Here is a 60,948-nt window from a genome sequence, read left to right on the forward strand (position 1 = left end):
ATCTCCGTTTCTCAATGTAATCAGCAAATCAAACAGATAGAAATCCGTGAGCCTAATTATTATGAGAAACAACTTGAACAGTACCAAAGACCAATGTTCAAGTGTCAATCAATTTATATCTAATTGATCGAACTACGCACAACCTGTGATATTTAAATTATATAGAAAATATAATGTGGAAAAAAAATAACACAAATACCAGAAGTTTTGTTAACGAGGAAACCGCAAATGCAGAAAACCCTCGGGACCTAGTCGAGATTTGAACACCACACTGTATTAAGCCGCTACAGACTCTAGCCTACTACAAGTTAACTTCGGACTGGAATGTGGTTGAGCCCTAACTAATCTTATACTGATCAAGGTACAGTCGCACTCCTTACGCCTCTGAATCCTAGCAGGATTCTACACACTTGATTCCCTTAGCTGATCTCACCTACAACTAAGAGTTGCTACGACCCGAAGTCGAAGACTTGATAAAAAAACTGTCTCAGACAGAAAAGTCTATTGAATAGATAAATCTGTCTCCCACAGAAATACCTCCGAGTTTTTGTTTAGTCTTTTGATAAATCAAGGTGAACAGGAACCAATTGATACACCGGACTTATATTCCCGAAGAACATCCTAGTAATATCAATCACCTCACAACAATCTTTACCGTATGGTAGCAGAACAAGATATTGTGGAATCACAAAGAATGAGACGAAGAGCTTTGTGATTACTTTTTATCTTACCTATCGGAGATTGAATCTCGAGAAAATCTTAGAGAAGATAGTACTCAATACGATAGAACAAAGTAAGATCAGAACACGCAACTACAGAGAAAATAATTGTGACTGGCTTCAGAATCCCAATGAAGTCTTTAAGTCGTTAACCTATAATGGTTTTATAAAAACCTAGGTTAAAGGAGAATCGACTTTATTCGCAACTAGTATCACACATGAGGTGTGGGGATTAGGTTTCCCAGTTGCTAGAGTTCTCCCTTATATAGTCTTCAAATCAGGGTTTGTAATCAATGTTATCTGGGTAACAAAGCATTCAATATTCACCGTTAGATGAAAACCTAATTAGACTCAAGCTAATATCTTTCAACAGTTAGATCGAACTTAGCTTGTTATACGAAAATGAAAACTGATTTCATTTAAATATGGGTAACCATACCTATATGTGTACATTTGGTTGGTTCAACAATAGTTAACCGAAGTTAGCCATATGAACACTTTCATATCAACCTTGTTTATCTTAACACAACTAGTTCATATGACTCAAATGAAACTAGTTATAGAGTTTTTCAATTGTTTATATTCTCATAGAAGTATACAAGACACAATTGAAGCAAAATCAGTTTTGATTCACTCGAATTAATTCATAAATATTTTAGCCACGATTTACAAAGATTGCATTCCTTATTATATAAATGTATTTGTTCATGAATAATCGATTTTAGAACTTAACCACTCGAGTATACAAACGGGTACGCATACTTAGAGTTCCCAGACTAGGTCTTGTTCGCCAGTATACAAACGGGTACGCATAATATCGTTCACGACCGAACTTAGTTGAAATCAGTACGCATACGGGTATGCATACTATAGTTCCCGGACTTCAACTGTTGAATCAGTACGCATACGTGTATGCATACTAAATTCTCGGACTTAGAATACACCTGCAACTGGTAGCATACAAGTACGCATACTGTGCTATATCCAATCAATGGTTAATTGTTCTAAACTCCCATTTTAATCATTGAAACATTCTTGGAAGACGAGAATATCCGTCTCACACAAACTATTATCTTTAAAGCAATTTTCAAGTGATTAAATGATCAATACGAAACATTCCGAGTCTACATCAAATGACTGTCTCACACAAATCATGTAAGATGTTACCAGGCGATTTTCACATGATCATCTTTTAACTTTCGTCAAGAATAAAAGATGAACTTGGTTAAATCTTACCAACACATATTTCGAGAATATGTAAGCGAGTTAAAATCAGATCGAAATATCAAATGTGTATAATGTAAAGTCTATATAGCTATACGACTTTTGTCTTAATAGGATATAGAATAGAAATAGACTTCTGAGTGATAGATGAGTTCAAGTCTCCACATACCTTTTGTTGATGAAGTTCCACAAGCTTCCCTTAGTAGTTCTTCGTCTTCGATCGATGAATGCCGTGAAGTCTAAAGCTCAACTACACATTCTATCCTAATCCGAGACATAGCTATAAGTAGACTAGAAATCAAGACTTATAGTTTTGACAACTAAACTTGACAAACAAGCTTGAGATATCAACGCTTGCGAGTTCGACCGAGAAGTTCTCTAACAAACACTTCTAAGACTTCATTGATTTATTAAACGATTAATTTCTTAGGTGTTTAAATGAACATCAACTAGCTTTTAGTTCTTTGGATAACTTGCCAAACCGACCAGTAATTATACACGGTTCAGTAACCGAACCTATGTGTATAATCTTTTATTGTAGTTTGAAGACCTATTTTGTTTGCTTGATTCTCAAGTTATCTTAGCTTGAATCTAAGCTAACACTGGTCTTTGAAAACTATAAATAGAGCATCTGTCAACTGGAAAAATCAAATCCTGACACTTTGTGTTCTAGTTGATTATAGAGTCGCCTCTATTGACCTTTTAGGTATACGACTAAAAAGACTTCATTTGGGGATTCGTGAAGCCAGGTCCGACTATCTTTATGAATCTTAATCTTGCTTTCTGTTATCGAGGTTTTCGTAATATCTTTCATGAAAGATAGATAATAATCAAAAATTTCTTTTCGTCTCAGACTTTGTGATTCCTCAAGATAGATATCTAAAGACTGATCCTAGTTGATCCTTCGACGATTGTTCTTGAGAGGTGTTTAAGAATCTAGGATGCTCTTCGAGAGTCGTAAGTTCCGAATTTGTGAGGTTTGGTAGCTTGCTATTGCAAACATATTTTCAGACTTTGATCACAGAAATCAAATATCTAGGCTTATTTGTTAGAGGAAGATTGGTATAAAAAATCTTCACTTCCACTGAATTAATTCTTAGGATGTAAAGGACGTCAGCTAAAGGAATCAAGTGCGTAGAACCTTACGAGATTCAACAGACATAAGGAGCGCGACTGTAACTGAATCGCTTGGAGGGTGGATTCGGTCTCAACTAAATTCCAGTCCAAAGTCTGATAGTAGGCTAGTGTATATAGCGGCTTAATACAGTGTGGTGTTCAATCTGGAATAGGTCCCGGTGTTTTCTTTCTATTGCGGTTTCCTCGTTAACCAAATTTATATTGTCTTATGTTTTTCCTTTTTCGCATTATATAGTTTATCTTTATAATTTGATTTACACAGGTTTGTACGTATTCAATCTAAGTAGATAAGTCTGCTTAATTGTAATCGATTACGAGACTAGTTTCTTTTAGAACTATTATCTTGAAAGATAGATAACAAGTTTAATCACTTGGTATAGAATTCCGATTGATTTATTTGGAAACGACTAGATTAATATTGGATAGTGATTTTTGAGATCGTCCAAGTACCCTGCTTAACAATAAGGTTCACCGACCTTGTGTCTATATACATACTGATTGAGTAGAGGTTGAGATATTAACTCTATACATATTTCCAAGGATCATTAAGTTGGTCTACTTGCAATTGTTTTAAGTTTTGTCTATACATGTTGCCGAACGAAAATTTGGGTGTATTTGGCGTCCCATGCGTTTTCAATTAATAAAACCAACATCCTGATTCCTACTGCATATTCCAAATTTATTGTTTTATTATTTTGTTTTTACAAAGAATTTTGACTTGACACAAAAAGAAGAAGAAAAGTACATGGGAATTCTATATGGGATAGTTCGAGTGAGGCTCTTCAAGATAAATATCCGAGCCCTCCTTATCATGGTAAACGAGCCTGACGATTAGAAAAAGTAGAAGGATACCGAGGGCACTGACCCAAACAATGAAACAAAAGAAGACTCTAGAACCCACTCATCCCTAGAAAGAGAAAAACTATTTTTTGAGCACCCTAGAAAGAGAAAAACTATTTTTTGAGCACCATGCAATATTTCAGGGGACCATTAGGTTCTTAGACCATCCATCCTACAAAAAAAAGGAGTGTCTTGATCGTGAAAAATGACTAAGTTTCCCTTTATTTTTATTTCTTAATTTATTTTATTTAGTTTTTATTTTTTTGCATTGGGTTCTTAGGAAAATAATAGTAGCCGAATTTGAATTCAACTGGGGATTTTTTTTTTGTTTGCCGAACCCGAGGTTCGGCTATGTAAAAAAATCACACCCAAAACTTCTATGTTGTATTAATATATGAACCACCCATTCAATTCGGGTAGAAAAAAAACTAACCGAACTCAACTAAGAAAAATAAAAAAACGTAACCGAACAAAACATAATAAAATTTTGAAGCAGTAGAAGATACCACCAGGATTATGAACCAAAAAAATGCATATAATTAATAGGGATACTAATTTGCTTGGAGGTATACCAATCCCTAGGTAATGGGTGTTTTGTCTAATATGAAATCGATACGCCTCCGAGTAAATTATTACCCACTAATGGTTAAGATAGAATCAACAATATATGAATATGAAGAAAGTGCATCATTGATGTGATTCTAATTGTTGTATAAAAGTGGTATTAAAGTTCGTTTAAGATTTGTGAAGATTTAGTTTCATAATTTAATCTCTAACAATAAAATCACAAGTAAACAAAAGATGATAACAAGATTAAGAGATTACTGGGACCCATGATTGCACCAAATTTCATATATATTCATGTGATTCAAATATTAATTCTAGAAAATTTTGACTAATTCACTAAGAATTTTAACTCTAATTCATTGCCAAAGGTTGATTGTTAAAATATTAAATGTGAATTGTAAGCATGGTGTATCAAAAGTTCTTAAAACTAAGCATACATCATCAAACAAGATGACTATTAATTAAGAAAAATAATAAATTATATAAAATTAATGCAAAAAATCATAAAAGAATTTATCACCACATTGATAAAATTTGGATTTCACCGTCATCCCAGTGTTGGGGTGTAGCTCCTCATGCTAGAAACACAGTCAAAGTATGTTTTCATAGCTAAAAAAGTGTCTACAAAGAATAAATAAACTAACTCAGAGAATTGCAACGCTTAAAAATATTGCAGACCGAGTGTTACAGATAAACAATACAATTAGAACTGTCACAGTAGTGACAGTCTTATATCCTAGGCCACAGTCAAACAACAACAATTTTGAAATGTCCACAGTTCCTCTTCTTCTTTCTGCTCGTGGAAAATTCTCTCTGCTACTATGGTTTTCTCTCTGCTAGTGCCCCAAACTCTCTCCTAACACTCCATAGAACTTCTATGACTCCCCGAACTCTTATTACAACAGATGAGTATCTCTTCTCAAAAATCTTTGTATTAAACTCGAAATATTCTGCAAGTTATGGGAATAATTCTCCTTTATCTTCTCCTACACCTCCTCTGGTTGTCAAAGCTCTTTCCTAAGATAGAATCGAATCCAATCAAAGAAGATATTCTCTCCAATTGCCCACGTTACTTTCAAATGTAAACCCGAGATAATATGTCAACTCTATTTCATCGAGAATCAATGAGGTCTTATTTTTATTTTCTCCCAAAGATAAATCGATTACCAATCCTTTTTCATCATAACAGGCCAATACCAATCAAACTGGACAAAATAATCCGACAAAATCTCGCTCAAATCCCTCCCAGAAATTCACGCTTGTGAGAAGCAAATTTTTCCACCAAAAATTGGCTTTGAACGTGAAGAAGAAGAGGATGCCCTTATCCAGTCTGCGAGTGCCTTTATCAAGTTGGGGCACCCTTATCCAATGTGCATTTAATAATTTCTCTAGGTGCCTTTAACACTTTTCATCCTATTTTTCCACACAAGTTTATTTTCTCGAAAACACCTAAAACATCATATATAATAAGTACGAAATGAGTAATAACAAAATAGAGAAATGAGATCAAATCAGATAAAAAAATGTGTCTATCAATCATCATACCGGCAGAAACCATCGATATTGATTATGTAGCTTGGGAAAAACAATCCAATCATCTAATGATATTTATGATCGACTTTGTACATATGGCATGTATATCGTTTACAACTTGTGTTTAAGTCAATGTTATCATATTTGATGGAGTTTCCTTTGCTTTCAATTCTCATTACTGAGTAGTTTATAGTAGTTTGAAGTTTAAAGATTCTTCGGTATATATTATCCTTTCCTTGCTAGTTTTGTTCTTTTAGTAATGCTTTGATTTTCAACATGTTCTAGGAACAACTATTTGAACAACTTGCCTTCACTTAACCCTGAACTCTGTCGCCATCTTATTTTTCTGAAGGTGTTTTCCTTTAAAGATCTTTATCAAGCAGCTATGTATCAAAAATATATTTTATAGGTACACGGCTATGTTTTGTTGTTCATTTAAATTTTTTATCGTGGAAGTTCATGTAAATTGTCTTGGTGGATAATGGTTATTATGTTACTTATAAGAAAAACTCTTTTTTCTGGTGCATGGTTATTAGAAACTTGTTAATTTTACTTATTTCTTAGCAAAGGTTCACAATTTGGAAAAGTCTTAACAATATTCAAGTGTAACCTGTGTAACTGAACATGACATACCAACACTTGGTGGGTTCAACCGAGCGACGCTCTAATAATGATCACTAATGTTTTCTTAACACCAATACTTGAGACATCCTGAAAATGCGGGGGTCTAAAAACCACACCCAACAATTCGTTTGGAAATCTGAGAGGACTTACTCTAATATACTTTCTAGAGAATCAACTACGCATTCGGACTCAATCTAGAGAAAAGTATACACAAGAGTTTATATCTCTATCTCTAAATTCAATCTACAATCAACATATAGGAATTTGCGAGCCCGATTGAATATAAGAGGAGTAAACTTTAACGGTACCAAAGACCAATGTTCAAGGATCAATCAATCTCAATCAACAACCAAAGGTTGGATTTTCTAATTGATTGATACAACGCATAACCTGTTATATTTCAATTATATAAAAAAATATAATGCAGAAAAGAAATAACACAGACACCAGAATTTTTGTTAACGAGGAAACCGCAAATGCAGAAAAACCCCGGAACCTAGTCCAGATTGAACACCACACTGTATTAAGCCGCTACATACACTAGCCTACTACCAATGAAATTCGGACTGGACTGTAGTTGAACCCTAAACAATCTCACACTGATTCAAGGTACAGTTGCGTTCCTTACGTCTCTGATCCCAGCAGGATACTACGCACTTGATTCCCTTAGCTGATCTCACCCACAACTAAGAGTTACTACGACCCAAAGTCGAAGACTTGATAAACAAATTTGTCTCACACAGAAAAGTCTATTGGAATAAATCTGTCTCCCACAAAAATACCTATGAGTTTTTGTTCCGTCTTTTGATAAATCAAGGTTAACAGAAACCAATTGATAAACCAGACTTATTCCCGAAGAACAGCCTAGTATTATCAATCACCTCAAAATAATCTAAATCGTATGATGGCGAAACTAGATATTTTGGAATCACAAATGATGAGACGAAGGTGTGTGTGATTACTTTTTATCTTGCCTATCGGAGAATTAATCTCGAGCAAATATTAGAGAAGATAGTACTCAAACGATAAAATCGGGGAAGATCAGAACAAGTAACTACAAAGAAAATAGTTGGGCCTGGCTTCACAATCCCAATGAAGTCTTTGAAGTCGTTAACCTACAGGGTCTCGATAGAAACCTAAGGTTAAAGGAGAATCGACTCTAGTTGATGCAACTAGTAACACACAAAAGGTGTGGGGATTAGGTTTCCCAGTTGCTAGAGTTCTCCTTTATATAGTTTTCAAATCAGGATTTTCAATCCAAGTTACCTTGGTAATAAAATATTCAATATTCACCGTTAGATGAAAAACCTGATTCAACCAAGCTAATATCTTTCAACCGTTAGATCGAACTTAGCTTGTTACACACAAATGAAATGTACCCTCATTTAGGTTTATGTAACCGTACCCAAACGTGTAAACCATGTTGACTCAAAAATAGTTAACCGAAGTTAGCCATATGATTACTCTCATATCAACCTTATTCATCTTAACCATAACTAGTTCAAATGACTCAAATGAAACTAGTTAAATAGTCGTTCAATTGCTACATTCTCATAGAAGTATAAAAGAACACAATCGAAACAAAATCGGTTTGGACATTATAGAAAGTAAAGATTCTAGCCACGGTTTGAAAATATTGTTTTTCTTATTATATAAATGTTTAAGTTTATGTACACAATATATTTTGGAAATTAACCCACTCAAGTATGCAAACGGGTACACATACTCAAGTAGCCGGACCGAGTTTGGTTACGCCAGTACGCATACGGGTGCGCATACCAATTCACACTTCTAAACTCCAGCAGAAATTCACGGATGTGAAACTTTCACCAGTATGCGTACGGGTACGCATACTTCCCCAGACATCAGCAACCGCCAGTACGCGTACGAGTACGCATACTTCAGGCTCCCGGTTTTGGACTTACACACAAATGTGAGAACACACTATGTTTATATCCAAACATGGTTACTTGATTCTAAACTCTTTATTTCAACCATTGAAACTTTCTTAGAGGATGACAATTGTCGTTTTCACATACTATTAGCATCAAAGCAATTTTCAAGTTATTGAAATTATCATAATGAAACATTCCGAGTATACACTAAATGATTGTATCACACAGACCATGTAAGATGTTACTCGGCAATTTCCACATGATCATATTCTAACTTTCGTCAAGAATGTAAGATGAACTTGGTCGAAGCGAAATCTTACCAACACATATTCCGAGAAATATGTAAGCGAGTTAAATTCAGCTCGAAATCTCAAATATGTATAATAGAAAACTATATCGTAACACGACTTATGTCTCAATATAGGAGATAAAGTATAAATAGACTTTCCAAGTGATAGATGAGCTTCAGTCTCCACATACCTTTTGTTGATGAAGTTCCACAAGCTCCCCTTAGTAGTTCTTCGTCTTCAAATGATGAACGCCGTGAAGTCTCAAGCTCAACTACACAATCTATGTCCTAGTCCGAGACATCTACAAATAGGCTAGAAATCAAGACTTATAGTTTTGATCACTAATATTGACAAACATGCTTGAGATAGCAACGCATGCGAGTTCGACCGAGCAATGCTCTAACAATCTCCCCCTTTGTCAATTTTAGTGACAAAACTATCAATACATATGAATTACAAAATAAATAAAAACTTTGTAGCTTCTCATCCAAATGCTTGATCTCCTTGGCATCTTTAACACGACTCGAAATCTTCGTCACTTCCAAGTACTCCATGATTCTAAACATGTTGAACTCAGCATCATAGTTGTTGAAGATCCATAGCGATAACAATGAGAAAACAAGTGCTCTCGATCATTGTTATACAGTGTCATAGTATTATCACACAACATCAAAGTTCAATTGTATCACAACTTTGACAACAATACTATGGTGATATGTATCACTCCCTCTTAGTCAATACTTCATCTCGATATGAAAACCACCCCTCCTTACATAATGATCCGTAGACCATATGTATTTGTAGTATGAAACTACACATCAATTCTCCCCTTTTTTGTCAATTTAAATTGGCAAAGGTACGAAAACTAGTGGGATCCTCATGAAATTTTCATAGAGGTACTTCATGACCAAAAGAGAATAACATACCAACTTATTTAGATGCTATCATAAAGTCGAAGCTAAATGCATTCATCAAGGAGTTTATAAAGATACAAGATAACCCCTATGATATTCCACAGCCGTACTCCCCACAAAGATATGGCGATTAAGTACAAGTTCAAAAAGAACTCTCCACCATGAAATGTCATTCCCTAAAGAACAACAAAGGCGACCTTGCTTTTACAAGAAAAGAAGGATTTCTTTGGATAAAACCAAATCACATGAAAACATGAATTTGTATCCAAAAACTCAATTGAATCAACCACAAAAATGATCAATTCAATTGGTCATGCTCGACATAAGAAAACTTACGGAGAAACACAGTACATACATAAAGATGTGGATCAGGGAAGATCAATACTGCGGAATAAACAAGGACTCATTCTATTTTTCATCACTATTTGCACAATGACATAGAATAGACTTAATCCTTGTAAACAAAAGTTCATCATTTCTTCCATCAATATTTGCATAATGACATAAAAGGCTTAACTTTTGTTTTTTCAAAAATTCATTCTATCTTTTATCAATACTTTCATACCGACATGTAATAGAGATAACTTTTGAACATATATATCTGTACTTCTTATAGATCTAACACATGTAGCAATTTAATCGAAAGATAAATTCATTCAAAGATAAACATAAACGTTATTACAACCAAAACAACGGTTTAACATTATATCAACATAAGAAGTTCAGCAAATACAGGGATTAATCACTCAACTCATAAAAATCCCTTTCAATTTCATAGAATTTCTCAGTTAGTTCAGGATGAGTTGTCTGAGCATAGTCCAGCTTTTCTTTCAAGACTTCATTTTCTTGCTGAAGACGGATAAGTTTAGAGCTGGGAGCTGCAGGAGTTCTGGCCATCTTTATGACACTATTCATGGAAAAGACTTTCGGTCATCCAAGATTGGTTCCGACAGCCACAATGCCAAATTGACTACAAATCCTTGAGATAAGACAAGGAAAACCAGGAGTCTTCTTCGAAATTTGTCTGAAACTTATCATTTGACGAACAATAAGGCCACAAAAGTCATTGTTTCTCCCTTCTACAACATAATAAACCAGTTCTGCAAGAGGTCTGGTCCATAGTTGTCTGTCAATTGTGCTGGGTATCAGGTTAGCCACCAGAAGTTTTCCAGCAATATTAAGGAATAAATCAGCATTATGAACATCAATTTTCCCTTCCTGCCAAGGAGAAATCTTGCCAATAAGGAAGTTCGAAGAAAGTCTCAGATGCTCAGGAGGTGGCAATAGAAAATCACCAGTTTGTGGCAAGCACATCAGTTCAACAATTACTTGTCGATTTACAAGGAAAGTTGTTCCCTCGACAATGGTTTTGAAAGAGAAGTTGACAGTATTAGGCTCATGCAGGTTTGCATAAAATTGAGCAGTTAGCTCCATGTAGGAAGTTCTCATGGTACGATGAATAATGCCTCATTCATGATTTTCAAAGAACCTAGACAGACCATCTACCTTAAGGACCGAGGGTTTGTAAAACCTCTCCATGATAGGTTTCTTAGTGCTATATTTCATATAGTAATTGCGAGCCTTAGTGTTCACAAACTTAATTCTTAGACTAGGTTCGAGAAAAGATTCTTCACGATTTTGGGTACCCGAACTCTCACCACGGTTAACTCTCTTCCTAAAAGTTATTTTTGGTAAAGACTGTAAGAGAAAATATTGAAGAACTTACTTGGTTCGTGAACTGATAAGAATGGTGAAGTATCGGAACTGTAGAGAAGAAGGAAATAGACACCAACCCAAGGAGTAGTTTTTCGTTGCGATTCCAACGAGCCCAAGAACACTCAAAACAATTGAGAAGCAGGGTTGATGGAAATTGAAGAAATATGAACTGTTGGTTTCTTTCTCTTTCGTACACGAACTGAAGAAGAGGACGTGGTGAACGAAGAGAACACTTTATCTTTTTAAGTGACAACGGTGGAACCTGAACCAGTTAAACACGTTCTGGAACCCAGTTTCAAAAACGGACAGGATAAGCACAGGGTATGCGAACCGCATGTGTGCTGACAAGGGCATGTATGTTTTTTGAGGACAATAATGAACCCATATTCGGAGTAAAACTCAACGAATATACTTACGAACAACCAATCTAGTCAAGCAACAAGAAAGATTATAACACCATGACACCAAGAGACAGTTTCTTTCCAACAACTCTCACATCTTACAGTTTTGAGAAGAACTCCGGAAAATATTTTTGTAAGATTTTCAAAGAACATCCAGAAACCACAAATAGATTTGTGTTTCTGATTTTTTATTTTATATCTTATACGAAGCAACTTTTGCAGATGATTTTCAGTTTCATATAGGGAAACCTTTTTGATAAAAAAAACCATAATATTTTCTTCATAAGAAGAGACAATACTATTATCATGGTAAGATGTATCAGAAATTGACCAATAAATTGATTCATGCTTAGAGGTGGTACAGTCGGAAGACTTAGACTTGAACTCTTCTTGTAAACCATTTAGTTTGAGACAACTAGTTGGATTACAAAGAGGAGGAGCATTGCTCTCACTGATTAGTAAATCAATGTCAACCTCAACATGAATATTATTCATCATGATTAGATTTAGCTTATCAAGAGATTCTTATTCTTTCCGGAGGTATAACTCAACATGAAGAGATAAGCTTTCCAGTTTCTTTTCAAGCCCTGAAAACACTTCAAGGGATTTTAAACCAGGAGGAGGTTTTGATAAAATTTCTTTTACAAATTTAATTAAATTAGTCATGAAAGAGAATTTTGAAATTCCTGGATCTGGTGGTGTATATATAGAGATAGCACTTCTGTCCATTTCAGATCGCTACAAACACAGACTTATAAGGTCTTTAATGTGTTTGCCTGCTCTGATACCAATTGAAAATGCGGGGGTCTAACAACCACACCTAACAATTCGTTTGGAAATCTGAGAGGACTTACCCTAATATACTTTATAGAGAATCAAATAGATAGTCAGACTCAAGCTAGAGAAAAGTATATACAAGAGTTTATATCTCTATGAAAAAGCGGGGGTCTAACAACACCACCCAATATTTCGATTAGCAATCTGTATGGACTAACTCCGAAATACTTTGCTAGAGAATCAACTAGACATTCAAACTCAATCTAGATAAAAAGTATCTCAAGGAGTTATTATCTCAATCTCTCGATTTGATATTTACTTAAGCAAATAGAAATCTGCGAGTCTTTATCAAAGAGAGATAACTTGGACGGTACCAAAGACCAATGTCCAAGGATCAATTAACTACAATCAACAACCAAAGGTTGGATTAGAGAAGTTGATGATCTTAACGCACAACCTGCATTATTTCAATCATATAAAATATAACGCAGAAAAGAAATAACACAGACACCAGAAATTTTGTTAACGAGGAAACCGCAAATGCAGAAAAACCCCGGGACCTAGTCCAGATTGAATACACACTGTATTAAGCCGCTACAGACACTAGCCTACTGCAAACTAACTTCGGACTGGACTATAGTTGAACCCCAATCAGTCTCCCACCGATCCAAGGTACAGTTGTACTCCTACGCCTCTGATCCCAACAGGATACTGCGCACTTGATTCCCTTAGCTGATCTCACCCACAACCAAGAGTTGCTGCAACCCAAAATCACAGACTTGATAATAAACAGATCTGTCTCACACAGAAAAGTCTATAAAAGGATAAATCTGTCTCCCATAGATAAACCCTAGGTTTTGTTCCGTCTTTTGATATAAAATCAAGGTGAACAGGAACCAATTGATAATCCGGTCTTATATTCCCGAAGAACAGCCTAGATTAATCAATCACCTCTCTACAATCTTTCCTGACTACACAGGCGGTTTGTCGAGGAATCAGAAACAGTGAGACGAAGATGTTTGTGACTTCTTTATCTTTCCTATAAGAGAACTCTCACGATCTCAAGCCAATCAATTGATTGTACTCGTACGATAGAAGATGCAAGATCAGATCACACAACTACGATAAAGTAGTATCGGTCTGGCTTCACAATCCCAATGAAGTCTTTAAGTCGTTAACTTGATTTTAGAGAAGAAAATCAAAGGTTAATGGAGATCGACTCTAGCGGGCGCACTAGTAGCACACAGACGTGTGGGGAGTAGTTTTGCACAATTCTAGATGTCTCCTTTATATAACCTTCAAATCAGGGTTTTGCCTTAGTTACAAAGCAATCCTTATTCACCGTTGGATGAAAACCTGATTTAGATTCAAGATAATATTTCTCAACTGTTAGATCAAAAACTTAGCTTGTCACACACACTTGGGTAGACGTTTACTGGGTCCGTGAAAACCATTCCCAAACGTGTACGTGTTTGTTGGTTCAACATAGTAACACATAAGGTTAACCATATGAGCATTTCATATTAACCTTGTTCTTCTTCACCATTACTAGTTCAATTGACTCAAATGAACTAGTTAAAGAGTTGTTCAATTGCTATGAGATCTTATGTAATTACACAAGATACAATTGAAACAAAGATGATTTGATTCGATTGAATCGACTCATGAACATTATAGCCACGATTTGCATAAAGCATTCCTTAGTAATTTAATGTTTCATGCTCAGAGCACATCTTTAGATCATAACCTTTTAAGTTCACAAACAAGTTCGCGAACTTAAGTTAATCGGTTGAGTTTTCCAAACTCAGTATAAATTCTCGGAAAGAGAACTTCCGCCAGTTCGCGGACTTAGCACACAAACGAGTTTTGGAAAATCCAGCAGAAATTCTCGGTCGAGAACTTCCGACAGTTCGCGGACTGAGTCTGTGGACTGGGTTCGTGGACTTGGCAAGCCAATTCCACAATCCTCCCGATTTCTCTTGATCAACAAAGTTCGAAAACTTCGGTTCAAGGAATACATGGTTATGTAATCTAAACTCTCATTTCAATCATTGAGACATTCTCAGAGGACGCTATGTAGCAGTTATTCACAGACCGATTCACGTCAGAGCAATTCTCAAAGTGATTGAAACTTTTCATGACTTTCGTCACTAGGTGAAGATAAACTTGATCAAAGCGAAACGCTTTACCAACACACGATTTCGAGATAAAAGATAAGAAATGAATGCTCAGCTCGAAATGTCAAATGTGTATGATCTAGTCTATATAGCATACGACTTTTGTCTCATAAGAAGTAGGAGATAGAAGAGATATACTTTTGAGTGATAGATAAGTTCAAGTCTCCACATACCTTTTTGTTGATGAAGTTCCACGGTTCCTTGTATAGATCTTCGTCGTTGTATGGTGAATCGCCATGAAGTCCTTGAGCTCAACTACACTTTTCTATCCTAGTCCGAGACTTAGCTATGTAGGCTAGAAATGAAGACTTATAGTTTTGATCACTAACATTGACAAACATGCTTGAGATAGCAACGCATGCGAGGTTGACCGAGCTATGCTCTAACACTCTATTTCTCAATTCAATCTGCAATCAGCAAATAGGAATTTGCGATCCCGATTGAATATAATAGGAGTAAACTTGAACGGTACCAAAGACTAATGTTCAAGGATCAATCAATCTCAATTAACAACCAAAGGTTGTATTTTCTAATTGATCAATACAACACACAACCTGTGATATTTCAATCCTATAACAAAATATAATGCAGAAAAGGAATAACACAAACACCAGAAGTTTTGTTAACGAGGAAACCGCAAATGCAGAAAATCCCCGAAACCTAGTCCAGATTGAACACCATATTGTATTAAGCCGCTACAGACACTAGCCTGCCAATGAACTTCGGACTGGACTGTAATTGAACCCTAATCAATCTCACACTGATTCAAGATACAATTGCATTTCTTACGTCTCTGATCCCAGCAGGATACCACGTACTTGATTCCTTTAGCTGATCTCACCCACAATTAAGAGTTGCTATGACCCAAAGTCGAACACTTGATAAAAAAAATATGTCCCACACTATAAAAGTCTATTGGAATAGATAAATCTGTCTCCCACAGAAATACCTATGAATTTTTGTTCCGTATTTTGATAAATCAAGGTGAACAGGAACCAATTGATAAACCAGACTTATATTCCCGAAGAACAGCCTAATATTATCAATCACCTCACAGTAATCTAAATCGTATGATGGCGAAACTGGATATTGTGGAATCACAAACGATGAGACGAAGGTGTTTGTGATTATCGGAGAAATTAATCTCGAGCAGATCTTAGAGAAGATAATACTCAAACAATAGAATCGGGCAGATCAGAACACGCAAATAAAAAGAAAATAGTTGGGTCTGGCTTCACAATCCCAATGAAGTCTTTGAAGTCGTTAACCTACAGGGTCTCGATAGAAACCTAAGGTTAAAGGAGAATCGACTCTAGTTGATGCAACTAGTAACACACAAAAGGTGTGGGGATTAGGTTTCCCAGTTGCTAAAGTTCTCTTTTATATAGTTTTCAAATCAGGATTTGCAATCCAAGTTACCTTGGTAATAAAACATTCAATATTCACCGTTAGATGAAAAACCTGATTCAACCAAGCTAATATATTTCAACTGTTAGATCGAACTTATCTTGTTACACACAAGATAAATGTACCCTCATTTAGGTTTATGTAACCGTACCCAAACGTGTACACCATGTTGGTTCACAAATAGTTAACCGTGGTTATCCATATGATTACTCTCATATCAACCTTATTCATCTCAACCATAACTAGTTCAAATGACTCAAATGAAACTAGTTAAAGAGTTGTTCAATTGCTACAGAAAAAACAATTGAAACCAAATCGGGTTGATTCACTTGAATCAATCATGAACATTATAGCCACGGTTTGCAAAGATTGCATTCCTTATGATTTAAATGTTTAAGTTCATGAACTGACCGATTTGACAAAGTAACCAGCCTAAGTATGCGTACGGATATGCGTACTTAAATAACCGGATTTGAGTATGTTAAGTTTCCAAACTCAGCAGAAATTTTCGGTTCGAAAACTTCCGCCAGTATGTGTACTTAAGGTGACTAGTTTAAGAGTTTGTAATTCCCAAACTCAGCAGATATTTTTGGTTCGAAAACTTCCGCCAGTATGCGTACGGGTACGCATACTTATCTTGTCTCCTTCACCAATTTCGTATACACACATATGCATACTCTTGGCTCCCGGTTTGTGGATTTATACACTAATGTGCGAACACACTATATATGCTTATATCCAAACATGGTTACATCCTCAACTCTTTATTTCAATCATTGAAACATTCTTCTATAACGACAATAGCCATTTCCACACACTATTCGCATCAAAGCAATTTTCAAGATATTGAAATAATCATTATCGAAATATTCCAAGCCTACATCAAATGATTGTATCACACAAACCATGTGAGATGTTGATCGGAAATTTTCTCATGATATAAGATGAACTTGGTCGAAGCAAAAGCTTACCAACACATATGTCGAGAAATATGTAAGCGAGATATACTCAGCTCGAAATCTCAAATGTATATAGAGAAAACTATATCGTAACACGACTTATGTCTCAATATAGGAGATAGTAGAAATAGACTTTCCAAGTGATAGATGAGTTCAAGTCTCCACATACCTTTTGTCGAATAAGTTCCACAAGCTCCCCTTAGTAGTTCTTCGTCTTCAAATGATGAATTCTGTGAAATCTAAGCTCAACTACACTATATATGTCCTAGTCTGAGACATCTATAAATATGCTAGAAATCAAGACTTATAATTTTGATCACTAACATTGAAAAACATGCTTGAGATAGCAACACATGCGAGTTCGACCGAGCAGTGCTCTAACAACTACATTGTTAACACTCTGATACATTTTTCATTAATAACAAAATAACCTTAAATAGGCTTTACAATTAACCGAAACTCTCAATCACTATTGACCCGCTCACAATAGTTTCCCATCTTTTAGCCACTATTTCACTAACATAAATTCCTAATTAATAGGACTTAATCCCTCATTTTTTAAGTAACACGTTTACCTCCCTTCATACTAGGTCATATCCAAGGTAGTTAATATCGCGTATCAGTATCGTATCGGTCGGGTCCTATACACCTATATAACTGATAATATATGTTTTTACAGGAAATATTTAATATATAATTTCAAATAATTATAAAACCATAGTAAAAAATAATAAAATCATACACATATCTCAAATTTCCAAAATATAAGGTTTATTAGCCAACATTGTGATTGTTGTCCCATTATGCCGATAAATCTTTTTTATTATCCTTCATATTTATCTTTTATATTTCTCTGCCTTGCAATAGAAATATGGTTTCCATCTTATATCTTACCATATAGTCATTGATTTTATATTATAAATATATTAGGGCTTTTTACCTTCTCCAATTGACATTGTACTTGTCTGTAAAGACTAGATGCATGTTGATGGAAAATTTATCTACGAAACCGAAATTATCGGTGTACAAGTAAAACCGATATATCGGTCTGTATCGGCCTGTACAACCGATAATATCATTTCGTCTTTGTATCGCCGATATTTTTGATATCGTATAGGTATTTTCCGATATCCGATAAAAACCTGTAATATCGGCCTGTACAACCGATATTGACTACCTTGGTCATATCACATGTTCCGTATAGACCAAATCAATTGACAAATAAGAAAAGCACGAATTAAACATTAAACGTGTTTGGATTACTAATTCCAACACAGATATATTATTTTTCCATTGGGTTTATTTCCTTCAACACTTACACTTTGATAAGTTTACTTCTGTCTATCTACAGATCCTGTCAAAATTAGTGAGCGAAACAGAAGCCGGAACTTGGAACTGCGAGGTTTAAGGTAAGGATTGTGTAAGTCGTCTTTGATTTCCTATTATGTAGGTTAGAAATCAATATTGCGCCGTAACTGGAAATATGCTTAACTTTAGATGAAACATTTAGTTTGAAACATCTTTTGAGTGTCGCACTCAAACTTCAAAGTGGCATGAGACCTTTTGACATAAAACGATGCTTATTGGTTTAGCTCACTAACAATGATGATGAGTTTAGTTCACTCCATACAACAACATAACACTGTATGACTGTTTTCCTTTAACAAATATTTCCACCTTTACGATTCAACATATATATAATTTCTCAATGATTGTAAATCACCCGTATATTCCATATATTTCTCCCCCTTTTTGTCACAAAAATGACAAAGACATGAAAAAGTACAAGAACAAACCGAAAGAATCTTATAAGTTCATACATAAGAACTCATATAGCCCGTAAGAGTTAAGCACGCATGTCTAACATACAATTTTAAATAACCAATACTAAATCCGGAACTACCTAATTAATTTGTTTTAGTACCTTATCAAGGAAACAATCTCCCGAAGCAATTTTTCCTTAGATTTGATAAGTCAAGCTATAATCAGAATTAACTTAGTTACTTATCAGGATCCAATTATTCATAAATATAACAGTCAGACAGTACACCACTTCGTAAATACCATATAGTTACTAAATTTATGTTCTCAACTAATAAGTGTGGAAAACCAGAGGTTTTTAAGCTAAGTTTCTTAACTTTATTAGTTCCGTTGTTCTATGAAATGTTAATACTATCCATTCGTAGATTAGTATGAGAAACCTCCAATGAGTAAGGAGACTAACATAGAAATATAAGAACCCTAAACCTTAATGAATCAGGAAACTAAAAACCTTTGTCGAGAATCTTTTGTCTGAATCTTTGTTAAAAATCTGGAGACATTTTAGTTTATAGCTCAACCTTGATTTAAGAATGATTTAGAGTTAAAATCTTCACAAGCTAAAATAAGTTGTCAGAGGTGACGGGTAAATAGTTGTTCGCTCAACAAATACAATGACATTTGGTAACTATAATGACACAAAACTTTCAACCATGAAACATTTTGATTCCACTCCACATGTCCTCTCCTTGACTCCTTTTTTGGGGTCGTTAATTCATTCATACCCTTGCCTAAGAAGATATAAAATTTCTGAAAAACGTTAGGTGGAAGGTTAACTGTGTTTGAATTATTTTATCTAAATGAGGAAAGTTACCACCAATTAGAAGGAAGCTAGGAAGTTGAAAGCAAAGGACCCAGATACAGTTTATTAGACTCAGTAACGAAATGTTAATAGAAGAATAAATGCACGGAGATCCATAACTTCTTTAATCACCGTGGATTTACCTTTTTCTGCAGGTGGAGGATGAACATAACACTTTAGCTATACTGTATCACATGTTTTACTTATCTTATTTTTTCCTGGCTAATTTGGGGCCTAGTGTGGTTATTTTGGGCATTTAAATTACTTCATCTACCTAATAGGAGATGATAAGGGGTGTCTCAATTTGCTGAAACTACCAATTTACCCTCTAAAAAATATTAACACTATCAATTTACCCCCATTAACTCTTAATAATAAAACTTAAAAAAAAAATCAGATTTTCATTTCCATCCTTTATAAACCGATTATTCTCTTCTTCTTCTCCCTCTTTTTTCATTTTTTTGAAACCAAAATATCGTCGATTATCAATGATCCAAAAACGACTAATCATTTTTTTTTCTTTTATATAATGAAGAAACAACCACGAGTGAAGCATGCTACTAACCGGAACTATCCTAGTGCGAGTAATCTCGGAATTTCTCAAGCGATTGGAAACAAACCGAAGAAGAAAAAGGTTGAGGAAGCTGAACCATCTTTGATCACATTAAAAGAGGAAATGGGTTGAATCAGGTACTTTTCTATCAACCCAATCTTCTAAACTAGGTTTTACTAACATGCAATCGCTCAAAAATTAGAAATTTTGAAATCAAATTTTTCTGGCTTTACCAGAATCAGACGATGTTAATGTACTTATGAACCGATTGTATTAGGAATCGATTGTTGTTCATGCCCACAAAGACCGATTGCCTGCATGTGTTTTCTGGTTCGAGAAATTTGAACGATAATCAGTCAATGTTAATACCCACATAGCCCGATTCTGTAACTGTAAGGATAACTGTTTTCCTGTAACTTTTTTTCGTTAGAATCAGATTACATATGTGTCCACATAAACCGATTGTGTAGCCACTGTAACTTTTTTTCGTTAGAATCGGATTACATATGTGTCCACATAAACCGATTGTGTAGCCACTGCTTAGCCATAATCGGATTTCATTTGCATATATAAAAATCGATTGTTGATGTGTAATGTTAGAATCGGGTATAATAACAGTATCGAGTAAAACGATTAATGTAAGAAAGAATAACCAATGTTTTTGTAACATTTTCTTGTTAGAATCATATTACATTAACACTTATATAAACCGATGGTCAATATGTTCTGTTAGGAATAGGTCTTTATATGTATATCGAGTAAACCGATTGTATACCTTGAATTCAAAAATATGCATTGAATTCAATTGTTGTTTGTCGCTTATCTCCGTATTTTACAGGCCAAACAAGGGCAACCAACAACGTCAAGCCGAAAAGAAATATAAGAGGAAAAATGACTTTGATTCTCCTCAGAGTTTGAGACCTCTTCGAGAGGGTGGTCAAAATTTAAATGCTTCCCACCGAAGGGGATCGAGGAGTAAAGCCAAAGCGATCCACATCAATGACCCACCACCTCAACCGGAGCAACCAACACAAGAAGAATCTGATTCTGATACAGCTACTAAACAAGGAGGTGGTGATAGAGAAGTTGCTGAAGAAGAAAGTGGTAAGGAGGAAGTTAATGAATAAGAAAGTGGTGGCAAGGAGATCAATGAAGAAGAAAGTGGTGGCAATGAAGGTAATGGAGAAGAAAGTGGTGGCACGGAAGGTGATAGAGAACAAGTGCAAGAACAAGTCCAAGGAGGAAAAGTTCAACAACAAGTCCAATGGGGAGATGCTCAAGAACAAGGTAAGACATATGGTAAGAAAGATGGTCCAAAGAAGCCTAAAGGGGACCACATGCCCGACCCGGAGAACATGTTTCCTCGCGGCCCTAATGATGGTGTTTACGGGTTACATGGTGATGGAGGACATGTGTTATGGGGGTACAAAGAGAGTTGGACCGCGGTCGTCTACCATACCATAGTAACTACCTAAACCTTATGATATTTAATATAAAACTTATTATCCATGTAGTGTTTTGATTATTTTCCATCAGATTTGTTTTGTTTATAGGATCACAAGGATGCCGTTCGTCGTTTGAAGCCAGGAACAATAGTGAGTATAATGAAGAATTGGCCACTACAAGGAATGAAATCAACCGTTGGAGAAGTTGAGGAAGTAATCGATCTAGTCAAATCTACGGGACTGTTGCCTGCGGTCGAGAATTTGGATCTTGGTTAAGACAAACCTCTTTGTTCCGCCTTTACCGAGAGATATTACGGGGAAACAGATACTTTGCATCTTTCGTTTGGCGAAATGACGATAAATACAAATGATGTGAAGTTCATTACCGGGATAAGCATAGATGGTAAAGCCGTGAAATACAAAGAGTACGCGCAAGATCTTGAGTGGGATAAGATTTACTCGTTCACCGAGGAAGTGTTCCAATGGGATGATGAGATGACCAAGTTACAAATGCTAGTAAGAAAATCTAAGCAGAGGATATTCTATCTCATGAAGTTGAGGGACCTCTTTAGTGGAACAAAGAAACTTCGTGTTGAGGGAAAAGAGGTGACCAAAGAACGTATCTTCGCCACGACCAATGCGTATGTCCTCTACGTCCTGGGATCTGTTATCTTTCCCCACGTTTCCGGTGTCCGTGTGAACGCCAAATTTATTCAGCTGTTTCAACCATTTGACACGATTCACCAATACTCTTGGGGAACTGCCATCCTTGCACACTCGTTAAACGAGTTGAGAAAGACTTCTAGGGCTGACGGGAACCAAATCGAAGGGAACATAGATTTTCTGCAGGTGTGGATATATTTTGCACTTCCCAATATTTTCTAAAAGGGATTTTGAGAACAAGGAATGGGACCATAACTTTTATGGAGATGTGTACACCTACAAGAGTAAGGAAAAGTCCCAAAATGTGGTTTATCTGAAGATGAGACGCCAGTTGGACAACTTGACAACGAAATATGTTGTCTTTGACCCTTACAATGGGGTATTTGACCAAAGGAAAAAGAAAGATGGTTGGGTGCGAAGAGCAAGCTCATTATTTTGGTCCTTTGTTTCACCCAAAAGGATATGTAATGTACAACCCGACGAGAGTCGCAAGACAATGCGGATAAGTACAAAAAATCCCAAAGGAGCACAAGAAGTTTAAAATCGATGAGAAAAAAACCAAGTCATTTGATAATGATATTGAGATTGTTCACGACCCTTTACCATCATGTAAATATTGGGATGATAGAAGATACAACAGACATGCTATGGATGGTCGATTGAGAACAAATGATGAGGAAATTCCGAGTTACATGCCCTGGTACCTAAATATTTCGCATACTCGAGTAATGCGAGTAGATGAGAGGCCCCAGATAGAGGACAAAGATACATCTCTCGAATTCCTGGTGTGTATTATTTCTCAATTACGGTTTTGTTAATTGTTTTAACATTATTTGTTTAATGTTTGTTGTTTAAAATGGAAACAGAGAAGACGAGTCGGGCACTTGATAACCCAAGCACAACAAGCTATCAGGGAAGGAAAAAATGTTAAGGCCAATGAAAAGCTGATTGATGAATTGAACAGTCTCGAAGATGTAGAAGTGGTGCAATGTTTGGGGAACCGGTGGAGGAGGAGGATCCAGAGAAAAAGAGGAAGAGAGTCTCCTCAAAAAATAATTCCGAAGGTGCATCGAGCAGTGTCCAACCTGCTAAACGAGGACGAGGTGGTCGTGGACGTGGTCGTGGTGGGAATCTTGATGAATGAATAGTTTCAAACTTATGTCTTTAACCATGGATAATTATGGTGTAAAAACTAATGTCTTAAACTTATTGTCGAATTATATTTGGTTATATTCCTAGTTTATGAACGACTGAATTTGGTTTCTTTTGAAAATTGTTTATGTTTGTCTAAGACACGACAAAAGAACCAACTACAATGTGTGTGTGCAAAAAATGAATGATGCTGGAAGTTTTTTCTATCACAATCGGTTTACATTTTACATGTATAAAATCCGATTCTGACAATTCTCCAGGGGAACAATTTCATAATCGGGTTTTGAAGGTGCACTGATTAATGATTTTTCGTGGGTTGTAGTAATGAGGTTCAAACTCTCGGACTTGTGAAGGATAATTTTTTAAACTTAATAAAAAAAAGATAAATATATACAATAAAAATATTAACACTGGTGCGAGAAACTGGGACTAAAGATTCGGCCATTTTTCATTTTCAAGTGGTTTAGAATTTAATTCTAGGCGATTATAGTTCAAAACAAAACAAATATTAACTCTATTCTTTGCCAAAGTAGATTCTATAAAATATTACTTGTATTTTATGAGCATGGCGCATCAAGAATCCCTAAGACTAAGCATGCTCCATCAAATAAAATCACAAATAATTAATTAAAATCTTAATTCAATTAAAATTGGTGCAAAAAGTAAATAAAGAATTAATTTAAATTACCACATGGATGAAACACGGCCTCCTCCGTCGTCCAGTGCTTGGGGTTTACTTGTCATATTAATCATGTTCTCAAAATACATAATTGATGCTCAAAATTTGATTAAAAGAGTGAAAAAGTATAAAACAGTGAATCTACGACCCACAAAAGGCGTCCAGAAATCAACGATAGAAGTGTACTGCTGTAAAACTAAGATACTTAGTTGTTGTTGTTGAAACTGTTGAAGAACGACGGTCCTGGGACGTCTGTTCTTCGTCTTCTTCTTCTTATTCAACAGCAGCAGGAAACTTTCCTGCAGTTCTTCTCTTCGCCTCTGCAACCTCCCTGTGGTCTCCCAATCGACCCAAAACTCTCGACACCCGTTCTCTGTGATACCATAAATATATTTATACACAACAGGACACGTAAATCCCGAGAATATCTTTGTAATAACTCCCTTTTCTTCTCTGCAAGTCACCGGAGATTTTATTCTCCATGTTTCCTTTTGCACGCCTCTGTTTCCTTTCAAACTCTTCTAATTAACATATCTGGATCTTCATGGAGATATTCTTCATCATCTACTCCACGTAATTCCCGAAAAACAACAACCGAGTATCATTCTTTCCCTGTTTTAGCTCAAAGTGACGTAACTTTCCTTTTCTTCACTTCTCTACGCGTTTTGTAATTGTTCAAAGTATCCGAAACATATCCAAACTCGGAAGGCTGAATCTTAGCCGTCAATATATTCCTAGCTTCACGTAACTGCCTAATATAGATCATACCCATGATATTCTATGTACGCTGTTTAGTTGAGGAAAATAGGTTAACTTCCTTTTTCTTACGATTTGTAAACACCTCTCAACCCTGTTTTATCTCAACAGGCCCAATCCAACTCGTATCCATGAAGAGAATCCAACAGAACTCGTCTAGTATTCACCGCAGCAAACCAGCTTGATTTCCCGCCATTTTTCTCTTTAAAACGTGAAGAAGGTGGAGTCCCCCTAACCAACTGCTGGGTGCCTTTAGCACTTGGGTGTCTCAGGGTGTAAATAGCAAGTGGATGCTCCTTAGTAATTGAGTACCCCTTATCCAAATTGAGAGTCCATATAGTAATTTTCTCCCACGAGGGCAAAAACCACTTTTTTAGCCAATTTCGCCGCAAAAGCTTAATTCTCCAAAAATACCTACAAGGACATAAAAAGCCATAATAAATATAAAATCGAGCACTAATAATATATACAATTGAGATTATATAAGACACAAAAATGTTCCTATCAAATACCCCCAAACTTATTATTTGCTAGTCCTCGAGCAAATCAAATAGAAAATAAAATCCTAACTCACTGTCGCAGGCATCGTAGATTGCATTTAGCGTATGCAATAAGCCTTTAAACCCCTAGGTGGCCCTAGTGGCCGAGTTATAGTCTCGGGAGGGCTTACAAGAGATATACCCACAAAACCTGTACTCCAGACCCTAGCTATCTACAACGAACCTTGGAAGGCACTAAAGAATCTCCTTGGTTGGCATACTTATTGACTACAAGAGGAAGTACCCTGATGCGAAATTCCAATTGATGTACACGAGTTTGCACTCAAGCATACTAAAATTCATATATAAGTGACAGATCTCTACTCAGATAGTTGCACTATGGACATCAATATCCGGAGTCAAAACTAATCACATGGATAGATCAAGAAGATGGATATAAAAAAACATAGATGGTTTTGATGTTTACTAAGTGAACGGCGTTTCCCATATCTGTCTGAAGGCCACTGCCAGAATGAACCTATCCTAATGGACTGAGATACCTGTCTGACTAATATCAACACAAATGGCATATACAAGGGAACCAGTGGTCAATAACTTAAATCTAGATCAACAAACTGGCAAATACAAGGGAACCAGCAGTTGACTACACATAACAATAACCTTTTTTTTTTTTTAACTTAACGGCATGAATAGATCTTTTTGATCCAAGCGCATGCTTCTTGTCAGCAGATTACACGATAGTTCCCACGGGTCCTGCATTCCACGCTTGCTTAGGCGACGGAAACAGGGAGAACACACGCATATTGCTATCCAAGTGTTAATACTTATTCCGATTGGTCTAACTGGTCCGGTCTTTTTTTTTTTAGTAACTCAGTCACTCTAATTCACCCTAACAGTGGTAACAACTTGAATCGTGTGCCCCACCTAATCACTTAGAGAAACATAGTTTAAAATGAAAAAATAAAATGAAAAAAAGAAATGAAAAGGACTCAACGAGATATGGTGCAACTATCATGTTATTTCTAACACCTGAGCTCTATGCTTTTATGAATACACTCTATAGATGTTTCCATCTAATCAGATTGGTTCCTCAACTCCTACGACCAAGATGCTTCCATCCACTTAGATTAGTTAGTGCCATCCTGAATACACATAAATTTCTAGGCTATGGAGTTTATTAATTGCAACTAAAAAGTTTCTCCCATACCCCCAAACTTAAATCTAACATTGTCCTCAATGTTCTAAAGATGAAACTAAAAGCATGAACAAGGAGAAACTGTTACCATTTGAAGCGAAAGAGTTAAGGAAAGATATTACCGTGTTGCATGAGCATGGGATACCTCCCAAGAAGTGCTAAGTTTAAAGTCTTCAGCCAGACTTAGGAAAGGATTAGTCAACTCGAACCATAAAGTAACAGTCGAAATAACTGTGGGTCTTCAAAACTAAATAGAGCTGACCAAAGGAAACTGCAATGAACCAAGAAAGTGAACAAGACTAGCATACCCTTACTTAGTTTCCTGATTAAGAAATTTATATCTAATTGTGGTTCAGGTTCTATGAAAGGGTCTAAATTGAAAATTTTCATTGGATGCGTTTCTTCATAGGTGGGATCCGAATCATTAGGTCCTAGAGTATGGAGAAACTCAAATATGATCTTATAAGCGCACAATAATAACCTAAATAACTGAGGATCCTCTAAGTCAATAATATTTGACTTACAAAATTGACCACAATGAGAGTAGTGGTCACTCTTAAGAAAATGTGTCGATTCTATCAACCTAAAGTACTTAGGCTTAGTCTCAGAACTTAATAAGTGACACATTTGAAATTTATACGTTCCCACAATTGGAAGCAAACTATTTGGTGGGAAAACAAATTCAATCTTGATATTATTGCCTGGGAAAACCACATCAACCAGAGGATGGGTTTCTAATGACTGAACTTCTTCCTGGACATCATTAGGTTCGGGAAAACGAGTATGAAGGTAATCTTGTATAATGGTCGAGGCAGAGATATCAAGTCCAAAATGAGGGATCTTTGAAAGAGCTAAAGGTATGGCACAAGGAGAATGATAATCACCCCCAAACTTAGATTTTTGGGTATCTCTAGATAGACTAGCTACAATTTCCTTAATTTCTAGATCATTGGAATCCTGAAAATAGTCAATTGCTCCTTCGAGGTTATACTCAAGCGACGCATCCTTACTCATATTTAATAGCTCTACGAGTTCATTTTCTTCGTCTAAGACTATTGTTTCTAAGTCGCTAGACTCTAAAATAGCATTTTCGGAATAAACCCGTTCCTCTAAACCACTATCGGCTTCGTAATCAAAAGGAAAAACTACATCGTCTAAAACGGTGGTATCCCTAATCAAATCCTCGTCCTTTTGAATAGGTGAATAATTATTAAAATTATTTGGATTTGAAATAGAAATAATATTATCATTGTAAAGCTCAATTGGAGTATCCATTTCCTGATCACTATTCCTACATAAGTATGATTCTCCATCAACACTATCCTCATCATAATAACATGAAAAAGATCGAACATCATCAAAACAAGTAATGCTACCAATTCTAACCTTGTTATCTTGATTATGTAAATAACTATCTTCATTCTCAAGGGTATTATTGGATACACTATATTGGCAATTCAAGTAATTTCGAGCAATTCTTTCGTTCGTCTCAGCTATCCGCTTGAGGTGGTCTTCTAAAGAAGGTTCACTCATTATTGTAGTTCTTTCGTCTATAATTATACTATTCATCTCAGCTAACTTACGCGTCGACTCAGCTAACTTCCTGAGGGACTCTTCTAAAGGAGGAATAGGAACAGAGGGATCATAAAAAGGACTACTTTTCAATAGTTTGATTGTATCCTATAGAGACGAAGAACTAGTACTATAATCTTCTTGCTCGTAAGACTGATGCATGTGTGGATAGTAATTGGGATCACCAGGGTATGACCCATATCCTTCCAAAGGATGCCGTTCCCAACCACTATTCCCAACATGGTCATAAAAAGGATGATGTCCATATTCAAATTCAGGTCGATAATCATTGTATTGGCTTCTATCATACCAGTTCGACATTCTTAATTGCAAGGGAATTCTACACAATCACAAACAAGGCTGACTCGACCAAATCAAACCTATAGAATCTAGCAAACAAAAAGCATGATGGCTCCACTTAGATTGTTTTCTAGACCAGCTTCTATTCCTTCGAAAAGGAATTCGTTACAATTTGAGCACACCCCTCTGGAATCAATCCGAGCTAATGTAAGTTGAATCGAGGCGAGGGAAGCTCAGTGGAGCTTTGATACCCAAGGCCTCACCGCTATCACAAGGCGGCGCAGTCACGCATTCAACTTACAGAAACCATCAAGAACTTTGAAGTATGCTTAAAAGAGTAACCAATATTTTTCGAAAGATTTTCCTACCAAGCTCGTTACCCTATCGGTCTCGTTCTAATCAGATTTTAAGCTTGGGTTCGCGTTAGATTTCGTTTACCTAAGGCGGGCAAGAAGGGAGCGATGATGAAATCCGAACCCTTATCTTGTATTGTCCAGGCCTTGCCCTTTACAAGGAATTTAAAAACAGTCCAAATTCGTCCTCAATCAATGAATCACCTTAAGGAATACAGTAACTCGCTTACAGGAAATTCGCGAGTGTTTCAATGGACTTACCTCCCGTACCAGACGGGGGATGAACCATTGAAGTCGACTCGGGCCACGACTCCTATGTCATGTACGAACCCGAGGGGCCGAGACGATATTGTAATCGCCGTCCTTCCCTGCAAACAGTTTATATTAAAAAAAAAATTATATATTCCTTCTGTAGGGTTTAAAATTAAAATAAATTGTCCAAAGTCCAGTCCAATGAAAAGAAATACAAAAAATAATAATAATAATTACAAAAATAAATAAATGGAAAGTCTCTAAAAAAAATAAAAAAAATAGTTCTCTCTTTTTTTTCTCTCTTTTTCTTTATTTTTTTGCTTTGTCTTTTTTCCTTCTCTTTTAGCTTTAAGCTTTGACTCCAAGGTCTTTAGTATCCAACTTCAAACCTGTAATACAAAGACGCAACCAAAGAGACGTAAAAAGAACAAATGGAATAATAATAAAAAAAAAAACCTAAAAATTCGACCTAAGCACAAATCCGCGTCAGCGACACCAAAATGATTAATGATTTTTCGTGGGTTGTAGTAATGAGGTTCAAACTCTCGAACTTGTGAAGGATAATTTTTTAAACTTAATAAAAAAAAGATAAATATATATAATAAAAATATTAACACTGGTGCGAGAAACTGGGACTAAAGATTCGACCATTTTTCATTTTCAAGTGGTTCAGAATTTAATTCTAGGCGATTATAGTTCAAAACAAAACAAATATTAACTCTATTCTTTGCCAAAGTAGATTCTATAAAATATTACTTGTATTTTATGAGCATGGCACATCAAGAATCCCTAAGACTAAGCATGCTCCATCAAATAAAATTACAAATAATTAATTAAAATCTTAATTTAATTAAAATTGGTGCAAAAAGTAAATAAAGAATTAATTTAAATTACCACATGGATGAAACACGGCCTCCTCCGTCGTCCCAGTGCTTGGGGTTTAACTTTTCATATTAATCATGTTCTCAAAATACATAATTGATGCTCAAAATTTGATTAAAAGAGTGAAAAAGTATAAAACAGTGAATCTACGACCCACAAAAGGCGTCCAGAAATCAACGATAGAAGTGTACTGCTGTAAAACTAAGATACTTAGTTGTTGTTGTTGAAACTGTTGAAGAACGACGGTCCTGGGACGTCTGTTCTTCGTCTTCTTCTTCTTATTCAACAGCAGCAGGAAACTTTCCTGCAGTTCTTCTCTTCGCCTCTGCAACCTCCCCGTGGTCTCCCAATCGACCCAAAACTCTCGACACCCGTTCTCTGTGATACCATAAATATATTTATACACAACAGGACACGTAAATCCCGAGAATATCTTTGTAATAACTCCCTTTTCTTCTCTGCAAGTCACCGGAGATTTTATTCTCCATGTTTCCTTTTGCACGCCTCTATTTCCTTTCAAACTCTTCTAATTAACATATCTGAATCTTCATGGAGGTATTCTTCATCATCTACTCCACATAATTACCGAAAAACAACAGCCGAGTATTATTCTTTCCCTGTTTTAGCTCAAAGTGACGCAACTTTCCTTTTCTTCACTTCTCTACGCGTCTTTGTAATTGCTGAAAGTATCCGAAACATATCCGAACTCGGAAGGCTGAATCTTAGCCGTCAATATATCCCTAGCTTCACGTAACTGCCTAATATAGATCATACCCATGATATTCTATGTACGCTGTTTAGTTGAGGAAAATAGGTTAACTTCCTTTTTCTTACGATTTGTAAACACCTCTCAACCCTGTTTTATCTCAACAGGCCCAATCCAACTCGTATCCATGAAGAGAATCCAACAAAACTCGTCCAGTATTCACCGCAGCAAACCAGCTTGATTTCCCGCCATTTTTCTCTTTAAAACGTGAATAAGGTGGAGTCCCCCTAACCAACTGCTGGGTGCCTTTAGCACTTGGGTGTCTCAGGGTGTAAAAAGCAAGTGGACGCCCCTTAGTAATTGAGTACCCCTTATCCAAATTGAGAGTTCGTATAGTAATTTTCTCCCACGAGTGCAAAAACCACTTTTTTAGCCAATTTCGCCGGAAAAGCTTAATTCTCCAAAAATACCTACAGGGACATAAAAAACCATAATAAATATAAAATCGAGCACTAATGATATATACAATTGAAATTATAAAAGACACAATAATGTGCCTATCATGCACCACATAGACCGATTCTGGAAATTTTGTTCACCCGGTTTTTAAGTTTTCAGAATCGGTTTATAAGGATATTTTTAAAGTCCGATTGTGACAAAACAAAAAAATTCAGAGTTTTGATAACCTTAAGAATCGGTTTATGTGGGCATCCCATGTAATCTGATTCTTGTGAGGAAAAGTGACAATGTTCCTGTATCTTTTTTTTGACAAGAATCGGATTACAAGGGACATATTAAAAACCGATTATTGAGCGGCAGATTTTGACAACCTTTATAACCGGTCTATGTTGGCATCACATGTAATCCGATTACAAGGGACATATTAAAAACCGATTCTTGCAAGGAAAAGTGGCAGTTCTTCTGTAACTTTTTTTTTGCCAAGAATCGGATTACATGTGCAATATTAAAATCCGATTATTGAGAGGCACATTTTATATGATTTTGCAAGGACACTCGGATTTTGTGGACATACTTAAACTCCGATTGTTTAAATTGAATTTGAAAAAAATAGCCGTTGGGTCTTTATCTATATAATGAAAACCTCTTTGAACCACTCCCACATCACACACTTATCCTAGAAAATGTAGTGGGATCTGGAAGTAGACGTGAAATGGGAACCGTATGAAGATTTGTGTCTCGTTAAATCGTTTGCTAATACGTTCCGTGAACGTCCGAATGAATGTTTTGCAAAAGAGTTCTTTTACGGACGTACCAGGAATCCCAATAGCCGCAAATGGAGAGACTTGGCATTTCGATTCAACTACATAAAAAGTGCAATGCGAGAGTATGTTAATATGGTGTACCAACATCCTCCACAAGATCCTCTTAGGGAAAACGTGAGTAATCCGATCATATTTACTTATGTCATCGTTAAAAGTTCGCATACTAACATTTAAAAATTCACTGATTTCAGCCGGAACGTTTCAATGGGTTATGGAGAATTCGTAATGGGGAAACTAAGTTCATTCACCACAAAGAATATACGACGTTGTACCGACGTGCTCGGAGGTTCATTGACGAACATTTGATGTGTCAAATTCTAGAATACCCATACTGAATCCTATATATGTAATGTGCTAATTTTCTAAACTATGTAATGAATATTTTGTTTCTGAAAGTAAGGTATAATCAGATTATGTGGGAATATATAAACACCGATTCAGATAATCAGTTTATTTGGGTTGAAAAAACCCAATTCTGGGTTTACTTCATTCTTTAAAAAAACTCAACCCATAATCGGTTTACAACTGCACTAACATCAACCGATTCTGGATCGAGTTTTTTTTTTTGTTTTTTTGTTTTTTTAACTTTTCAAGTTTTGATGATGAATTAATGGTAGTTGATTTCAGGATTAACTTGATTAAACATCATTTAGTCTCCCAATTAACACTAATCAATTAGGGGTAGTTTTTACATTTAGTAAAATAATTGGATAAGAAGTTATTTGTTTTACTTCAAAATATTCTTTTTTGTCTTGTAGTCATAGACCCAAAATAATTACACTAGGTCCCAAATTAGTTAGATATTTTTCATTAGAGTAGAAAAACCAAAGTCTAATGGATGCATTTTTCATTTAGCCCTGAAATGTAAATGTTAATTTTTACTCTGACTGTTATTTTGAATAAAAATTGCTCCAAATTTGTCTTGATCTAAAGTTTTTTTTTTTTGATGCAAAGACAGCTTATATTTCATAACTTAAAGTTTAGTACATAACTTAAGTTGACAGACTTTTGGTCTTCCCTGATAGAAATATTGAATTTTTCTGGGAAGTTTTCAAGATAAGTGAAAGACTGTCTTTGAGTCCTAGACTCATTAGCTATTACATGAGCTGCATTGTTTGCTATTCTATTAACAAAGTTAACCAATAGTTTAGTAGAATAAGATAGCATAAGCCTTATTTTATCTACAAGTCCTTGGTTCACCCACTGAACTGGAGGATTGGTTGTCTTGATCGAGTTGATTACATTTGCACAGTCACTTTCCAGGATGACGTTGTTACTGCCACAATGTATGGACCACAAGATAGCTTCTTTCATGGCCAGACGTTCCGCCTGCTCCGAATCTATTCCTCAATTGATGTATTTGCCTCTGATGCCTCTGCATTGCCCTGTTGAATCACGTATAATCAGTCTAATGCCAAAACACTGCAAAGTATGATCAAAAGAAGCACCCATATTTATTTTTAGTTGATTGTATTGAGGTGGAGACCAAGTTTGTTGAATCTGATGTGTTTGATTCTGTGGAACTAGATGACATTGCTTCACCATGTTGTTAATAGAATGCACCGTGAATAATAGATTCTGACTTTATTTTGAAAAACTTTTGCGCATCTATTTTTTCAAAGTGACCAAGCTGTAATCATAAGTCTGAGAGTCAAGACTTTTTTCTGTTGCTTATTGTTATTCAAACTATCATCATTCTGAAACCAGCTTGATATCCAATCAATCACTTGTATCTGTTGAGTTTGTAGGATACCCACATTGATGTTCAAAGCCAACCAGACTGACCTAGAGTGATCACAATCAATAATAAGGTGTTGTAAGGATTCTGTGTGTTGCAAACATCTTGGACATAATGTATCAATTGAGGAATTATAAAGATTCATCTTTTGTTTTGTTGGGACAGTTCCTCTAAAACATTTCCATATAAACAATTTCACTTTATGAGGGGCCTCTGATTTCCATAGTTTCTTCCAGTTAATAGGTTGTGTACTTCTATTGTTTTGATTCTCTTGTGTTATAGCTTTATTCGCTGTTTTAAGTAAAAAAATTCCCGTTTTATTCGGCTCCCATACAAGTTTATCAGTCCCCTGTTGAACTAGGTGCATTCTCAGAATCAATTGAGAAATCAGATCAGGGAATAGTGACCGAACTAGTTGTTCATTCCATCTTCTAGGGTTATTCAACATCAAATCAGAGACATACACTATGCGAGCAGGCTCATGGAATGTATGACGAGGTATATAGGGGGACTATTTAAACCAACTATCCACTTATCATACCAAACCAATATTTTTTCACCACTTCTAACATCCCACTTGTGAAGCTGCTTTACATATTGTAGACCTACTTCTATGCCCTTCCAGATCTATGAAGAGTTAGATGGAGAGTCTTGAAGGTGTAGAAAACTACAGTATGGTGAATACTTCGTTTTCATAATCTTAACCCAGTTCGTATGTTCTTCAGTCCACAATCTCCAATCTAGTTTAGTAATTAATGCTAGGTTAAATTTCTCAAGGTTTCTAAAATCCACTCCCCCTTCATCTTTTGAGACACATAGTGAATTCCACGCTAATAAATTTAATCCTCTATTTGATTTATGACCCCACCAAAACTTTCTCTGAACTGAATCTAACTACTTAATTAAATTATTTGGAAGCTTAAAGTTGCTCATGTAATGAGAGGGGATTGAGTTCAGCACTGACTTAACCAAAGTTGATCTTGCAACTTGGTTTAAAGTCTTTGAACACCATCCCTGTAATCTATTTTCATAAGCATCTTTAATTGAGCTGAAATATTGGTTTTTGGATTTACCTAGAAGAATAGGTAATCCTAGGTACTTATCAGAAGCACATAGTTGTTTAACTCCCAATTGGTCTCTAATAGCAAGTTTGTCACTCTGAGAAAGATCTCCTGCTATAAAATCCGATGATTTGGAGAAGTTGATCATCTGACCTGATAAGTTACCAAAATTTTGGAGACACAATTTAACCTGATCTATGCTTCCCTGATCTGCTTGAAAGAACAATATAACATCGTCTGTAAACAACAAGTGATTTATAGATATTGAATTTTTTGCCACTTTAATACCACGCAGTTTATTCTTCACTTCTGCATGCAATAAGGATCTTGAAAGATATTCCATTGATATGATGAATAGATAAGGGGATAATGGATCCCCTTGTCTAAGACCCCTAGCCGGTGAGTATGGCTTACACAAACCACCATTCAGTCGTATAGACACTGTTGTCGAGATGTACAAAAGCATAGTTCTCCAATATTGACAGAATCCTAATGACTTAAGCATAGTATCTACAAAAGCCCATTCTATTATGTCAAAAGATTTCGACATGTCTAATTTAAGAGCCACTAGACCTTGCTTTTTCCTTGACTTTTCATCGAATGCACCAACTCATGTGCCATAACAATATTGTCATTGATGAGTCTTCGTGGAACATATGCTGCTTGTGTAGGAGATATTATCCTATCCATGAGGGGCTTCATTCTTATAACTATTATCTTAGAGATTATCTTGTATATAATGTTGCAAAGACTAATAGGCCTATAGTCATTTGGTGTCGAAGGCTGTCTAGTTTTAGGTATCAGACAAGTGACTGTATGGTTTAAAGAGGGTGGCATTATCTTGCTCTCAAAAAACTGTTGAACTAAGTTGACAACATCTTTTCCTACAGTTGACCATTGTGTTAAAAAGAATCCCGCTTGAAACCCATCCGGCCCTGGAGAATTCCAACTAGGCATAGATTTAAGAGCAGCCAAGATTTCTTCTTCACATGGTATATCCAATAAAGTGTCATTATCAACTTGAGTGATAATCGGGGAGATAATGTCAAAAGAGGAATCATATAGTGTTGGATTTGTAGATTGAGCAATGGAAGAGAAGTGTTTTGTTAGAATTAGCTCCAGCTCATTTTTCGTGTTATACCATTGTCCGTGTTCATCCCTTATCGTCGTAATCCGATTCCTAGACTTTCTTCTATTTGCTAATGTATGTAAGTATGCCGTATTATTATCCGAGTCCTTTGACCATCTATCACCCGATTTTTGGTGCCAAAAATCAGCTTCCACTTTTTTCCCCCAGTAATTCAACCTCTGTATAGTGACGTTTATCTTGCAAGAGATATCATCAGAATATGGGTGTGATTGCAAAGTGGACAGTTGCTCCCTAAGATGCCTTATATGAAATCAATTCGACCAAAATGATCTCTGTTCCATTTTGAGAGTTTGCGCCTTGCAAAACCAAGCTTTTGAGATATATTCCCAGTATTAGCCAAAGAGTTCCAAGCCTCAGCAATGATAGTTGAACAATTTGGATCCTTCAACCGACATTTGTAGAATTTACAAACGTTTCTTGGCTTGACCAATTCTGGCTCACTACACAGAAGAATGGGGCAGTGGTCTGAACCTAAAAAAGGCAAATGTTTAACTCTTGAATCAGAAAAATCCCTTATCCAATTTGAGTTATGCAAAGCTAGATCTAACCTAGCTCTCTTAGGTCATTGACCATTTAAACGGCTAGTCCAGGTATGGTGAGAACCAGTATATCCCAAATCCATTAGTCCTGCGATGTTTATTATGTTACAGATCCAATTATCTATCGAATTAACACTAGTAGAAGCATCTGACTTTGAAAAGTGAAAGTTTAAATCTCCCAAGACCACCCAAGCTTGAAAAACATTTTCTCCGAGTTCCTTAATGAATTCCCATTGCTGTTTTTTGAGATCATAATGTGTGGACCCATAAACACAAGAAAGTAACCATTCTTGTTTTGATAAAATCGAAGTGATAATAAGATGAATCATATTATCCTTGCTGCACACAATATCACAGGGAAACCCATCTTTCCATAATAATATTAAACCCCCAGATAAGCCAATAAAATGGATATTGGGATAATTAAAAATCTGAGTAAAAGATTTCACTTTGTCCAAACCCATTTTGATCTCCATCAAAAAAATGATGTCTGCGTCATGAATTCGGATTACGTCTTTCAAATTATCTCTAGTTGCTTTACCAGCTAAGCCTTTGACGTTCCCATTGTCTTGATCTAAAGTTGTATTTGCATATTATTGCTGCTTGAGCAATTAGCAGGTTCACACCAATTCCCACTAATTTCAATCCTCGCCAATCACTTCATGGGTCACTTGGATTTATGTAACGTTAATTTTTTCTTTTTGCAGGTCTCGAAACGGCACGGCACGGCACGGCACTCTCATTGCCCATACAAACTTTCTAAACAAATATTTCCAATTGAAAATTTATTGAGCAAGGGTTTATTGAGTAAGGGTTGATTTGTTTTAGAACGCGTCTCTCGAAACTAAACCCTAGAGCGGAACTGGTAAGAATCTCTCCCTTCTAGTGTTTATTTGACTATCAGAACTTCCTAACTCTCCGATCTCTGTAAGTTCTTCATTTGTAATTTCATGATTCGTTGAATTGGATTTGTAGGGTTTCGGAATTTGACTACAATGGATGAGATGACTCCATCAGCACCACCACCAACAACAACGACTGCGTTACCAACTTCTTGCTGGAGCAAAATTGTTCAGAAAGAGGCGCCTCCAAAACCAAAACCAGCTAATTACGCAACCAATCGAGTCTTTGAGGGAAGTTGTAAATCAAGTAAAGGAATCTCAGTTGCTGTTGTTGATGCTAATGCCATTATTCAAGGTGGAATTAATCTCAATAATGTTGCCGATAAATTTGTTTCTGTTTCTGAAGTTTTGGAGGAGATAAAAGATCCTGTTTCTCGTCAGAAGCTTGAACTCCTTCCCTTTACTGTAGAGACAATGGAACCATCCGCAGAATCTCTTAATAAAGGTTATTATCTTCCTCAGTTGTTGAATATTAGTTAGTTTTAATTCTAAATGCTATTAATAGTTTATCATTGTTGTTTTGCTTAGAGAACATGATAACATTACGGATATTGCTTACAAATGCATGAATTTTATAATGTATTGTTATTTGGTTTCAAAAGTTATTTGCTCTTGAACATATATGTGTTCTTAGATGCTTTAAGGAACTTATTCATTTAATTTGCATCAGCTGTGAACATTTTCATATGCTCCATATCGAGATTTATTATTAATATTCGGTGAGTTCATTATTGACATTGTGTCGTGTTCAGTTATCAGCTTTGCACGAGCAACTGGTGATTTACAAGTTCTCTCAGATGTTGATCTTAAACTTGTTGCGCTGACTTATATGTTGGAAAGCCAAATCCACGGGACTAACCATCTCCGAGATACTCCTCCTCCAATCCATGTTGTTAATGTGAAAAGGTTGGCTGAAAAGGATATGCCCGGCTGGGGTTCCAATGTACCTAATTTGGATGAGTGGGAAGCTTTAGAACATGCAGTCGATCAAGGGTCCAACTCAGAATCGAGGATCCTTCCTTTGAAAGACTTAAATCTTAATATCTTACCTGTAGATGGTAATGGAGATTCTCAAAATGGTTTAACTGAAGATGTTAGTGAAACTCGTAGTGAGATTCCTTCAGAGGATGTTGGTCGCAGCTTCAGGAAACCAAGGAGATATGCTTCCGTAAAGAAAGAGATAAAGATTGAAGGTAAGATGGTAGCTGACGGAGTTGATGCTTCTCAGGGTCAAGATGACAATTCCAATGACTGGCTTCCTGCTGTATGTCGAAGTACTCATAGAAGATTTCTCAGAAGAAAAGCCAGACGTGAACTGTCCGAGGCATCATCAGAAAATAATGTTCATCTAGATGGAGAGGAAAGCTCTGACGGTGATACTGTTGAGGAAACCCAAGGTCCTAATCAGAAGTTAGATGTGAGCATGGAGAGGTTGGAAGTTTTAAACAATAGTATAGAAGATGAAGAAAAAACTGTTGGGGGGAAAAGTGATGATGGTGGTCTGACTGTAATACTCGAGCAAATGAGATTAGAACCTGGTTTATCAGGTAGGGGTTTGGATGGAACATGCAATGAAGAATATGATCAGTTGGATATTTCAAGTGAGACAAATGACAGTGTTGACGCATCATTTCTGGATGATGGTAGCAGCGAGCAGAGTTGGGCATTACGCTCCTTGTCCGAATCAAGTGTAGCCTGTGTAACGGGTGATTTTGCAATGCAAAATGTTATTCTTCAAATTGGATTGCGTCTTCTGGCACCAGGTGGTATGCAGATTCGTGAACTACACAGGTATGTCTCATTTGTATTCGTCCGTTTGGTCCCCTGATATATCAAACCCCTTCCTGCCTTCCTCTTCGAACGGATTTATCTACCTAAGGACAGAAGAGAAAAAAAAAAGATTGAGATTAATTTATGATGTATGAATGATATCCTATAGTGAAATTGCTGTTATATGATTTGTGCATCATGTTCTTGATTACTGGAGTTCATGTCATATTTGGAAAGGCTTGGTTATCTAATTTGAGATCCTTTTTTGAGCCAGGTGGATATTAAAGTGTCATGCTTGTAACAAAGTGACTACCGAGATCGGGAGGATCTTCTGTCCAAAATGTGGGAATGGTGGCACCTTACGCAAGGTAGCAGCAACTGTTGGTGAAAATGGGGTTGTTTTAGCATCTCGTAAGCCACGTATAACCCTACGTGGCACAAAAGTAAGTATTTATATTGATCTTCCAACACTTTCTTTTAATGAATATGATCATCATTTAACATTTTTTTTTTAATTTAAACTACAATTGTTTAAGATCTCTCTTGCCTGCTAGAACTCTTTGGTGACTGTTGCCATTTGATGTTATACACTCAAATAACCAACCCTTGTAATCAATTACTAGTTATATGGATATAACACAATGGGTACCCAGTTTCGCTGCACACCGCTGAAAGATTCTTTCAGGATAGTTCCTGAGGTTTGTCAAGCTTAGAGGGCAGAGATTTAGAGGGCAGAGATTTATCTGTTCGACCTAGAAACCTTTAAGATCAGGCATTCTGTTAATTATAATTGAAATCCCCTACTCTGATATGTCTTGCAGTAGGGTCCACTATATATGTTAGTTCTGCAAAATGTCTGCTAAACTGACCATAGATATATGTTTTTGTTAGGATTTTTGTTAGCTTTGACGAATCTTTTAAGTGTTTTTAGTACTTATGATAATTGGTTAACAATAACATTTATTTTCCTTATTTCAACTGCTAGAATATTTGTCAGTATTTGTTTTGTTTCACTATACTTCACTCCGTTGATAAACATTTTTCTATGAACAGTTTTCACTTCCATTACCTCAAGGGGGAAGAGATGCCATTACCAAGAACCTCATATTACGTGAAGATCAACTACCACATAAAGTCTTATACCCCAAAACTAAAAAGAAATCAAATACGCTGGTATGTTTTTTCTTTTGTCGAGAATTTGGTTTTTATGCATGGCATCTCCAGTGGTAGAAATAACAATTGTATTTTGCCATTTAACAATTTATCCTTTTCTATCACAGGGAGATGATATTTTCATTTCAGATGATATCTTCCGCAACAGCTCCGACAAAAGAGCTCCTCTACAGCCACCAGTTAGAAAAGCTTTAGCAGTGTTTAGTGGAAAAAGGAATCCTAATGACAATCATTACTCTCGTGCCAAGCACTAAGAAGTTTGTTTTGTAAGAATGTGGTAGCTTACAGTTTTGAACGAAAGTTTGGTAGTTCAACATTATTTATGCTAGCATAGTTGTTGTTTTGAAAGAAGAATTTTTGAGGAACTCATTTTTGTTCTCTCGAAATTCAGTTTTGTTCTCTTGATGTTTGAACCAGGACTCCTCAGTGTTAATGGGCTGTGAATTGTGATGGCCTCCGGCATAGTTTGATGGTAGTACGGGCATCTGTTTGTGCAGTAGTAGGGGATCGTAACTAAGCATAAGTTTTTTTATAGGTCTGTCCCGTGTTTTTCTAGCATGGCGGTTCGGCTTCTGTTTCTTTGTTTAGCGACAGTAGTGTATTTCGGAAACCAGGGAAAAAAATATAAAAGCATGGTTTTACACACTTGGATCTAAACGCAACCAGTTGAGGACTGATTTTGTTGCCCCAAGTCCCAACCAGCAGAAAAGAGTTACATTAGCTAAAGCAAAAAGCCTGGTCCCTTTTATTGCTGGATTCTCTATTACTTGTAGGTGTGGTCATGAGTTTTGCTAGACCAGTGGCTGTGCAGCAGTGCGGAAGAGTACAAAAGCCATATGTGTCCATATTGGGATGAAAAGAAACTAGCATTACTTGCTGCTGTGTAGATACTGGGACTATCAAATAATAGGATAGATGGAACTACAGTACATCCTGGGATTAACATGGTATATCAAAAGTCTTTTGGGAAATTTTTCTGGGTATGCTCTAAATTTCTAGTTTCCCTGTAAATTTGTTTTCTAGTTCCCCTGTAAACTTGATAAGTCTGCAAGTGTATTGATTATTGGTTTGGTTTCTAAAATCTAAGCAGAAAATCAAAACTAGTCTAGGGAAGAACTTGCGAAATTTGTTTGGGTTTAAATTTTCTCACCTAAATTTGCAAATTACGTAGACCTGCTGCATTTGCATTTTCTTTTCTTCTTTCCAAGCAATCAAGCATCTAGTTCAGGATTCAGACCCGCCTGCAAATTTTGGCGCCTGCAGTGGAATAGATTACATAAGTAACAAGCCAAACGGAAAGTCTTTTTTGCAACATTTGTGGAAAATATTTGGCCAGTTGTGAACTCGCTGGATAGGAACGTTGACACCAAACTCGCTCTAGTGTCATGGAAGTCGATCAGCTTTATTGCTCCAGATAATTTTTAGTTCTTTTATTGGACATCCAGGTTAGTATTGTTTTAGTCTTCTAAAAATGTTTGTGTTCGGTATTTCATTTTAGTGTTGGTGTAACAGTTATCTCTCCCTGGTTAGCTTATCCCTGAATGCAATTGCAAGCCTCTACATGCATTTCTCTTCTCAAGTCCTCTCTCTTTCATCAACATAGCAACAACTTCCGATTTAGACCTTGAGCGTATAGTAAAAATTCCTGCATCACTATGTCTAGTTCGATCAACATTTTCGCTAACAACTCCACATCTACATGGAGCTCATTCCAATTTAACAAACAACCATAAGATATCAATCAGAAAAACCGAGATAATCAATAATAGTGCTAAATGGTTGTGAACTAGAGTCTAGAGTCGCAATAGGCCAGCTGTGACACAAAAAAACCCAGGGCCGTGTTAAAAGACAACTCCTTTCTTAAGCAGCTGTCTCATGACCTGTCGAGCCATCCTTTAAAAACAATATGACAGAAACCTCGTCACAGTAGCCATGGTTTGTCTTACTGACTCTGTTAGCAAAAGCCAGTGGCCTGGTTGGCTCCGACTAATTAAGAGATGGCACACAGGCCTTTGCAAATTTTGTAGACCTACTGCAATCTGCAAGTGAAACATTTACACTTTCTTTTCGTCTTTCCGAACACCTAGCTTAGGATTTAGGTTTGCCTGCAAGTTTTTGCATTTGCAGTGGGATACACAACATAAACGGATGAACAAAGCATAAGACATAGAATGGCAATCAACAGTGTTTCTTTAAGGCTTAAACCCATAATCAAATTTTCTTTATTATTAAGTTAATAACCATAATCTTGTTTTCTTCAATATACATCAAAATAAGACACCCCAAAACCCTTTAAAAAATTACACTAGTTTCCTACAAGGCTTCAACAGCCATTCATTAACTAGTAGTTAAGATTTTACTTATATACTAGTAGTATCTACTACTGCAATCCTATGAACTAGATTCCTTGAGTATCTTCAACCGTTTCACCGATTGGATGAAAGTCCTGCAATATAAACAAACAAAGCACTAATATTAAGCCATAGTTCATGGAAATGACATACGTTGACGGAAAACATAAGGCACATAATATAACATTCATCAAGAACTTACTTCCAAGGTACATCTCCAACAAGAAGCCAATCTCCTTCACCATCTTGATAAGTAAGTGTGTATGGTTGTCTTTCTACTTCATCTAGTCCCTGAAGTCCATTATTCTCATCTGCTTCCACAAAAATTAAAAAATATGAGTCAACGTCAAAGTCAAAACATTGACCAAATTTTTTTAATCTCAATATCAAATGTGAAAAATGACGCCAAACAATTTTTTGTTCAGAGAATTAAAAACAATTTCAGAACGTGATTTTAAGTTAGCTATATAACCAGATTTACCAGTCCGAAATCATTTTCAGAAATTTCATTTCTTTTGATGAATCATTTTTGCTTTTTGAAAGTTATACAGGTAATTAAAAAGTGTGTATTTACTTACATTTGCCGAACATATTGATTAAAGTGGTGGTAAGTGTTTGATAAGATTGATGAAGACGAAGATTGATTTTTCTTCCGATGCCCATTCCATCCATGGTCACTTTCACGTACATCGAGTTTGTGGCACCATCACCGTTTGCAGCATCCACATGATCATTATTATCTAAAGTACCGTCTGCTATTTCCTGGTGGTGCTGAAATTGAGGAGGATGCTGATTTTGATAATGATGATGAAATTTCCTCCTCCATGACTTCACTGGTGGCCACCCCACAATACTATTCACCTCTTCTTCAACCCTATAAAAATTGTAGCTGTTAATTTTTTACAACCAAATTAATCAACCAAAAAAAATTAAGGAATGAATTTAAAAACAAACTTACTGAGTATTAGAGGGAAGATGATTAACATGAGTATTTTCTTCTTCTTGATCATCATCTTCATTGGGTTGATCATTCCATGAAACTAACGGCAGTGTAGTTCTTCTTTTAACTGGGTTCACCGAGGAAGAAGAAGTAGTACAATCAACATGATTCTCATGATGATCAAAAGCTCTATCAAAACTACGTTTATTTTTGGTAACATTAATCCCCATTTCCAAACAAGTATCAGAACTAGTGATAATACTGTGACGATCAGAAGATGAATTATCCATGATTTGATTATTCAAATCAAACCCTTTGCTGAATCTTGTTGTTGTTGTTGGCCAAGACAGAGAAAGACCCAACTGTAACTCCATATTGTCAAAATTCAATAACGTAGAAAGAAAGTGGAATTTGATTAGATTGAAGAAGTGGAAAGCTATATAAGTATATATACAGAGGAAATAAGGATTATGAAGGAGTGGAAAGTGAGAGTGAGGGACATAGAGACAATGAGAGAGCGGTGTGTGCGGTCCCGGTGGTGGACAGTGGAGGTGTTAAAATGTCTGTTCCACTGTTCCTTTATAGCCCGACCTAATGGAGCAGTACTTTGTCCTAAAGGAACTAATTGATCACTTTCGAAACCGACAATGTCCCTATCATTTCTCAAACTAGTTCTTTGAAATTAACACCATTTCTCTCTCTTTTTCTCTCACTCACCGGCTTTTCTTTATGTTGGTTTAATATTTGATGTTGTATGGTTCCATCAAGAATGATGAAATACTCTCGAAGGCAAGTGTCACTGGCAATTTATTTATTTTTATTTTATTTTTCCGGAAAAGAGGCGAGCCTCGACAATTCATTAATACGGCTGATTCGAAATCGGAACTGTTACAGGAGTTGTTACCGATCAAACAGATTAATAAAATATCGTACATTAATATTCCAACATCTTCCGGACTACACAAATTCTGATCGTAGGATTTTATCTTTACTACTAATTCTACCATTCAATAATCCTAAGAACAGGGTAACTACAAGATTGGGTTAAATGACCTTAACTGTCTTGTTTGAAACAAAAACAATCTGCACACACCTGCAAATTGCAGAAGTGTAGGGATCGTCAAATGATCCAACCATTTCTCAGGATTTTTCAACAACTTGTGATTAACTAAACTAACTAAGTTAAAGTAGTGGAGATTTCATGGATCAGTTTGAATCAGTAATAAAAGATCTGAATCAACCTCTGAATCGGCGTCTTTATGTCTGATGTTGTTGGTGTCTTGGTTCTGTTATCTCGGTTTCTGATGAAGCTGCTTTCATTGTTGCGATGATTCTATTTGTTGTCGGAAATATTTTTTTTTTTGCCTGAGATTTTGCTTATGTTATTGATGTTGATGATGATACCACTAGTGATGTGGTTCTGAAAACTTAAACCTATTTCTAACACTTTGCTTCAAAACAAAAACCGAAGAACCCACGACAAAGAATAGGGAACAAACCCAATAAAATCTCACAACAACAATAAAAGATTAACTACAACACCAACTAATTAAAGCAAAAATAAAATGTAGAGGAAGATCGAAAGATCAAACTCCTAAACAACTAGAAACTAATCTGTAGACTTCTAGATCTACAAAAAAGAAGCTAAAAACTTGAAAAAAAGAAGGCTAAACAGAAACTAAAGCAAGTAAGGAAAGAGATGAGAAGATTTATAAGATGATTAGGAGAATATATGCTCAGATCGTCTCTCATGTTTTTGTGGTTTCTATTATCTTAGGAACTGGCATTTTATCATGATACCGCATCTGTTTGGTTTTAAGTCTTCTGACCAATGTAGTCAATTTCAGCTTGTCTCGGTCGGACCGAGGTATTGGTACAATTTTATGTAGGGAGATCCCGGTCCAGACGCAGTTTACTCCACCTTTGATCTTGAGTCTTGAATTCCTATTTCACATTTTACATTATGCGTCTATTTTTCACTACTTGTTCCTCATTATCTCTAATTTGTTTCTCAATAATCGCCCCGCTTCCACCTCCACCAAGTCCACCACCATATTTATCTGTTTTATCTGTGTAATTCGTTAACTGGTCAAATAATTTTTTGTAAGTCGCTTTAATTATTTATTTATATATTTTTACTGTTTTATATGGACTAAAGATGCTTATTTATTGTTATAAAGTTTATGATCTATCATTTTCTTCTAAAGACCTAATTTTTTTTCAGCGATGAGTTGTTAGAAATTTGGTATCCGAGGATGAAAAAAAAAACTGAAAAGAATGTTGTAACACCGACTTCAAGGTCTTGCAATTCTTTTTCAGTAAATATTTAGATCCTTCCCAAATAATTGGCGAACACAGTCGATAAGTGAAATAACATTTTCAGAATATAATGAAACCCTAATAACGTTATTGGTATCGAGGGTTGTACTCCCTTGACGCAACCAAGAACACACAGTTAGTAGATTCTGATGATGCTTAGAGTGAAAAGAAATCAAAGATTTTTTGATGTGTTGAAATGGGAGAAAGCCTTCGCAATTCGTAAAGGGTTTCATGTATATTGGAGATGTCTCTTCATCTCCAACATACGCCTTTAAAAGACATCTATGAACGATGTCTCATGGAAGAAACACTTAATGAGAAGAGACGTGTTTGTAGAATTTTCTTGTAAACCAAATTAGGTTTTCAAATTGCAAACCAAAAACTTTTGGGGGGCAAACCCTCTTTCGTAGAGGAAAATATTTACGAATATATCGAACATGAGGACAAATATTTTCCTAATGTTATGTTGGTGTAGGAATGCCGAACTTTTTGATAGTCTGTAAAAAATTTTTATTGGTTAATGAAATTGGAAAAACAAAATAATAAAAAAAACAACAATATCGGTCAAGACAAATTAGTTTTGACCAAGTCATATTGATTCTGACTGAGATTACCAGCGAAATTTCATATCCATTAGATTTTGATATTTGTTTTGTTTCAAGAGCAATATTCAGAATCTAGGCGAGATCTCGTCCGGGATGACTGAAACCGACTACACTGGTTCTGACTTTAATAAGATTCAGCATATGGCTTGACGCAATATTAGATATTTCCAACCGTTTACTTTTTAACTTTACTAATGTCTGGCTTCTCTGACGGAGTAATTTGAGTTGGGTACAATTTTATAACTAATTCATTAGACGTGCATCGGACTGGATTAAAAAGTTTTCTTTAGCCTAAGTACACAACTAGCCTAATTGGGTTTTGTGGTATCCGTTTCTCATTGTGCTACGTAGTGGGAATAATTACTTGAAGAGTAATTCTGGGCAGACCGCCCAGAAAACCACATGAAAACTGCCATGTGAGTGGAAGGGTGGGACCCATCCAAAAGAGTTAGTAGGAGGCCATTAAAGGGCAAGCTGAGACCGCCAGCTGAGTCTAAGCGGTTTTCACGTGGTTTTTTGGGGCGATCAGTGTAGAATTTTTGTTAGTTGAAATAATGCTCAAAGCCACAAAGTACTCTACAAATCAACAACTGAGGCTAAGCTCATAATGAAGTGTCTGACCATATGATAATCATACTGCTTATACATGTAGCGTGTAATCTTGGGAAGATTACATCATAGATCACGTAGGTGACAACATTGATTTTTGTTAGCTTTGGTTTCTGTCAAACCGTATTTATTCTTCTTAATTCTGTCGAGAGACTACCGTGAGCAGTAAAAGTTGTCGCCTGATCGTACAGACAAGAGAAAATACTGGTGCCGACATTGACATCAAAGCAATCTCAACTACTCTGTACCGCCAATTCGTGTAGTCTGAAGTCTAGTTTGCCATGTGGCATTTATTGGCTGGTTCGTTTCTCACTAAAAAAATCCAGTCAATATACATTGTTTAGTTCTGTTAGTTCATACACAAAACAATCAAACTGCTAGTCTTAAAAAAACAATAAACTCTTCACTTCCCAAGTCTTATGAACCTCCTTGATAATAAAATAAAGATAAATCTTTGCTTTGGTTTGGTCTAGGTATTTGATAGAGATTAACGGATATAAAAAGTGAACCTTTCGAAAGAAAATATGTTGAGAACGGAGACTTGAGCTGCAGGTCCAGGCCCTAGTTATCAAATCCGCAAGCGGTAAAAATTAGGGAAAAAATTTACCGGGAAAGATACCAAAATCCTATACCTTCCCTGGTAGAATGGCATCCAGTTACCATTGTTGCAACTTTTAAGGTTTTCTTTCAAAGAATATATGCCCCATTTATATGCAAAAAGAAAGTGTTGCCTCTCCCGAATCTTTTTTTTCGAAGTGGAAAGGTTATAGTAAAAGAGAAAGGCTAAGCCAGTTACAAATTAAAAGATGCGTATACATATGCAAGACTAGTTCCCAGTTTTGCAGAATTTGAGTGCTGTCAATAAACCGGAAAGTATCCAGCTCACAGCTCCAAAGGATCACAGTTTGCTCAATGTAAAGAAGCAACTCATAGTTAGACTTATGTCTTCCTCCAAGAACCCTGCTATTTCTCTCCTTCTAAATATTCCAAATAATGGCAAAATGGATAATCTTCCTGACTTCTTTACATCTACCTGACAAAACATTCCATCTCCAGGCTTCAAAAAGCTGCAAAACAGTTGCTGGCAGTGGCCAAGCAATGTGAAAAATCTTGATGAAGTAGTCCCAAATTTCAAAAGTTAGTTTTGCAATGTAAGAAAAGCCTCTCCCGAATCCGAAACCTCCTTTCGGACAAGGTCATTTCTTTCATGGTAAATCCAGGCTGCTGATTCCATTTTTCTTAAAATAAACCAAAGCAGGTCCCATTCATGGGAACCCAGTATCCTCCTTCATGTAAAAAGAAATAAGAATGTTGTATATGGTACTGTGTTTTTCGTAGGTACATAGGAAAGACACTGATAGCCGTATACAACAAAGAAACATGCATGCCCTAAAAAAAATGAAACATGCATGATATGCTTAGTTGTTTACTTTGATTTAAAGTATTTAGTTTATTTTAGTGTCCCTTAAGTTAAAAGAAGAAAAACATAATCAATCACAGACAGTTTATGTGTTTCTATGCTTTTTAAAAAATTTAAGGTATTAAAGAAAACGTGTGCATGCTGTTTGTAGGACATTCTTTGTCGACTCTCCTCTTCCCCTTATCTACAATACCATGGAAATTATAATACGTATACTTACTAGTTTATACTATTTGCATGCCCTCTTCTCTTAATGAATCAAAAAGTTTTTGTTCATGATCTTGATTGCGCGTCACAATGATCTCGATATTCTTGAAGATGATATTCACGTGAAGATAGCATGGGCATAAGATGATATGCCACGCCAACGGGGAACCCGCACGAGTGGGTCTTAAAACTGGTAGCGACGTCTATTGACTATATACGAGCCAGCAACAGTTCCATTTCAATAGGGTTTGGACCAGTAGGTATAGCCAGAATTATTGTGTTCATTGGACGTGATCATCATCATCACTCCATCGCAACTATAATTTTCCTTCTGGGCTTCCTTTTCTTTGTGTTTTCCAAAGTTCTCAATGATACTTATCAAAAAACAAGATACGATCGGCAACATAGATCGTGCGTAAGTCTTGATTGTTGTCCTTGTTCAAACTAAATCAAAGAGAAAAATGAAAATGACGAGTGGTTTTCAAGAAAAAGAAAATGTCTCAAACGAAGTGATTAAATTATTTATATATATTTTACAAAAAAAGGTTTATCTGTAATCATCATTCACTCTAGCATATATTTGAAAGAGTACGGTTATCTTATATACTCATATAGAGATTAAGCGTACTTGAAGAAATAATAAGAGGGTGTTTTCCATTTGGATATTCTGTTGGAGGTACAATTACTTCTTGAAATCATCAAGGAACTATTTTCTTAGACTAACTTAACTTCTGTTATTTTTGTTTATAAAATTGAAAAATAATTTTTTAGACAGTATCCAGGTAAGTCGAAAATATCCGTCTCATAATATATCTAAGATTGAAACTTGAAAGCCTTGCCGACGTTGAAAGAGAACACCGTGGAAAAGAGATGGAAACCCAATAAGATTAGTTTATTGGCAATGTAGGCCTTTTCAAACACACTAGACATACAAAGAACTCACTTTTCCCATTACTTAGTTGTTAATCTTTGAATTAAATTAGTTCAAAGAAAGAAAAAGGAAAGTCGATAAAGAAAAGTATGTAAAGAAATTAAAGATCCATCGTTCATCGAAAAACCCTATACCACCCCCGGTTGTCTGGACATATATAGGCCGTTACGGTAGTGCTGGTTGTTATCTTCAATTTGGGACCATTTTTGGGATATATATATAGGCCATTACTGGTGGTAGAATGCCATAGGCATAGGTTTAGGTTTTGACATATATTTATTCCTTCATGATCTAAAAAGTTTGAAGTGATGTCCCTTTTGAACTTAAAAGCTTGCACCTATACAACTTGCAAACCATCCCCCCATTAGCTAGAAATTGGTCCATAGTTGTGTCTAAAGCTTACAAAAAAACAATTCACTAGCTATCTAGGATTATTGATTATGTTGTTTTCTTCATTCCTTTGAATGGATAAGCAGCTTTCAACGTCCTTTTTTCCTTGCATGCCCATCTTTAGGATATATAGAATTTCTTGTCCAAATTCGAAAATATCAACTTTCGATCATTTACATCTAAATTTTTTACGTGCGGAGTTAGGTATGGGCAGATAGCTCTATTTAACTACATTTTTACAAAAATAAAAAAGCAGCAAATATTTGACCTTTATAATTTCTTTACATACTGGTATTTCTTTTTTGTTACCTTTTACTACCTTTAATCCTGTCTATGTTTTTTTTTCTTTCTTTTGTGACATCTATTAACATTCGAGCAACCTTCTACCCTATCTACATACACTGATATTTCTTTTTTAGTGGTATCTTTTACTTTTTAATCCTATCGACATACAAAAGCATTTTTTTTTGTTTCTTTTTTATCTTTAATCGTGGCACCGTCGTCAGTGTAAAAATAAATCTTGAAAATCTAGATCCAAACAAACATATGACTAGCCGCTGAGTATACAATGTTGACTATAATCAAGAGATTAAAATCTGTGATCAAAATCCATCTACATCACAAGTCTTATAACCAGTATAAGAAAATGCAACATTTGTCCAAAAGAGAAAGCATGCTGGACCAATATTGGGAATGTGAAGGCATGCAAGCAATTCAGTGTATGCTTCTCTAGCTAGGATCCCTTCGTATACATGCACTTACCAAGTGCATGTCTAAAGTATTGATTGGAGACTAAAAGCGACAGCCACCTAAAACCGCTTTAAACTGAACCCTAAATCTTGTTGGAATTCAAGCATTTTCTCCAGGGCATAATGTCTGCAACAAACAGTCACTCAAAAACTTGTAGGTGACTCTTAGAAGGAATTAAATGGGCAGTGCATCGTCAGTGCATGTAGTACTGTAAAGGGGTAGTGTACCCTAACCCATGTGTCCTTTAGGGTCCAACCCATGTGACAACATGGTCCATGGCAAGTACGGTACCACACCTTCATGGAAGGTCATGTAAATTATAAAGGAGACGTTTATTACTGTCACTCATATTTATGTCTTATGTTGGACTGTCTTTTGTGGAACATTGATATCTTCGTGGGTACAAGCTTTGTCTGCTCCCTGTGAAATTCCTTCATGCTCGTTTACCGTTTACTTCAACGCGTTATAATAATTTTTAAACTTGTTTGGGTTTCGATTTGGACAAGATGAAAGCATAATGATGAGGTTAGGGATTTTCATTTTCTATTGATCTTGTGATCCGATTTTGATTATTCTAGTGTCTGACTTGGTGATCCAATTTATGTCTTATGGTTCCGGAACCAAGCTGGAAATTTTCATATTTACAAAGATCTTTTTCCAATATATTTCCAGTTATTCCTTCAATGTTGAGACATTTCCATATACGTCTTTAGCATTGTCCTTGATAAGCATTTGTTAAGAGACAGTGTTGTCATTCTAGAGTAGAATATATCGCATATCTCTACATATCTATATGCCTTTACTCAGAGTATAAAATATATCTCTAAGTATATACTGTATTAGTTTCCTTGCCTGTGACATATTATGTATTATTCTTTTTTCCTTTCTAAGCTATTATGTATAAAGAGGAGCTGTGCTCCATTGTAATCTACACACGATCACCATAGGAACTCCCCTAGCAGAACCCAAAGACGTGCAGAAATCGACAAGAGAAAGTGAGAAAAAAGTGTGCTAGATGATTTGAATAGGTGGGCTTCAGAAGTTAATGAGCTCAAGTAAAAGACGTCATAATGGACTTGGGAAATGCGAAAAATATTAGGGTTTCTTATAGAATCATCATTTTGGGCATACTGAAATCTTATTAGGCATACAAAACAATAATCCTAACTTGGATGACCTTATAAGGGGTATCCTATGGGTAGTTCAATTACCTTTATACCCTTAATACAAAAATCAAAAGTCAGTTTTCTAAAATATCAAAATCAGTTTCCCTTAACATCTCTTCTTCTTCCTCCTCTAGCTGAACTCTTCCCCTCCCGCGAAAAAAAAAATTCATCACCGTGATTTATTGTCGATTCGTAAAAATTTGATCGTCGATTAAACTCAACTACATAATGACTCGTACAAAGAAAAGCAGGGACTAGGCAAACCAAATCGTCTTCTAATCCATCAATTGAAGAAGAAGAACCAATTGAAGATGAAGGTGTAGAAACTGAAAATCAACCACCAATTGAACCAACTGCATCTCCAACTCCGGAAATGAGGATAAGAAAGTAAGTTTTACAAACCCAATCTCCTATTTGTTGTTTTTCACCGATTAAATGACAGTTACGGTGTTGGGTTCGGCTCAAAATTGAGCTGCATTTTTAGCCGAACTGTTCTTCACAAAAGCTTCATGTAAGTGTATATGAACAGTTCGGCATGAAATTTCATGAAATTTCAAGCCGAACCTAGTCACAGATAGAGATGCATAGGGGTCGGCGTATTCGATAATCATAATATGTGCCGAACCTAGCACATTTACGAGGTTCGACTATTACGATATTCACATTATGTGCCGAACCAATACAAAATTCTTACCCCAACAATTATCACATTTACGAGGTTCGGCTTATATAATACTTATGTAAATAGCCGAACCATGTACTACCAAAAGGTTCGCCGCTTACGATTTTCTCAATATAAGCCGAACCTCACGTAATTTTTCGTCCAGATCACACGGGATTAGGTTCGGCTCATTATGACATTTTTAAACAAGCCGAACTAATTGGTTCGGCTCATAATAATAACACTTTCAGCTTGCCGAACTGTTCATTAGTTGTCAATATCCAGGTGGGTTCGGCTGATATATTAAGCCGAACATATTCCAGACTCGCCGAACCTTAGTGAAAAAACACAAACTTTTTATGATTTTAAGCTACAAAAGTGAGATTAAACATAAGATAGAAGTGTACCCTCCTCATCTAGTGAATCAAATACAAGTTTTTTTCTCATTTTCCCCTTCTCCTTCTCAAAAAAAATCTAACTTTTTTTTTCTTACTCAAAAATTTTCATCTACACAAATTTGTAACTAAATAATCTTAAAACTAATCAGTAATCACTAATCAGAATTATTTTAACTAACCATTAGTATTAACACTAATCCTAAAAGGGCATATTTGCCATTAAAAAGAATTTGGTTAAGGGGGTTTCTAATTTTGTTATTTCACATCATTTTTTTGTCTTTATTAGGTATGCCTAATAAGATTCATGTATGCCCAAAATCATGATTCTTCTTATAACCTACGTATATTTATAGCCTGGTTAAGATTTGTTTACTAAGAAAAGAGAGCGGCTTTAAGGTTATTTCTTCATTCTTTATTCGTTAAGGATTCACTAGTTTGTAACATATATTGATTTTGATACCGTCCAAGTTATTTCATATATTGGTTTTGCCAATCAAGTATCAATCAATTATATGCATTCCTCAACGCTCCCCTAGTTTTCTTTGTATGTTAGCATGATTAGAAACATGGACACGGTTTCCTGATCGATGAGGGGCGGATCAGTTTTTTTCTAGAATTAAAGTGTTGATGTACATTTTACGCCTTTTGTAGACGGATGCAGATTGCCACTGAACTATGCCGAGATGAACTGCTGGTTGCAAGTAAGTTACAATGCCATTAAGTTACGTATTTGGATGCAGGGATTGTTGTGCCATTAACATGTAAGTATTTTTCGATCTCATTTGTTTTTTCCCCTGATCCTGGTTTTGTTATTGTACTTGAGGTGTTAAGATTACACAGTAAATGATACTTGTAATGTTGGGTTACCAAAATTCTCAGTGATTATTTGGTTATTTTGATTTTGGGTAGGTTTTGCTCACTCCATTGGTTAATAAATCATAACCTGATCTCTGGGCTTGGATATACTTGCCGATTTATTTTCAATGCCTTTTCTTTTGTGAAATTTCAAATTTGTATTCAGACCTTACCACTTGATGCATCTAGGTTAAATGAGTTCTTTAAAATTTTCTTTGTTTCTTGCTAAGGGTAACTGAAGTCACCAACATAAAACTTGAAACATGCTTGGAAATTTTTTGAACATAGCCTGCCTAGTGTACAAAGCAGTTATTCGTTATGACAATTGAAAAATACTCAGGAGCTTATATCTGACTGTTATGATTATTTTGATTTTGTGATTTTGGTATAAACTTAATACAGAATCGTGCATAACATGAAAGTCACATAACCTGAGAACAAACAAATGGTTTTCGCTCGTTGTTCCTACCTGGAGTTGAAGTTGATGTCTAACTACCCTTCTACTTACTCGTAAATTGGTGCTATATTGCCTATCAATGTAGATTGTCAGTGTTTTTGTGCTATTGTGGTGTTTTTTTAATGGTTGATCAACTTCCACACACAAGTATTTTTTTTATTTTATTTTTTTCCTTAGCTTCTTATTGTCATTTATGTGCGCATTCTAACATATATAAGTTCTATCGCCTGCTTTGTCATTTCTTAGAAACACTAAGAAATGAACTTGAAAATTACAAACTTAAAAGTTTATAAGGATAGTCAAATTATTACATATTAAGATTTGCGTTAATGGATAATGGCGTGGACATATTGAAGTTGTAGGGTCTTCAATCTTGCAAACTTCGTTATGTCCACTACATTCTCCATTAACACTTTGTTTGTAAAAATTTGACAATATCCGTTCCTAATTTTTAGGGTCTTCCAAGTGTTCCTAAATCGGTTAAATCCGCTAATTTTTAGAGTTTTAGTATTTCTTTTCTTAAACATTTCTGTGGCCCAGTTTTTTGGATCAATTATAGGGGATCTTTTTGTGGGGAGTTTTGATCAATTCAGGTATGATTATCTTGTTTTAATTGAGTGTACACCTCTTTCGTCCTTTTTCATTTTCTTGCTAATCCAGACTTCAATTAACATGCCAGTACAGATTCCTGCCAATGGCCTGACTTGTATGATTATCTTGTTTTTGCGTTTTTGGTATATACTTTATAAATGAAATCGCCATAACATGAAAAACCACATAACTTGAGAACAAACACATGTCTAACTACCCTTCCACTTGCTCGTAAATTGGTACTGTATTTCCTAACAATGTAGAATAGTTGAGGATTGTTAGTTGTTTTGTCAGTGTTGTTTTTGCTATTGTTGCGTTTTGGTTGTATGGTTGATTAACTTCCACACACAGTTTTTGATGAGGTGTTCTTACCTTAAGGAGACGAAAGAAAAGTTCTTTGGCATCTGCGGAATTATAGGTCAAGTTTTGTTTGAACAAAAATGCCTATTCACAATAAATTTTTTTTAAAGGTTATATTGTCAGGGAAACAATCAGCTAGAAATACAAATTTAATATAACAGTAATGCCGAACCCCCGGTAGGTCCAATCGTATTATCAATGCTGTGGGAAGTAGATGAATAGGTCCAATCGTATTATCAATGCTGTGGGAAGTAGATGAAATTGGTTGCAATATTTAAGCATTAAAGCTTGGCTTGCAAACCTACTACTCAGTTAGAGCATCTCCCAACATAGGATGAAAATAATTTTTTCAATAACACATAGAATTTTAGACCCCCATTTAGTATAAAAGTATCTCCAATAATAGGATCCTACAAACTAGGAGGGATCAAATACTAAATATGAAGGTGTTAAAGAAAGTCTTAACTACATCTTCGGAATGACCCTTAACTAATTTCATGTCATCAATTTTATTTATTTTTAATATGAAATCAAACTAAATATTATTTTTTTAATATTTATCTAAATCTAAAATACATTGTATAACCTTAACTAACGGAGAAGAGTTTTAGTATAAAGGGTCTTACTAACATCCAGGGATATAATCTAAATAAATGGGGTCTAACAATGACATCCACATAGGATTTTTTTTGACCTACTGTTGGAGATGCTCTTAGAGAAATTGTAAATGGCTTGGGTTCCTCACTTGGGAGGATCTTTGGTGCTGAGCCTGCAAGTATTGCCTCCTTTGCCTCCTTAAACTGAGGTCAGGAGCAGTTTTCTGGGCAACTAGGCAAAATGCCCCAAAATGGGGGGTCACCTTCTCAAAATGCCCCGAACGCATGTGTACTCTCACGTGGGAAACATTTACATTTATATCCTTTTGAACTGGATTAAACCAATGTTTGCCACGTGGTAGTTTGATCCAACGGGTATCCTTCACGTTACGCGCACATTACTCGCACGTGTTACATCGATGGAGTCGAGTATTTGTTGAACACCACCCTCAGCTTATCTTCAACTACCTTAGAATGGAAGCTCACCAATAACTTGCAAAATCACTGTGTAAAGTCAAATAAGAAATAAAACGGATGAGTTCTTTTTTGGCAAAAACAGTCAAACATGTCTTTCCGCAGTGCAATTATGTTGATCTAGTATGGAAAATGTAAATACAAAGAAGAGGCTTACATTAACTGAGATCCAGTGTAACCTGTATGAATCTCAAGAATTTTGTCCCAGAGGGGGTTTTGTTCAGGGTGCACCGTGCTGCATGCAGAGGCGGCCAACATCGATGGACGGAACATTACCACCGCGTACTGCATCAAACCCCATTATGCCAAGAAAAAAGCCATGTTCTCCATCTGAATTTCAAGAAAATTAAGAATCAGAAACGAAGATACAAAAAACTTCCAACAATAAAAAACAGTAACAGAATGAGCAGTACCCATTCTGAAAGAAAATAACAGCCAGCAATATTTAGCAGCTAATTTATGGTCAAACGTCATATGCATTCAAATCCAATCCTTAATGTCATCTCTCTCCATAATCCACTCTACAACATTTGAAAAAAATATTCAGAACACTTTAAGGCGCATGCCTCTAGAATCATTGTACTAGCTACTCACTCCAGAGTTGCAAATTTGTGTCTTACGAGTGATTTCAGTGGCTTATCAATGTCTCAAAGACGAAAAACAGGACCACATGTTGTATATACGAATGGACCGATCAACTAAGAAAAAATAAGCTAACCAAAAAAAAGTAGACGAAAACATAAGAATAAGTGGAAAAAGAGCTCTCATTCATGAATAAGTATTAGTGGAAAAAGAATGGCACCCTCTAACTTAACCTTTATAGTATTAGTCAGAGTCTAACCCTAAGCATACTTGGACAGTCTAACCCTAAGCCTAAGCATACTTCCAAAGACATGCAAAGAGATATAACAATATGCAATAATCAATCATAAACAGAATTAAACCCTTCTTCACATTTCAATGATCAATTTATGTTTCACAATTATCATTTACTTTCACATTTAAATTATCAATAAAGAATTTATGTTTTACATTTTAATGATCTGACAGTTTCATACCCTAGTTCATACAACATTTTAGTACTTGACGCTTGACGGCAAAACAAGAATCAAATTTCTAGAAACTGATTGACTCAAACCTCATAAAAATCATGAATTGTACAATCAAAATGACAACATTAGTAGTGTAAAAAGATACACTTGCATTAAAAATCTCAAATCAAATAAACAAGCACACAGACAAGAGAAAAATATGGCAGAAAAGAATTTACCAGCAGAAGCATGATACTTGATTGCAATTACAAATCATATAAACTGATTTCATCCACTAAAAATTGAAAAATCCCCAGATTATAAACCCTAATTGCCTTTCTCTGAAACCCTAACGTGGTTTCTCTAAAACCTAATTTCAATTCGTTAAACGTTCAATTTAAACGACTATTGAAAAACAAAAATCATTCATTCGAAAATCACAAACACTGAAACAAAATCAGGTTTTCAAGAACTTACATGTTCTTCCCTCTATTCAAAACTCAACACCAATATCAATTTCAGAAAAGCCTCATCTTCAGTCATCAGTTCTCGATTTAACTCTCTCATCAGCTACTTCTCTTCTCGATCTAACTATTTCTCTCCGTCTCTCGATCTCTCTCACTCTCTGACTTTCTTTTCTGAGGTCTGAACTTTTTTGTGGCTGAAACTCGGTTAGGGAGAAGATAAGGAGAGGATAAGATTTTCCCCGCACGTGTTATTCACTTGTGTTAGATTTTAACACGTGGCAAAAGTTACATCACTACCGTTCATTCCTGTCGAAGGGTATAATCGGAACTTACATACACCGTTGACCAGTCAACATGCCCCATCTTGACTAATTCACTCTAAACTAACAGATTGGAGCATTTTGATTTATTTTAAAACGTCCGGGGCATTTTAACAAGATGACCACCCATTTTGGGGCATTTTGCCTAGTTTCCCAAAATATAAATCAAGAACAATCTTTGTTAAATCAAATTGAACTCAAAATCATTCCATCGTACCAACCATGTGTGCACCATATACCACATCACCAGGAAGTGATAAAAGCTATGCGACATAATATAACTGATAACGTACTATTAAACTACAAAGGCTCTGATTTTCTAAGCTAGAAAACCTGAGAAAACTCTATACTTTTATGTTTCTGATTGACTCCACTTCATTGCATTCACGGGATATGGTTAGTTATATAATTCTCCGATCAGAATTTAATCTCCCACCAGTTGGTGTATGTATCTATTAAAATTAAGACTTGGCTTTTTCACAATTTTTGCAGGTTTACACTTGTTGGTTAAACTTCAACATAGAAGTCACTAACAAGCTGGTTAATACAAGATTAGGAAATTGATGTAATCCTAAGGGAATTAGAAGTCATCTAGTTCTAAGAAAAAGAAAGACATGTAATAAGGTAATAGGACTAGGAAAAGGAATTCATAGTTATATATATATATGATCATCAAAGTTGTGGTTGATCATATGAGCAAGATTAGAACTTGTGTTTAGTTTTGAGAGATTTTCTAAACATCAATAAAGAGAGTTGTCTTTATATAAGCTAAGTTTCATCTTGCAGTTGTCATTAATTGGTATCAGAGCTTGTTTCTGAGCCGTGGAAAACGAAACCACCATTGTGGGTGCAAAACAGTTCACGCCACCATCAATACAAGTTCCAATCCTCAACGCCACAAACTACACAGTATGGGCCATGAGAATGAAGGTACTGATGAAAATCTACAAAGTTTGGGAAACAATTGATCCTGGTGCATTGGACCCAGACAAAAAAAATGTTGTCATTGGATTACTCTTTCAAGCAATACCAGAATGTCTTGTTCTACAAGTTGGTGAACAGGAAACTTCAAAGAAAATTTGGGATGCAATAAAGGCACGTAATCTCGGAGCTGATCGAGTTAAAGAAGCCCGTCTGCAAACCTTAATGTCTGAATTTGAAAGAATGAAGATGAAAGACACTGATACTATTGATAGCTTTGCGGGAAAGCTATCAGAGATAACCTCAAAAGCTGCGTCACTTGGACAATCCATTGATGAAGATAAACTGGTAAAGAAGTTTCTCAATAGTTTACCAAGATCCAAGTATATTCATATCATAGCTTCTCTCGAACAAGTCTTAGATTTAAAGAAGACTAGCTATGAAGACATAATTGGAAGATTGAAAGCATGAAGAGAGAATCCTTGATGAAGAAAACAATGGAGAAACTCAAGGAAAACTCTTGTACACAAACTCTTACCAAAACTCTGCGACAAGAGGAAGAGGTCGTGGAAGAGGTGGTAGAGTAAACAGAGGCCGAGGAAGGGGAGGAAGGTTTAACTCACAAGATAGAACAACAAGTCAGAATGATCAAAACCGAGGGAAAGAAAAGAAGGATAGATCAAACATTATTTGTTACAGATGTGATAAACCATGACACTTCTCCTCTGTATGCCCTGAAAGAATACAAAAGATGGAAGAAGCAAACAAGAATGAAACAAGGGAAGCAGATACAACTCTTTTCATGCACGTAGTTGTATTCTTAAACGAAGGGAAACTAATACCAAAGAACTACGAATCAAAGGATGGAGAAGAAGGAATCTGGTATTTAGATAATGGAGCCAGCAATCACATGACTGGTAAGAAACACTACTTTTCTGAACTCAATGAGAAAATCAATGGAAAAGTGAAGTTTGGGGATGGATCTTCTGTAGAAATTGAAGGGAAAGGATCAATTCTATTTCAGAGCAAGACCGGAGAACAGAAGCTTGTCACAAACATCTACTTCATCCCAAACTTACAAAGCAACATTCTAAGTTTAGGACAAGCTACAGAAGTTGGATGTGATGTTAGAATGCGACAAGATTATCTAACAGTTCATGACCCAAGTGGAAGACTTTTAGTTAGAGTCTCACGTTCACAGAATAGACTCTACAAGATAAGTCTCATGATTGGAAGGCCATTGTGTCTGAATATGAGACTGGAAGATCAGACATGGAAGTGGCATGCAAGATTAGGACACATAAGCTTTAGAACTTTAAAGGAAATGTCTCAGAACAAGATGGTTCGAGGGCTACCACAGATAAACGATGAATCAAGGATCTGTGAATCATGTTTAGTTGGGAAACAAACGCGTCAAGGTTTTCCAAAAGCAACAACATTCAAAGCCTCAAAGCCTTTAGAGCTTCTTCATGCTGATTTATGTGGTCCTATTACACCACAAACCCTTGCAAATAACAAATACATATTTGTTATTATAGATGACTTCTCAAGATAAATGTGGTCTATTCTTATGAAAGAAAAGAGTGAAGCATTTGACAGATTCAAAGAATCACAAATCTGATAGAAAAATAGTTAAAAGAGGAAGTCAAAATGCTTAGAACTGATAGAGGATAAGAGTTCACTTCCTTAGAGTTCAACAAGTTCT

At 35.8% G+C, this 60,948-nt stretch overlaps 2 protein-coding genes and 1 long non-coding RNA gene across 3 annotated transcripts; 1 reads left to right on the forward strand and 2 right to left on the reverse strand.

Annotated features, from left to right (window-relative positions):
• Positions 1 to 37,372: 37,372 nt before the first annotated feature.
• On the forward strand, positions 37,373 to 40,958 carry LOC113282797 (RNA-binding protein NOB1-like). The gene is made up of 6 exons (XM_026531896.1): positions 37,373 to 37,444; positions 37,555 to 37,926; positions 38,234 to 39,272; positions 39,526 to 39,694; positions 40,305 to 40,424; positions 40,532 to 40,958. Exons 2-6 carry the CDS (start codon positions 37,575 to 37,577, stop codon positions 40,676 to 40,678), a joined length of 1,827 nt encoding a protein of 608 aa, XP_026387681.1. The 5' UTR covers positions 37,373 to 37,444; positions 37,555 to 37,574; the 3' UTR covers positions 40,679 to 40,958.
• Positions 40,959 to 42,620: 1,662 nt separating this feature from the next.
• Positions 42,621 to 44,245, reverse strand: LOC113277835 (auxin-responsive protein IAA29-like). The gene is made up of 4 exons (XM_026526818.1): positions 43,734 to 44,245; positions 43,354 to 43,649; positions 42,978 to 43,086; positions 42,621 to 42,870 (listed from the first exon to the last, which is right to left on the reverse strand). Exons 1-4 carry the CDS (start codon positions 44,087 to 44,089, stop codon positions 42,816 to 42,818), a joined length of 816 nt encoding a protein of 271 aa, XP_026382603.1. The 5' UTR covers positions 44,090 to 44,245; the 3' UTR covers positions 42,621 to 42,815.
• An 11,400-nt stretch (positions 44,246 to 55,645) lies between these two features.
• LOC113282798 lies at positions 55,646 to 58,185 on the reverse strand. Its single transcript, XR_003327166.1, has 3 exons — positions 58,013 to 58,185; positions 56,662 to 56,834; positions 55,646 to 56,534 (listed from the first exon to the last, which is right to left on the reverse strand). It is a non-coding gene; the product is annotated as an uncharacterized LOC113282798 (long non-coding RNA).
• Positions 58,186 to 60,948: the final 2,763 nt, after the last annotated feature.

The sequence above is a fragment of the Papaver somniferum genome, chromosome 5 (genome assembly GCF_003573695.1).
Source record: "Papaver somniferum cultivar HN1 chromosome 5, ASM357369v1, whole genome shotgun sequence".
NCBI lineage: Eukaryota > Viridiplantae > Streptophyta > Magnoliopsida > Ranunculales > Papaveraceae > Papaver > Papaver somniferum.

What these genes read in the sequence shown, in the direction of transcription:
- LOC113282797 (XM_026531896.1), top strand. Translation starts at nt 37,575, where the DNA reads ATGGATGAGATGACTCCATCAGCACCACCACCAACAACAACGACTGCG. An exon ending in CGCAGAATCTCTTAATAAAG is followed by an intron (nt 37,927 to 38,233) that starts GTTATTATCTTC and finishes TGTCGTGTTCAG; the next exon opens with TTATCAGCTTTGCACGAGCA. An exon ending in TAACCCTACGTGGCACAAAA is followed by an intron (nt 39,695 to 40,304) that starts GTAAGTATTTAT and finishes TTCTATGAACAG; the next exon opens with TTTTCACTTCCATTACCTCA.
- LOC113277835 (XM_026526818.1), bottom strand. Translation starts at nt 44,089, where the DNA reads ATGGAGTTACAGTTGGGTCTTTCTCTGTCTTGGCCAACAACAACAACA. An exon ending in CATCTTCCCTCTAATACTCA is followed by an intron (nt 43,650 to 43,733) that starts GTAAGTTTGTTT and finishes CAATTTTTATAG; the next exon opens with GGTTGAAGAAGAGGTGAATA. An exon ending in GTTGGAGATGTACCTTGGAA is followed by an intron (nt 42,871 to 42,977) that starts GTAAGTTCTTGA and finishes TTTATATTGCAG; the next exon opens with GACTTTCATCCAATCGGTGA.